The sequence below is a fragment of the Lepidothrix coronata genome, unplaced genomic scaffold, assembly GCF_001604755.1.
Source record: "Lepidothrix coronata isolate B3197 unplaced genomic scaffold, Lepidothrix_coronata-1.0 Scaffold64, whole genome shotgun sequence".
Classification (NCBI taxonomy): domain Eukaryota; kingdom Metazoa; phylum Chordata; class Aves; order Passeriformes; family Pipridae; genus Lepidothrix; species Lepidothrix coronata.
In genome coordinates this window covers 788520-860608 of record NW_016690244.1, presented here as the reverse complement: position 1 = coordinate 860608, position 72089 = coordinate 788520, and the positions used below count along the sequence as shown (strand labels likewise).

At 40.1% G+C, this 72089-nt stretch overlaps 1 protein-coding gene across 3 annotated transcripts; it reads right to left on the bottom strand.

Moving 5' to 3' along the window:
* Positions 1–19710: 19710 nt before the first annotated feature.
* On the bottom strand, positions 19711–66843 carry LRRC3B (leucine rich repeat containing 3B). 3 transcript variants are annotated; one of them, XM_017818056.1, is made up of 2 exons: positions 66738–66843; positions 19711–21940 (listed from the first exon to the last, which is right to left on the bottom strand). In XM_017818056.1, exon 2 carries the CDS (start codon positions 21775–21777, stop codon positions 20998–21000), a length of 780 nt encoding a protein of 259 aa, XP_017673545.1. In that variant the 5' UTR covers positions 21778–21940; positions 66738–66843; the 3' UTR covers positions 19711–20997. The 3 variants fall into 3 exon arrangements, with proteins under 3 accessions (XP_017673545.1, XP_017673546.1, XP_017673547.1); XM_017818057.1 differs by lacking the exon at positions 66738–66843 and adding an exon at positions 66007–66090; XM_017818058.1 differs by lacking the exon at positions 66738–66843 and adding an exon at positions 54871–54889.
* Between the last annotated feature and the right edge of the window lie 5246 nt (positions 66844–72089).

The following is a 72089-nucleotide window of genomic DNA, read 5'->3' as shown; positions in this document are numbered from 1 at the left end:
ACTACAAACTACTGCATGTTTGGCTCTGGTCATAACACCCATGCAATTACTGCAGGTCCCTTGCAGTACCGTAGGTAATGAGGTGCTGATAATGCACCACTCACTGAAGTGGATATTTCAGAATCCACTCCACTGAGAACACCTGTGTGGGGAAGGTGTCTGTGCAGGGCACAGCTCTGACCCCTGCTTCTGGGCACCCACTCGGCCTCCATTCCTGGCACTTCCCAGGCCTAAGTGAATAATTACCCATATTTCTGAGATGTAAACATAAAGCTTCCTCTCTGCTAATTGCAAATTACTTAGATTTTGGCAGAATATTACTGCAAAAAGAAGCTTTGGAAGCATTAGTGGTAGAGTAAATAGTGCTGAGAAGGCAAGCATATAACCCTGAAAAAATAGCATGTTATTCAGCTATCGGAGTGACTGACATGTTGTTTAACTTCATCACTTTCTTGTTTTAATTAAACATGTCCCTTTCCTTCTTTCATGAAGAGACTGTCGGATAAGGAGCATAATGATTAAAATAAAAATTAATTATTCAGAGTTTCTGAGGACAAAGAAAGATTTTTTTCTCAGTCAATTTACAGTAAGTCAGTCTGCCAGGGCCAAGAATCAGGACTAAGTGAAAAGAAACCCAAGTAGGTAATTAACAGCAGTAACAGCAACACCAGAGGTGGGAGCTCAAAAAACCATAAACATAAATGTTCTTCAGATGCTGTTTTTGTTCAGACTGACTGGAAAATGAGAGCAGTGCACTTTTTCTTCAGAAACTCATAATGAACTCTTTACTTTTGCCATATAACTTACTCCAACCTTATTCTCAAGGTTTAATTTTAGATACACACCTTCACAATCAAAATTGTAATTGCAATACGTTGTTGAGAAACAGGCAATTAGATATAATGTTCCTAATATGTCAAAATCAATGCCATATTTGTGAAAAGGGCTTCATCTGTCACTGGAAAAATTGTATACCCATTACTTACTGTTTTGTTCCTATTTTACGTGTTGTTTATTTTAGGGTATTAGATGGTCATTTTATTGTGGGATTCAAGAAGTCATGATAAGGCTGGCACAGTTCAAATTTCAGCTGAAAAACAATAGGAGTAGCAGTTTATAGGTAAAGTGATGCAGAATCAAAGACACAGTACAAGAAACTGATAGCCTTATTTTGATCATGGTAAAATATAGACTGAATACTGATGTGCGGAACTCCAATGCTTGAAGAGCCTGAAGTTGCCTAAAACATACTGCAACCCATCCAGACTTTTGATTTAGCAGGTTTTTGGGAGAGCTGCGTTTTATTCAAATTTAAGTTACTTTGTGCATATGAAGTTATCTCTATAAATCATATTGGACATATATTTAAAACTAGACACACTTGTGAGTAATTCTAGTTTTATACTGACACAGATATATCAGTACTGCTTATTTCTGAGGATAAAGTATAATAATTAAAGATAAAAAATACATTGCATAAATAAAGTTATGTATGACATATCATAAATTAGATTAGAAAAGGTCAGATGATAACAAAGCCTGACTATATGCCAAGACCTCCAAATGCTCATTCAGCTATTAATTGGGTACTTCACACAGAAGAGCCTTGGCTCTTGGCCATTACATTTGACAGTACAAACTTGGTAACTCAAAGGGAGTGCTCTTTGAGGGTCAGATGGATGCTGCTTTGGTTCTCTTCTCACTTCTGTCACAAGCAGCCAGTCTGACTACAGACAGAAACCAGAGCCACATCTATGGCTCTTTCTCACTTCTTCAACATTTGGCAGTGCTTAGCTGGCAACTACCTTGTGAATCAAATGACTTCTGTCAGCCCTTTTAAGAAATGCAGAAGCTGGAGATTAGGAAGGGAAAGCAGCCTTTTATGTCCCCTCCTGCTGGTGAGGATCCTTCCTAGAATCAGGCAGAACCTGGCTTTCCAGTAAATACTCTTTTAAACATGATTTTTCTCTCAACAAAGGTTGCCAAAGTAATTCGTGTACAGCATTCACAGTAAGATAGGATGTGACCATTAAACACCTCATTTAAAAAGGAAAATATCCTCCTTATGTGTTTGAGGATTTTGCCTTCACTGGGGTTAACCCATAGGTCTCCTTGCTAGCATTTTCTGCTCAATTAGTTCTTTCAAAGGGGTTATTGAATCTACAAAAATATTGCATAATCTGGGTTAAATCAGGAAATAGTATAATGAGAACAAGTTACATGGGAAAGAGAGGTCAAAAAAAGCAGCAACAGGAACTCAGAAAATATGAGGATATAAATAAAAGGACAGGTGCTATCTTCAGTCATGCAATGTGATTTCGACTCAGTAATTGACCTAAAAATAGAGGACACTAAAAGAAAACATTCTGAAAAGCACAGTAGAGGCCCTAACCTCAGCTGGTATAATTCACAGAAATGAGTACAGAAGTGAATCACTATGGCAGAATAATAAGAACTTACATATTTATAGAAGAAGCGGCAAAAATAGCACTTGTCAAAAAACATTACTCAAAGCTAGAGAAAAATGCTTATCGAAGTAGACCACATTCTGTGAGCAGAGCTGTGATTACTATATTATGATTACAGTAAAGGCAGGCAATGCATAGATTAGGTTAATTTTAAATATAAGTTAAGCAAGAAACATTTGGTAACTATGATACAGATGGTAACAAGCCTAAAAAAGAAGGGATCATGTTTATATTTTCCTCCATGGCAGTATTTTTGGAATGACAATGGCTAAGACAGAACAAATACTTAAGTGGATCATGCTCGGCTGCATATATATCTGATCACATTTCAAACCTTGCCAGTTATGTGTTGGATATAATTATCTCAGACCCAGGAGAATTACTGAAGGAATTTTACTTATCAGAGGCAACTGGTGATTTTAAAGGATGGGCATTCCTCATTGGCCTACGGAGAAAAAGACATGAAAGGCCAAGATTGCCTTAGACAACATACACTTGAATTTTAGCCTTCTTGCTTTGAGGTGAGATATTAGATCTCCAATTTTCCCTGTTTCAAAACAGTCCTGCTCAGCTCCTGAGCAATTTCACTGTAGAGAAACTTTGAGAGACAGAATAGGTGAGGAAATGCTACTTTCCTCTTCGGTTAATTTTTTTTCATTTGAATAGAAAACTTTCACAAAGTTGGAGGAATTCTGCTACAAGAGGAGTAAACAGGAGGAGAAACATGCTTTTTGGCCGGTATCCTGCAGGCCAAGAATACTGCTAAATCTGTGCTTTAATTACTAACATTTTATGCAACTGTCTATAATTAAAAGCAGAGTTTTCACCCAAAATGTATCTTATGCAAGCAGCATATGTTTCGTGCAAGTGAGCTTAACTGTTCCTATCCACTGAAGGAACAACTTAATTCCTGGAGAGCTGAGACCAGACCGTCTCCTTACAACGCTGCTGTGCTTCAGGAACCCAAGCTCAGTGTTACCACTGCCAGGTTCATAAAGACTGAGTGCGATACCCTCGTTCTAAAGCAGCGTAGCACAGGTTTAAACCTACAAAGACTGTGACTCCTGTTTTAGCAGGACTATTTGACTTGAATTCATGCAGCGCCAGGATAATTGCATCCAGAAGCAGTTTTCCCCCACGGTGGCTAAATGGAAAGCCCTGTAGCAGAGCCAGCTCCCCAGATGCATTGCTGGGTCATTGCATCCATTTTGCACATTCATAGCTGAGCAGCTTTTGTATGAACCATTTCAGAACAGTGTACTTCAACATAACAGAGTTATGATAAAGGGCAGAAAGTGCTCTTGTTTCAATAAAGTTAAGGAATAATTCAATAGCACAAAAATCACACTTCTTAATTGAAACTTTTAATAGCTCTGAAAATAGGTTTATTAACAAAATAGAGTTCCAGCCTTCTCAAAGATCAATGAAATCTGTATGAGCGTGTTATTTCTTTGAGAACTAGCAAGGCCAGAAAGTGTTATGGAAGTGCTATGGTTATTGGCTTTAAACGGAAGCCAACAAATTATAAAATAGCTAAGCCAACAGCTTTGATTCACTATACTTGCTTTACAACTGAATAGGCTAAAGTGAAATAAAACTAATAGACATGCCTCAAGGTTAAAAGATAATTTTTCTGCAGAGTAATAAAATAACAGATATAGTTTTCTTCCAACAGAGGAACGACAACAACAAAAAAGCAAAAAAAAAAAAAAGCGGGAAAATTTCAACACTACTTGGAGCTGCTTGCAAATCATCAACAACATCTCAAAAAAAAAAAAAAGTCAATTTTTTTCACATCGTTTTGAACTAACTCTCCTCAAATGCTTAGAAACCTCTTCTAAGAGCCAAAAAAAGAACTGGCATCAACTTCAATTCTATGCTGCAACATCATGAAACACAGTGCAGTAGGATAATACAGTAATAATCCTTCTTGTTCTCCTAATATCTTCTCTTTAGTTTGTTTTGCCCAGAAATGTCCTAAGGATTTTTTTTTCATTAGTCCCTTTTTGTGTGAAATACTGATCTGATGCTGTGAACTCATTACCTTATCCTCCAACAAAAGTGTCATCAGCTGTCACTGCAAAGTTCACACAATGGTGCCAAGTGCTACTAAGATGTCTGCCGAGCAGCCAAAACGTGTTCATGGTTTGATTATTTATATTTAATCACTTTAGAAATATCAGAAACCATACAACTAAGCACACACTGTCACCACTTTTCTTTTATTCCATTCTATAAACATAGGCTTTGTTCAAGTCTTTTCTAGATATTGACCCTGTACATTACAAACGTTAGTATACTCTGCCTTCTGTGCACAAGAATCTTCTTGTTCTCACTTGAAACTCTGACATTAAACTTGCACGTGGTCATGAGAAATGTGCTTAGGATTGTGCAGTGGCACTGAAATGCTAAGGAAGCCTCACTGTGAGTTTATACTCCCTTGGTAGAGACACGGGGGTCTGAGGCTCCACAGTAGCACAAATTTCAGATCAAGTTTGCAGCAACACAAGATGTGATCAGCAAATCTGTCCAAACGTTGTTTAATAATAGGCAATCTCTTTCTGACCATCTAGTGAAAATCATTACATTTGGATTGTTTGAAATCCCACTTATTACGTATTTACCAGTCTGTGCGTTCTCCAGTTTGACAGTGAGCTAGAACAAGATTATCTAGCAAAGTGGCCAGTGGAGTTCGGGCTGTTTTGAGACAGGATTGTAAAATAAGCAGTTGATTGGTAACCAGTGTTCTCCTCTACAGTTATCAATATTAGTGGGATGATGAATACTATTTGTTCTCAAAAGTTGGAAACACTGCATTCATTTAAACAGCATCAGCATTGTTTTAGCTGTCATAAGGCCTCTGGCAAGGTATGTGGGAGAAGTTGACATGTTTTTGTAGCCAACTGACATAATTGGGAGAAAAAAACCAAGCAAGATTTTTTTCAATTTCTGCAGTTTGCAAGATCTTGTCTGCTGGGTTCCCCCCCCTTTTCTCAGCTATATCCACAAGTCTAAGAAACAACAGTACCTTTTCATTTTTATAACAGGCACATGAAGCAAAAGACAGCAAGTGCAAATGTGCTCGAGGACTTAAGAGAAATGTAAGATCTTTGATAATTTAATTCAAAACCAACCAACCAGAAATCTGTGTGTGACCTTTAGTGTTCTTTAATAGTAGATAGAGATGATCAAGAAAAGCATATTGCATTCCCCTACACATGAAATTTTGCAACCGCTTTGCTCAGTGGCATATCTGTCACCAGCAGTGGAACATCTTAGATGTTACTAACATTGACAGATCTCAGGTTAGAAAAAAAAGCTTAGACAGCTGGGTGCATTAGGGTACTACATAAAACACAGTTTATCTCGATCCTAAAATTCTGTCACAGAGTATATTTTTTTATCCTAATCTATCTTAAAGTTTTCTGTTGTTTCCCCAACCCCTTTTCCTAGGATAACTGCAAAAACAAGAGAGGAAGGTAAACTCATACACCATGTAACAAGCCAGAGAAGTTTGTCTCTAAGCAAACAAGCCATTCTGTTGTCAGCTACTTTTGAAGAGCTTGCAGATGCACAAATTGATCTTCATGCTGAATTTGATGAGCCAAGTGGAAGCACTTCAGGATGTCACATATTTCTAAAGCTAGACTTTCCCTGCCAGATGATTAATACATACTCCATTAGGATATGATGTCTGACATCAAGACCTTTAATTGTAACGAGTGGCTAAGCATTCGGATACTCTGAGCCCTTAATCCTCACTCGAGACACTAAAGTAAATGTAGTTTTACCCTGGAGTCAGTCTTAGAAAACAAGATATAAAAGGAATGTTCTTTCTTTAAAAGTGGTCATTAGCAAGCTGCATGTGTTTTAGAGGAGTTCTTTGGGTTTTGTTCTCACAATGCTGGGGCCCCTCTAACCGTGTGCACAAGAGATACAGTTAACACACCGCATGTAGAAAACAGCGTTCTCAAAACATGAAACTCTTTTTCCAAACATGCTTCCTCCCATTATGGGAATCACGAATGGGCTAGATAAACTGTTCTGCAGAGCCTGGATTTGGATAGATCTGCAGAACACTCCCCAGCCCTTAGACTCTACTGGGGTTTGTCATTGTTCTGTATTGATGCAGAGAACTGAATCTTGGCTTCAGTGACTGAGAGGAAGGAAAAAAACAAAATGAAATGGGAAGAAACACTTGTCACAAACATCCCCACACGTAGGGGTGATCTGGGAGATGATCTGGGTGAGTCCCATGCATGGTGGGGCATGGAGGCAGCAGCAGTGAAAACTCTTGCTGATGACCAGGTTGACAACCCACCAAACTGACTGAGCCCCCACATTGCCCTTACTCCAGGTGGAGCTAGAAAGAGCAGCTCCTGTCCACTTGATTCCCACCTTGCAGGCAGCAGTATCCCCACAGACCTTCAGCATCTCTGAGCACCATAGCTCAGAACAAGAAGAAGAGGACCTGGGCTTGGCTCCATTCTCCCAGGATGTCCTGCACTTTCAAAATGAAGAATTGTTTTTATTATTTTAAAGAAAGATGCTTTTATTTCTGACTTTTACCTTCTTCCTAAATGGGCATTTCTAAATTTAGGGTCTTCATTAAGAAGATTCTAAAGGAGCCTTGTTCTTTAAGACAAATTTTTAATCACCTTGACTTCCAAAACAATCTGAATAATCCAGCTCTAAGTCTCCTCATTAAGGCCAGATTTATAAACTTAATCAGACTTTTGCTTGAGGTTTTGCAAACTTGATCCTATGTATCATTGTACTTGGAGCTGGAACACAGATCAGTTTGAAACTTCAGGGAATTAAAAGAAATTTAAACTTGAACACCAAATATTCCTTCTCTTGTAGCTGTCATGAGAGAACACACATACTTTGTATGGCGCTTTTCTTCCCCATTGATTTGGTGGCTAAATTACAGCTGGGTAAAGTACAGATGAAGAGAATAAAGCTAAACCCTTCTTGATTTTCTTTTACCTTAAATCTTTCTGAAAGACACTGACTTTAGTCTTTCACGCTTTCCAAGACTTGATAAAGGATGCATCAAGGATGTTTGAGTTGCTGCATCTCCATGAAGAACCCAAACTGTTATTAAAACTTTATGATCTCTTTTATCTGAAGTTAATTAGCCACTGAAAAAAAATTACATGCTAACTGAGTCTGAGGCAGTCTGACTTAAAAAATCCCCTTTCATTTCTCTTGTTAAACATCGTCTCATTTGGCTGTGGCAATTCACTACTTTGCTATTTCTGCAATCATTGTAACATTTTGCAGCCCTGGTAGGACTTCAATTTCAAAAGTGAAAAGTATGCAAGAGAGAAACAATAAAACTGTTTTCTGAACACCTTTCCAAGCGTCCTCCATATATCTTTTCCTTTGCGGGTGACCTGCATCAAGGTGCATTTGTCTAAAAGTTGAAGAACACTCCTGTATTTCATTTGGAGTTTGTTGATATCAAGCATCCCAGCAGACAGGTCTCCCATCCATACCATTCCCATCTAAGAATGATGAGGTCCTAGAAGAGGCTGGTAGCAAGTAACAAGGGTTTACCCTTATGGACTTGAGTATATTTCATGGAATAATAGTGATAATAGTTCTGAGTAATTCTCATTTTCTTGACAATGATAAGGATCTTATGTAGAGACAGCAACCGTACCTAAAACATTAAGTAAGTCTTCAAAAAAAGTTATTTTTAAATGCAGGATGCCTGCTTGCAAACTATTTCTCCAAAAATTCCTTATAGAAGCAATGGACATAATAGTAGCATTATAAACACTAACCTTAATAACCATTAACCTCTGGTTCAAAAGTAGTTTTTAACTTACAACAAAGCCTGAGACTGAAATTTTCAAAGTTCTTTGATTTTTTTAAATCTTTTTGGATGAGGGAGATATCTCCAGACTGGGAGGAAGGTGGTCTTGAGTCAACAAGAAAATTTTTGTGTTTTAGCATGAAAGGTAGAGCATCTCATAGGTTCAGTTTTAGAAACTTGCTAATCAGACCCTGTTCATTGGCAAACAATTAATGTGATGTGAAAAAAGTCAGGGAAGATTTGATTTAGCTACATCAGCATGCTAGGAATTGGTGGGAGGGTATGAAACTTGGAGAAAAATATCAGAAAAAATGGTTCAGAGTATGTCATTTTGTGCTCACAAGATACCACTCACCCTGCTATGTACATGTGTGTCCACTCTCAACTTAAGAGGATAAATACAAAGCAAAACTAACATGGTCATAGTAGGCCTTCTGAACACAGAGGCTTCTTGCTTCTTCTGCCTTCATGTCTTTGTGGTATACTAGCAGGCACTTATAAGAAGAAGGAGCAGAGACTTCTTCAACCACGTCTTCACCACTCCCTGGTACTTCTTAGTTAGATTATAACTTCCGTTTCTTAGCTCTGTTTTACTGTCCTTGCAGTATGGCAATAACATTTGCAGTATGGTAATAACTTTGCAGTATGGCAATAACAACAATAATATTGTACTGAATAATTCCAGGGAAAAAAACAAAAGTCTTATTGGTCTTCATAGGCTTTGGGTTAAAAGCCAGGATTGTTACTAGCTTTAAGGTGGGAGAGGAGTTCATATAGATGCTTCTTGTCCTTCTAAGCACTGATGAAAGAATCCGATCTTTTCAAAATTCCCTGAAGAACATAATTAAAATTAGATTCTCTTAGTTATCTACAAAGCCTTGCAGCTGTCATAATTTGAGTGCTACTCTTCTTGATCTACTTAGCCCTGACAGCTTAAGTCAATGTTGAATTAAACTTGTGCCAAACCATCCCCTTTATCAGTATCTTTTTCTCTGGTAGGAATCCCTAGGCACAACTGAAATAGGAGCACCTTTAAACCAGACTGGTTAAATATTCCCCCCCAAATTACCATGGATTTCTTTCCCTCATGCTCAGTGAGGATGCTGGCAGTTAAAAATGCTTTCTGCAAGAGGACCTTCAATGTGATAAATGAGAACAGCTTCTTTGATTTTAATGGAATTACATTAAACTACTGCAGGTAGGGATTTGACCCTCTACACTACTGGATTTCACCCAGGAATGCATTACAAAGGGATAGGTGGTCTCCCAGATCACAAATTTTTAAAAAGACATACAAAGCAGACAGGAGCAAGCAAGGGATGACTTGATTATATAGCCTACTCCCTTCTTCACTGCATCTTCCCTGTGTTTTCAAAGGCACATACAGCTGGTTTAAACAGCTTTCAGTGGGAAAGCAGAGCATGGACATTATTTACAAATTGCTTCCAGAAAGGAAAAATATCTTTCCTATTCAGTCTTTGATGAGGGCTGAGCAGGGAAGAACCAAGTATCAGCTTGAAGAGCCAAGCCGTGGAGTGGCAATATGGCACTGTGGGATCAACCCAGCAGCCACCATAGATTTGCTGGCAACTTTTTTCCCCTACCCCACTTGGTGGGAACTGGCCTTGCAGCAGCAGCTGCAGCAGTGGGATGCCTTCTCCCAACCCAGGTCACCAGGCTACTAAGGTCTCAGAGGCTGCAGGTGGCACGGGAGAAACACTCAGGCCAGCCCGAATGGAAATGGGGAACTGATCTACTCATCAGAAGCATAAGCATCCCAATACCCCTCTCTCCTAGCTCAGCTTTGCCCCCAAAAGGTCTTTTCAGAGCAGAGTGCAGCATCAGAGGTATTAGGGGAGGCAGAAAACAAGTCATGGTGTCAGCAAGGGTTGTGGTAACTGAACAGGAGAATTCCCTCTGCATCCCCCTCTCCCTCCCAGCAGCTGCCTGAATGAATGCATATCTCCATCCATCCTCTCCTGGGAGTTTTCTTACCTCAGCCTCTCTCACTTCTTCCTTTTCTCTCTGCAGGGCTTCTCCCATATATAGATTGCCAGCTTTCTAGGTTTTACTGGCTTTTCCAGGCATTCCTGTAGTCCCTTGCTTCAAATCAGGTCCTCTTTCATCCACCCCAGCTACTCTTTTCTCCCTGGGAGCACAAGGTGCAGATTTGCATCATGCTTCACCCTGACCCTCTGAACGACCTCTTTTCTCCAATAGGAAATGAAGTTTGCATGTGGACATGCACAGCGTCTGAGAGACAAGTGGATGGTTTGGCACTGAAAGACAGAGAACTCCCCCAGGTGTAGCTGCCTGGTGAACAAAGTGTGTTTTGCTCAGACACAGATGTCCTGCGTTCAGTCAGGGATGTTCCAAGAACCTGGCTGACTCCTTGCCCTGGGGTAGTGCCCTCAGACAAAAGCAACCTGGCAGGCTCTGACATGACATATATCATGCAGTAATTAAGTGTTTCTGCATTATGGCAGTGATAAGTATTGATTTAATTACTCTGCTTTCATTTTTACACAAAAGGTTCCAGTATTAGGTCAGTAAGAGAATAGAAAACAAAATAGACATGAATCTCTTATATGAATACTGGAATAGCACATGAGCACAGCAAGCACCCTCTGACCCTCTCCCACCCACTCTCCAACATGTCTGCAGATAGTTTCCCTGGGATGCCGCCCAAGCCCATCATCTTTATACGCACTAACTCGCAATGTTGGGCATAAAAATTCCTGCTCTCCTACCAGCAAGACCCAGCTGAGTCAAATCCTGCTGCACCCACACAAGTGCACACACACGTGTACGGGAACAGGAAGCTGGAACAGCTGAGGTCCGTGCTTCATGAACCACTGTGGTTTTCCACAAGGAATGAGAACTGATGTTTCAAACCAAGTTCATCAGAAACAGCATCATCAGGCCTGCAGTGAGGGGTGCCATCTGCTCACTTTCCCCAAATTCAGCCAGCCCACGCAGTGCAGGCATCTTCTCAGTTTGTGTGGAAAAGCTGGTTCTCTGTGGAGCTCAATGCAACACCTGCAGCAGAAGGAGCACGCTCGTCAGACACCCAATACTGTGCTCATGTAACGTGAGCAGTTGTCACCCATACACCCCTACCAGCTAAAACTGACTGCTGTACCCATACTCATCACCGTGCTATGCCAAAACAAATCTACTGGCAGCAGAAGGAAAAGCATTTCAACAATGATTAAAGACTTGCCTGCAGGATTTTCCAAATGTAAAGCCTATTTAATCATTGCATTTCTGTGTGCTTTCAGGAAAAGAAACTCAGCTCTAAATGACTCACTCTTCTCAGCCCAAATAATTTGTTCTCTGTGCTAAGTACGGCATCTATTTACTGAGACAGTCAGGGGCCAGGCATGAAATGTGTGTCAGGTCTCCTCAGGTCCACAATTATGTACAGTCATATTTTTAATTGAGGTACTTTCCATGAAAGACCTTTCCTCCACACCCTCACAGCTTGGAAATTCAGAGCTTGTTCATCCCAAGGCAACTTTCTGCTCACCTCCACAGTGGTATTCACAGAGAACACAATGGTGCAGAAACAAAAGCAACTGGAAAAAATATCGGAATACAAACATTTGAACAATAATGGTGGGTATTTTCCAGAAGACTGCTGACTCCAGCAATTTTGCTACAAAGTAACTTTGTGGGTGATGCTGCCTGAACTGTGACCCATTACTAGAAGATAATAACATGCAGTCAACCCTCTTACATTCCTTTTTTTCACTGACAAAGCCTGCCCTCACATACACACACTTAGGGATTCCAGAGGTCTAAGTACAGGAAAATACAAAAAGACACAATGTGTCTTTTTTCATATAAGAAATAAAAGTTTAAGGCAATTGTCATTGCTAATTGTCACCAGCATAAGGAAAGGCTAGTCCCTCATTGCCACTCTAGAATTCTGAGAGTGCACCACTGTAGAGCTGTGTGACATAATTATTTGGAGGCTAAACTCAAATTAACCCCTTCAGTACAAAAGCAATTGCCAGAACGGTCACTCAGTTCACTCCAAATCAATAACACATTTATTGCAGAAATGCTGATCCCACTGAAGGCAATAGCAAAACTTCTGTTTCATAAGCAGCATAAGTTCAACATTCCTAGGTGTGGGAAGAAAGTTTTCTAAAAAAACAAGCACAAATTCAAGTTCAGCCAGAAATTTTGGTGCATTACAACATAAAAACCCAAGACAGATATCGATTTCCTTTAATTATCTAAAAATAAATTATTTTCAGCATTGCAATTTGCATCTACTATCACGCATAGTTTCAGCGTTGCCACAGCTTTTGAAAAGAAACAGATGTTTCCAGGTACTGCAGAGCTTCTTTGTTTGAAGGAATACCTTTATACCTTAACCAGCTCTTCTAAGTAGATAGCTTTTTTCTACTTCAAAACTTCAGAATATAAAATGGTAAATTTCACTTTATTCATTTAATGACTAGCCACGTTTTAAAAACAGCTTGTGTATACACATCATCTCTCATTTACTTTGTAAAAATCCCTAATATATTAATAAGTTCATGAATCTTGCAAAAACCACAAGAGAAGACCAAATCTCTGCTCACCCGTGCACATATCCCCTAGTGAGGTCTAACATTAATAGCGACAGGAAATAATTTTTGATAAGTGAAAACACACTTGCTTGAAGATTCAGTCTGAAGAGCCATGAAGTTTATTGAACCACAAATGTAATACTAAATAACAAAAGACTAAAGATGGGGGGAAAAAAATCTAGTTTGCATATAGCTGTGATGTGGTTAGACACCCTCTTCTTGGAAATCCAACTGGCTCTGCTGGTGTTTTTCCGTTTGTAATATGGAAGAGTTTGATGTCCCAAAACTAGCTTGTACCACGCTGTAGAAAAGAAAGTTCCCTACGGTTTTAAAGGATCAGCTGTCTGGGATCCTGACCTGTGGTGTATCTGCTACTAGTGGTAACCAAGTCACTTCAAGGAGAGGGTTCACAGACATCATGCAATCAGCAGTTTCCCTCCTTCTATGTCCTACAACAAAATAGCTGCCAGTGCTGAGGTGGGACTCCGAACAAACTGCTCTCAGAGTGGCATTTCCCAGGCATGGTATTTCCCAAAGCACTCATCCTTAGGGACTACATGAAGAAAGAGACAAGATGTTTTGTGTTCTGTAATAGCAACCAGATCCATAGCTTCTGAAATAGGATAAAAAAGGTGTGTTGGTTGCCCCATATACAGCCACATTAAGAATATAAAAGCCAGCATTTACTTGAGAACCAGAAATCTCCTTAGTATTACCTTAATTCAACAACAACTCCTTTCCTTTGCCACTAAATTTAATTAACAGGGTAGAGAGATATTGTCTAGAGAGCTTATTTGTTGCAGTCACAGGTTATTTTCAGCCAACTTGATATGCCTCAGTACTCTCTGTAGCTAAGAACTCCATTTAAAAGAGACTTTGCTGAAAAAAAAGTTAATCTGGCTTAGGTACAGAAATAAAAAATTGGTAAGCCATGAAATGCAGCATTGAGCACAAAGCTAATCCTCAAAGGAAGAAACAAGAATGGTCCTGGTAGTGTTTTTTCTTCTCTCCTTTTTGTCTAGCTTTGATGTCTGAAGACAACCTGAAAGTTCTGGAGTCTGTTTTTCCTTTCCAATTTTTTCCTTGCTTTTATACATTAAAAACTTTCAGAACATATCTGAAAGAGCATGGTTTTATAGCCACACCTATATAAAGAAAATGTATATTTTTCTGATATATAACTAAATATCTTTTTACAGATGTGCAGACAGGCATACAAACAGACCTACCTCAGTGAGACATGGTTTAGCTAATATGTTAAACTTCAATCTCCATTTAAATATAAGTAGTGTCAGGTCATATAGTGCCAGTATTGGGGCAGATGTAGTTAAAAAGACCTATTTTTCCAAATTAAGATGGAGCTATGAAGAAGTCTAGAGATCACAAACTCTTTGACTATGAGGCAGTGACTAATAATTATGAAGGATGAAGATGGACATTTTTTGTTGTGTGGGTTTTTTTTTTGTTTGGTTGGTTGAGGTTTTTTAGTTTATTTGTTTGTCTTCCCCTCAATGTCCAGTTTAATCTCAATTTGGAGATTGCTGCGTCGTTACGAAATCTGCTTGCAGACTGCCCCACCAACGCAGCAGGATGCTCACAATGTGCTTCTGAATCCTCACAACAGCATTAAGAGTAACACAGATGTTTGATTTCCCAAATAATTAACTGCTTCTCAAGTTTCCTTGCAGTAGGGAAAGCTTAAAACCATCTCATTTTTCATTCTGGAGTTTTTTTGGAATTAACAGCTGTATTCAGATTCACAAGCATCTCAAGAAATCTCCTCCAAGGGCCATAACTATCTCCTAGGAGAAAAACACAGCCAAACACATTTGTAATGCCAAGAATCTACTCATTAGCAAGTGCAGAAGAGAACAGATTCAGAGACACTAGCTGCACTTGCACACTGGTTTTTACACACAGGACTGTTCCTTATGAGCTAGAAGGCCTTACATCATCCACCTAACTATTTTGCTTTCTAGAAAATTGTACTGCTTTCTGAGACAGAAGGAAAACAAAAGGTTGTTCACAAAGGTCTGTAACAGCTTTATATGGTAACCAGTGGATGTGACTAAGGATCTCAGAAAGAGGATGAGCTGTGCCAGCGTCACATTTTCTTCCACGTCGCGTGCTGGTACTTGGACCACGGAACATCGCTAAAGGCTGAGGACGGAGGTGTACTTGGCTTAGAGGCAGCGTGAATCATGGCTTTGAAGCAACAAAGCGACATGTTTCATGATTAAATACGGGAAATCAAAGCATCCAAAGGAGTTCCTGTGTGCGTGTGTATATACATGTATCTGATATAGTCATGCACGTGCCTAACCACAGGGAAATGAGTGAATTTCAGAGATGTATGGATGATCTGCACACATACATACTCATGCATTTACTGCCATGCAAAAACCACCTACTTCATATGTTGCTGTAGTATGGCACGTATAAGGTGTGTTTAATGCTTGTTGGTTGGTTTCACTCCTCAGATTAACTGACTTGGGCAAAACAAAACCAAAGCTTCCAGGGTATTTCCCTGTCATAAGTGGCATTGTGAAGTACTTATACTTTCAGTAAGTCATCACACCAGTTTTCACTTGAAGAAACAAGGATGAAGGGATTTCTTTGTGGAAAAAAAAGTCTTTAGCCTCGTTTTAATGAAGAATCTGCAGGGAAATTCCCATCTTTTCTAGATGAACCACCAGGTGAGCTGTAATAGTATCAATGCAACTTGATATGTCAGGCAAGGTCTTTGAATAACTTTCCCACAGGTCCCCAGTGGAAAGGTGTCACTCCTTTAGTTAACACGATCTTGGCACAACTCTACACTGAGCATCCGAACCCTGTCCAGCCGTTAGTACTGCAATTCACCGCGAGGAGATACCAACATTTAAACATGATTTTGCTTTTCCTGGACTTCATTCCCACTCCATACATGTGAAACCTCCTTGTCCACAACAAATACCCTTTCAAGCCTCACAGGTTGGCAACACGACTTGCATCCCGCTGGATGTATGAGAGCATCGGTGCCATACAAATCAGGCCCACCTTCTCTTCTTCTACAATCACCTACAGCAGCACCTCAGACAGAATAAGAGAAGCATAGACTTGTGAGCCTTTCCTAGGGAAACCATCCCTGCTTCCTGGGATGAGTAGAGACCTTCCTTGTTAAGAATTGTATCTACATAATGTTAGTATTGTTAAATGCTAACAATCTAGATTTCTGAGAATTTGTGGAGTCCTACCTTTGAATTTTTCTTCTCTACAGTACCCTGTACTTCATCATTTAAATGCATGCTCTCTACAAAAAGTATTTTAAGGAAAACCCAACACCCCTTGCCTAACACTGTCTAATCAGAACTGCTCTGTCGTCTGTTGCAAGAAACAGAGATCAGACTTCCTGAAGTTACCTTTTGTGTACTGCTCCAGTTATTATCTTATGGCGTCTCACCCCCATGCTTGGGGATTTTAGATGTCTTCCCCTATGGAAACAACCTCATATCCTTCATGATCTTATCGTCTTTCTCCACACAGTGATTCAGATATAAGTTCATCTTACTTGAAGACAAGGAGAACCCGAACCGAACCCAATGCTCCAGATGTGGGTTCATCACAGATTTTATTCAGTGGTTTATTATGCCATTCCACCATGATGTTTGACTATTTCCCTCCTAATAATTTCGGTGCTTGTCATTGAAGAGCTTCCCATTGTGCCTCCAAAATGTTTTTTCCATTTGATTATAGCCAATTTAGAGAATATCCTTGGGTTCATAGCTACGGATGTGCCATCTGCAGTACTTTGTAGTTATTCAAACCAAATCCAACCTTCATTTTATCATCACCTGCCAACACAGAAATGTGAGAACCTTCTGTATTTCTTCACAGTTAACTGTATGTTGGACTGCCCTCCATAACTGTTTATAATCCACAAATGTTATCAGCTCCTTTTTCCACACCACCCAGAAGTACACTGCACAGCATTGGTCCTATTCTGAGACCTTTGAGACACCTTCTCAGGAATTTCAGTAACCATTCTCCTTCAAGAAAATGGACAATTTCTTACTAACTCATAGGATGACTTTTTCCCCTTCTCACATGCTAGCCTAGTTTCTTTCAGAACATTTGTCCTGTCTATCCACAGTGCTCCTTAATACCCAATTAACTCTTGGCCCTTGCTTAAGTGGGACTTCTGTTTCTGATTTGCTTAGAAAAAAAAAATGTTCCCATTTGTTTCGGCCATACTATGACTTTACATCCAACCTTACTAGAATTCATATTCTGTTTGCCTTTTCTGGATTTCCCTCTTACAATTAAAAGAATATGTTTTTAACTCATGAAAATCTCATTTACTCTTGTTTAGTTTAGCTCTTTTTCCAGGTGTGGAAGTCAAGGAACACCCTTTTTAAAATTCTGAGACTCCACTGCACATCTAAACATGCTGCAAGACTCCATGACACCTTCAAGCATTTAAGTCTCCAGCTGTTCCTTTTACTTTCTTGTTTTGCTTCTTAATACTTACAATTTAACAAGCTGAAAAACAATGTGGTAGATTTTCTGCATGGCATCTCTTTAATGAACTAGGGTTCTATTCTCTTCTTTCGTCCCTGGGAAGATGAGAACCTGGATCACCACACTTTCTGTCCTTACTCAGCCTCTGAAATTTATGGCAATTGCAATGCAAAATCTTACTATTATGAAGACTTGAAAACACAATGTCTGTTAACAATGAAGATATCTGTATCTAATTCTGTACCAAGCTAAGAGCAAAACAAAAACATGAAGTCTGAGCCTAAATACACACAGATCAAATGCCCTATCACAGATCTTACAGATCATAATAACACTAGAAAATTAACAGAAAAATCACCATTAGTTTTAAGAAAAAAATCAAGCTTGAGAGAGTTATCATTAACCATTTTGAAACAAGAGAAGTTTTTTTTAAGAAAATCGGGGTAGAGAAATTAATGACATGTAAGTTATTAAGCCCCAGCTCTACATTTCCTGAATTATCTTAATTGAAAACAAAAATAAAAATTCACTGTGTTATGTATGTCCTTCATTTTCTGTCACATGCTATCTCCTGTGAATAAGGAAACATCAATTTCCTCTCATCTGTATTTACATGCTAAGGTATCATAGCAAAAAATACAGCAATTTACTCATTTGTGAGCAAAACTGTTTTTGTAAATAACTCCTTGAAGTGTTAAACTTTATCAAACTTTAAAAATTTGTGCCATTGACTTCAAAGGGCAGAGTGTAGGCTTTTCTCCAGGGTAGTTTTGGACAGAAAGGTGTGTAGTAAATGTGAAAAAAACATGCATCTTTTCATACTAAAAGTTTTTATCTTTCTATTCTGTTTCTTTTCAATGAAATAAAGAGATATAGCCCAAATATTTGAGCTGACAAGAAAACTTGCATTGTCAGGTCCACATAGCTGAGGAAGAGTGATTTAACTAATTTTTTCTCATTAGCTAAATTCAGCTTGATGAGTTTGTATCTACTGGTTGTCCGAGTATTGCCTTGATTCTCACACTTTAAAAAAGAGATTTCAGTACAGTTTTCAAAGGAAAACTTTTGTGAGGAGAGATGTTTGATAGAGATCAATTAAAGAAAATCAGTAGACCTGGAGAACTGACTGGAAACAATCCTTACAAAACATTTCTACAGAGTAATGCTTAACTTGGTTTAAATGAATTTTGGTCTGGATTTAAAGATGCAGAGTCAGAAATTCAGCTTGGCTAAATCTATACCAGCTCCAGATGCTGTCTGGAGATCAAGTAATAAAATGGAAAACCAGAAAAACTAAAGATACATTCTTTACATTTTTGTCAGTCAGGTTTGGGAAGAGGGGTTCTTTTTTAAAATGTTGCTTGAAATATAATTTTTAAAACCTGCAAGTGTTTTTAAAGTGTTTTAGGACCATCCAGAATTTTGTAGATGTTGCTGTTTAAATAATTTTGTCCAAATTTTGTGTAGAAATTTCTGCATTCAGCTGTGAATAAACACTGAATTCTTGATTATATTAGTACCTCCAGCTCAGTTCCTTCTTTTAGCTAGTCCCCCCTGCTTTTTCCAAAAGTAGCATACTAGCTGGATCCTAAATATCACTTGGGGAACACGGTGATAGAAACTAAACCAATTTTATTCTGAAGGAAATTTTAGAGAAATTAGAAGAATTACATCAGGAACAAATTTGGCTCAGCCTATACAGAGGCACTACACATCCCATTCAGTAGGGTTTTTTATATTGTCAGTACAGTATAATATTTTATATGCTCTCTTCAGAATCACATGTGTATTTAACCCTACTGCTTTTGGCTCCTGAAGGAGTCTATGCAGAGCTTGGGGGGTTGGGGTATATAGCCAGATAGAGCTTGGAAAAATTAAAGTATAAAATGCTAACTAAGGAGGATGTGTAATCAACAGTCTCCTCATCTTAGAAAATAAAATTTTTACTTAAGGGAGGTAGTTTCAGGAACAGAAATATCAGACAGCAGATATTTCCCAGACAGACTGTGCCCTTTACAAACATTAACACTCTCTTGATTTGCCAAAAACTGTTCATGGAGATAAAGCAGTGCAAACAGCTAAGTTGGTCACAAGAACTCAGGTAGGACTTAGCCTACAAAGATTACATAAAAGGTTGACTCTATGCATATTGAAAAAAAAATCGTCTTCTTTTTCCTGCTCTCTGACTTGCTTTGAAACAGATTTTAGCTATTCTTTTAACAATGTTCTGAAAGAAATAAGATAAACAAGCTTGTGCCCTCTAAAATATAAAAGAGTATAACTGTAACAGAAATAACAGATAATCTAATTGGAGAAATGATTCCAGAGTTTTTTCTTAATTTTTAAGGCTGTTTTTTAATACTTGTTCTAGCAAAGCAGCATTTTATATATTTTTTTATCCACCCTTCCATAATACACATTCCAATGTCAGTTAGACGGGACCTAGAGGGACCCAGAGACAAGCATCATTTTATTATGGTAATAAAGAACAAGACAAATACATTCTTGAGAATTTGTTCCCTTTGAAAACTTTATCTATGAAAAAAAAATCATATTTTTAAAGACAGCAGAGATTTAAAATATCCATTTCATATGCAACACTGAGTTTAACTGCATGTGGGCTTTATATCTTCCCAAATGTTTAGTCACGAAATCATACAAAAACACGGATTTCCTATCACACAACAGAATATGTCTAGCCTATATATTAATTTATTTCCTTCATTTTTTAAAAAAAGGTTATACCCTAAAAAATAAAGTCACTTTTAGTTATGAACAGATTATATACAGATTAAAAAAACCCAGGTTTATTAGGTTTTATTTTAATCATCACTACTGGTAATCCAGTTTGAACAGTATACTAAGTTTGCTCTTGTCTTCTTGCTGTACTCCCCAGTGCTGAGGACAGTCGCATGAAGCTCACACAAGGCAGTAAGCAGGTGTAAGATGAAAATCCACCACATTCCCCCAACTTACCTCTCTTTGACATCCTGAAATGCAGCTCCTTTATGTTTTCTCCTCCTCAGCACTGCCTAAATGCCCTCTGAGGTCTTAACCAAGCATCAGTCCCTTACACTCGGAGTCAGAGCATTCTGCTCTCCTCACCCATTCTGCGCCCCTCTCCCATCTTGGTGGGCAGACCCCCAGACAGGCTACCATTCACCAGCTTTTCACTTTGCACCCATGAGTGAGAAGTGCCCTTCAGGGACCCTCCACTCCTGGACCTCTTCATCATCATTCCTCTGAAGAAACCAAGTGTGCTCTGGCACTGCACAGGTTTCTGATCAATAAATTACTCTGCTTTACATGGTTCAAATTTAAGCTTTTATTTGGTTTTTAAATTAAAAAAATAAATTTCGTTATTAAATAGTGGAATGGGTCTAAACTAATGTTTACATATTAATTCACTTGTTTTAGGATACCACCAGAGAAATAATTGAAGTATACCACCCAGACAAAACTTTCTGTTAGAAAGCTCAACAGTGGCGTAATTCAGTTAAACAGGAAAAAAAAACAACCCCTAAAGTCTTAATGTTTACAATGAACATTAGAAGTAAACCTCTGGTTTTAGCGTCATCCAATTCTAGTTCTCATCACAAAGGCAGTCATTGTATTCAGGATACTATACCACAGTGCTAATGTCATCAGCTTCATCTGGTTTCTTTTGCCTGCTTGGCAGGGATTTCAAGTACTCAAGGTGCCTCCTTGCATCCTCCTGATTCTGTCGGACGTAATAAACTACATAGGAGATCACCATGGTGAACCAGCCAAACATGGTGACCAGCATGGCGTAATCAGTAGTCTTTTTAGGAAGGTTGCAGAGGTCAGCATCATTGGCAGCGTTGAGGAATGGTCTCCCTGCATGTTCATCCAGCACAGAAGTCTTGCAGATGACGTTGTTGGCTGTCTCATGGTTGGAGGTCATGCTCCGCAATACCTGCTGCAGTGTGCAGTCACAGTGCCAGGGATTGTTTGCAATCCTGGCTCTGGCCTTTAAGTTGTTGAAAGCGTTTTTGTGCACGCTTTTAATCCGGTTGTCAGACAAATCCAGAGTCTGCAAGGTTTCTGCCACCCCCTTAAAGGCGTGTTCATCTATAAACTCAATCCCATTGTTTGATAAATCGAGGACTCTCAGTTGGTGCAAGTTCTTAAAAATTTCATTGGGGATAGATGTTATCTGATTGGAGTCCAAATAAAGTAAGACTGTTTCTGGAGGAAGATCTCTGGGTATTTCCTTGAGGTTTGCATTGCTACAGTTGACATTCAGACCTCCAGAGGGGGAACAGGCGCAGCCTTTTGGGCACATACTGGCAGAATGAAAGCACAGTATCATGAGGACAAAGCTTTGTAAGAGCAGACACATGGAGAGGGAACGAGTTAACCACAGGTCTACCAAATGCATGCTGGGGTGTCAGCATAATCACATGACCATTTCTCATTCAGCCAACTATGGTGGAAAAAGGTTCGGCAAAGCTGAAACGTGGCTCCATTTTCTTCCGTGGGTTTAGTAAAAAACAACTAGCACATGGGCTTCCTCATGGTCAGTGCTCTTCTTAGAAGCATGCCTACAGAGAGGAAGGAAAAAAAGTTCTTTATACTATAAACTCCAACCCTAACTTTGTTTTCATAAAAAGAAAACAGAAATAAAGTGAAATGCAACACTAAATAAATGAGCTATTATCTCAGGTAACTCCTATTAGCATTAATCTGAGTTTAGTGCATATATCCCCTGGACATTTTTAAGAGGATAGACTGCACTTACTACAAATTGCACAGGTTTGGTCTTTAATACTTATTAGAGAAGGCACTGGTTCATTTTTATCATAGATTTTTCTAAAACAGGTATAAAACTAAATTGCATTTTCCCTTCCTGAAGTAGAAGATGCATTAATAGGAGCCAGAAGTTGTATCCCCAGAAACAGTGACAGGTAAGTGAGGAATTTGTGGTGGTTAATGTGAACTTATCTCAAAATAATTTATGCTATTGTAAATCCAAATCAAAATACTTTAGCAACAAAATATTTTTACTATACCAAGGAACAAAAATTAGGCAAACCAAATGCTGCTGTGAGACACCACAAACATCCACCATCTCCTTGTTTCTCTTCCCCCCTCCTTTGCTTCTGCTTTCGAATGCTGGACTTCCTGTACTTTCCAGCATTTTGTGAGACCCATAGACATAATTTCTACTTCCAGTTATCTTGAAAAATTTATTTGCATTTAACATAGAGAAAAAGAAACAGAACAACTGCCAAAAATTCACATACCCCACTTCCAAACCAAATAAAACTCACACAAATCTATGTACGAGCCAAACACAAAAATATCTTATTTGTGGCATATATTTTGCTAATGGAACATATAAAAAATATTATTTCTGTTCCTCTCCTCTCAAGCTAGCCTAAAAATAGTAAACATCCAGAAGCTTTTCCATTTTCTCCTTTAATTGGAACACAAACACAGAAGTCTGAAATGCTGACCTATATGGTTTCAAACACAACCTTTTCCCCCACCCCTATTATGGTAAACTATGAATTTCTAACGACAACAGGTCCATTTGTTTTCATGTACATGCCCTCTGTCTTTGTAGAAGCTCAGATATTTGCAGCCTTCAGGTTGTATTTACATACAAATGAATTATGTTTTTTTCCAAATCCACATTGTAGTCCACTAAACAAGAAAATCCCTGCAGGGAGGATATGTATGATTTTACACGAAAAAGAAGAAATTGCATTGCAATCATTTTTTGCTTGCAGAATTGACATACCAACTGCAGTTTCTGGCACATTGCAGTAATATGGATCAGATGTTTCATGCAGAATTTCAAACCCATAGCTCAAGTTTTATTTAATCCTTTTTGCTGAGGCACAGTATTCAGTAACCCCACAGGAAAAAACATACAAAACAACTCAAACCCATCTTAATAGCATGTACATTATGCGTGGTTACTTCATTGCTCAGGAATGACAAAAGCTCAGCACACACTCACTGCAACTACTGCAGAGAGTAGTGTATTACTATTAATCCTCAATTTACCTATTGTTCAAGTCAGAGATTGCCCAAGAACCTAAACAGAAAGTTACACTTGGACTCCATAAAACTTCTACTTTAAAACTAAAAAGATTGTAGCAATGAGAAGTTGTGAAGTTAACCTTGGAAATGTGAAACCATTAAGAAGGGAAGTAAGCAGAGCATGAAAAGCTCCTTTTGAGGAGAGAGAGGTGAGGTAGCACCTCCCCAGTTGATGGAGTCCTTCATGACCTCTGTGGAAGAAACGAGGTTAATGTGAAAGAACCCCACTGCAGTGGGTTCATCCTTTCCATTTCTCCCTTTGGCCCTTTGGTCGCTGCAGTGCCTGGTCTTCAGACCAGACAGAAATCTGCTATAGAAGGAGACAAGTTCCAGAAGTTGTTTTTTCCCAGCCTGCCCAAAAGCGCTAAGTACTTGCTAAAATGTGAAGCCCATTTGGAGGCCAAGCTGGAGCTGGCAGCTGCTCCCCCCAGCATTCCAAGCTGGCGTTCTGCTTCTCCCTCCAGCAGCCCTGGGTGTTGCAGCAAAATGGCCCATCCCCTGGAGATACAGACACCTATTGTCTTCTCCCTTCATGTTTACATGTCTCACTACTGGGCTGCACCAAAAGAGTACATAAGTGGTCCAGCTCTTCGCCACAGAACGAGCATCATCTCATCACCTACTACTCATACACAGTGGCTTCCCACTACCAACACCGGAGTCCTACTGCTGGAATAGACGGGGGTGAAAGAGACAAGACCTGAAGTAGTCTCAGATGCTTAATTTTGTAGAAGCATAATCATACTGTTGTCACCAGAGTGTGACAATTGAATAACATATTTGCTCCATTACAGGCTAAAAAATCCTGCCAACCTGGAATTAGGGCATAGACCCTGCTGAGTCTTCCACAGTGCAGTTGCACCACCGAAGATCATGTATCAAAGAGGCCCCAAGAACCAAAGACAATGTGGAACATCTTCATCCGACTGAAGACAAATGAAACTATTTAATGTAATAATGGGTTTAGAGTGGAAGTAGTAGGATCATTACAGACTAAGCAGGAAAATGTTTAATGAAGCAATGCCTCTTCAAAAGACATAACCAAGTAAATGGATACAGAGAGGGAAAAAGCTCCCAATGTTTTAAGTTGTTAGAAAGAGAAAATACAAATTTAAACCCATAATGAACAACCCAGTCAACAAAACTTAGCTGAACAAGAACAAAGATCAGCAAATTCTCAGTAAATTAACTGGAAGAAATACAACAGGACTGAGCATCAGTGAGGGTAAACAGAGCTTTGTTTGCTTCCATAATCAGAATATCTGATCAAAGGGATATCTGAGGTCTGGGTCTCAACAATAAACTTACTGCAAGAACTTTCTTTACTCCTTATCATTGCAAGAAGTGAAAAGAAAACTAGGATCTACACATTTCTAATGCCAATAGGAATATTTATGGGTTCTTGAACATCCATCTAATTTCATCTGCTTGGAATACAAAAAAATAAAGAAGGTAGCAAAATCAGAACTAACACAAGAGATAGAAACACTAAGGACTACAGAGAAAGGGATGAAAGACACGGAATTAAAATAAATACATGAATTAATTATAAATCTGCAAATAAAGAACAAAATCAAAACTAAATTAAAAAGTAAACAAAGGCACAGGGAAGTGACAGCAATCCAATGAGCACTGGTAGCAGCATGTTATAAAAAGGTTTTTTGTGTACATTTCTAAAATATAAATACAAACAAAGAAAACCTAACATACAACTCAAATATTGCAGGGCAATAAAACTGGAGACAGACGATTGCACAAAAGAGTTCTTTGCAGTCTTGCAATTTAAATGGGTTTTCAAGCTTTACTCTTCTCATGCTCCCCCAGGACCATTCACTCAATACAAACATCCAAAAGCGTGGAATGTACAAATCCTGAAATCCTCAGGGAAAGCACACTGCTTTTAATACATAGTGAGATTTCTACTGAGCTTCAGGTTTCAGGCACTTTACGGCAAAAAAGGTGCAGAGACTGTATCTTAGCACCCGAATGCAATATTGATAAATTATCTGTTTGATTTATAACTTCTCCCCAAAAGAAACTAATGATGTAAAGAATAAAGAAACATTAGTGCCTCCAACTACCAACATGGAAAAAGGGCCCACAGACTTAGCCAAGTCACAGAGACGGTCCAGGAACAAGACTGCCTGCAATATTAATTTATATTTTGTCTTCAGGGCAAGATATAGGAGGAAAGGAAATCTGACAACTATCACACAGAACAGCCTAAAAATGACACAGACTGAGACTTTTTGTTGTTTAGGACAATACTAAGACAACAAAAGATGCATAAAAAAAGAATCAAACATATATATAGTTAAAGATGCCTGACCAGGGGAAGAGGTTTCTACTATGGTGTAGAGACTTTCAGAATCCACATGGTATCTTTCGTCATTACCAAGTACTCACACATGTATGAGTAGTTCCTTATTGGTCCTCCCTCCACACGTCCCATGCCTCCATAAAAAGTGAGAGTAGAGGAGCTGCCGACCCTTGCACTTAAGGGCCAGCCACTGCTGTCAGAGGATTCAAAAGCATAGACTAAAATCAACTTTAAGAGGTATTCTGCCTATAGTATTTTGAGTACACACACACAACCCCTCAGTCATCAGGTGAAATCAGCAGAGCCACTTCTTGATGACACTCTTCCTGGAAATTTTTATCTTCCAGATGCGAAAGAGGGATTTACTCCCTGCTGTTCATGAGATGCCCTCTCCAGATATTGTGTATCTACATTTCAGTAGGGTCCTTCAAAGATTCCTTTCTAGCACTACAAAAATTACCTCTGACAACCAAATACCTTTGTTCAAGTCACTCCAACAGGACAACACTTCCACTTAGAATTTCACCTGAATTCTCAGATAGTTTCAGGTGAATTCCCAAATATTTCTGTTGAGGAAAGATCATGAACACCACCCTTTTCCTGACAGCTGTTCATCAAAATGTTAAAGACAAAACCATGATCCAATGTATTTAAATAACTTTATGGGTTGATTCCTGTTGTAAATCACAGAATGAGGGCCACAAATTAAGTCTGTAAAACAGGATCACACATGTACACACCAATGTAACACTGGGATCCTGAGGGAAGCAGTGAGGGCACAAGAACAAGGCAAGCTTATGGAGTCAAGTCTGGGGCAACAGTATGAGAGTGAGAACATAGCTGGCAGCCACTTATAGAATTTTATTTGGCTTCTAGGGTCAGAAGGTCTGGCTACAAAGGGTTTTCACTGTTGATCTCTTATGTTGAGTGATATTTCCATCTCATGCATGATCACTGGTGCAGATCCCATAAGGTAAATTATGCCTTCACTGGCAATTGAGCAACTACACCATCCTCTTGCATGTGCAAAAAAAAAAGAGCTGCACATGTCTCACTGTGAAGGAAATGAAGGGATAGCAACTCCATTTTTTGTATCAATAATGTAAGGTACTAGAATAACGTCTCCTCTTAAAAGCTGCATCCCCTGATGAAAAAGATTGCATCTGTTACTCCAGCAATGTCGAAGGGGTCACAGCTAACTACTGATGCTCAGCATCTGCACACACAGTTTGTACTTAAAGTTACTTGAAGGCACCATGATTAGAGAGGAATTTCTTGTTACTGTAGCTTATGTGCTCAAAGGAGCAGGCAAGATCACAAGAGGTAAAAGGAAGAAGCCAACAGATCAACCACAGGGGGTGGGCTGTTGGCTGCATCATGACTGTACTCAATCTGTCTGGTCTGTCACTTTTCAACCACCAGAAAAATTGGAAAAAAATATGTACAGCTCAGCTTCCCAAGAACAGGGATCGTAGGGGATGATGCACAATTCACCTGCCTAGGCTCACCATGCTTCTGATGATGTACAGCTACAAAACTTAAATGACCTGTTACTAACTTAAGGTACAGTACCCAGAGAAGTCCTCATTTGGAAATGGATGCCAAATGGCACCGCAGAGCTTCACACTCCTTGGAATCACAAGAGTCCACAACAAACATCAATTTCCTCAGTCAATACCAAAGGAATCCCTGGGAACAACTGCTGGCCCTCCACACCAGGCATGTACTGCACATGGCGAGGTGCCTCCCATCCTCCTCACATATAGCCCATACAACTCACATATGAATCTATAGACTGCTCCCATTTCTGTGGGCAGCAATACTGCCTTCAAAGGAAACACTCAGCTCCCAGTAAGCCTTCAAGAGATCCCTGAAAAAAATAGCTCAACTTTTCAAACCTGGTCTAAGTAAAGTCCTCCCCTTCAGAGTAACAACTGTCTTGTGTGCCAGCATCGGAAGTCCAGGAAATAAGACTCTTACAGGGCTCTCTTTTTAGACATCCTTTACAGCAAACTTGCACTTTGAATAAATATTAAAATTTTATAACTAAAAATCCATTAAAAGATCATTGTTTTATCTGACTTCTAGAAAATTACTGAGATGTTTTATAGTTTTGAAAGACCTGACATTATTATAACTTTTTTCCCCCTCTTTAAGACATTTACTATGTTGGTTTATAGAAAAGATGCTCATTGATAAATCTAGTTTCCTATTCTCTATTAAAACAGGCCTTAACTTTGCCATATTGAATATTTTTGGTTTACATCAGGTTTAACAAAGTACCCACTGAAGTAGAAAATACTCCCTTTTTTAATACATTGTTTTCCTTGAGTTCTGCTTCTTTTAATGCCAGTCTGCTTGTTACATATAATAATAATGGTCAGTCTTCGCGAGTGAAGATTTGGGAAAGGTCATTAACCCTTCGAGCCTGCGCAGTGGATTTTTTAGGTGAGACACAGTGTGCGCTGAACTGAGCCCACCCTTTAATCCTGAGGTTCATCTGCCGGGGCCAAGCAAGCTTGGACAGTGGCAGTGAGGGTCTCAGAACATAGGTTTGTTTAGAGTGACCTTCTCTTAGATGGATTGCCTTACAGGGCTAACGAGTTCCATCTGCCCGGGGGCTGGGAATCGAACCCGGGTCGCAGCGGTGAGAGTCCTGCACCCTAACCACTAGACCACTAGAGGCTTGTTACAAAATGCACACAAGTACCTGCCTTGTTATCCACATCCACAAAGAGCAATTTTTTTTTTCCCATTGTGATAAAATGCCATCTACTACTTTATCTCTAAAAAAATTCCGTTGCAATTAGTATTGACAAGACAGCCATAAGCTGGAGACTATAAGCTAAAGTTAATGGGTGATTATCCTACCTGAAAAGTCCAGTTTGCTAGAGGACTAAGGACAGGACAATTTTACCTAAACCCAAAGAAAGAGATTTGCCACCACTACTCCCTAACAATTACTAATGGCATATTTATGACAGAGAACATATCTACAGAAATAACTATTTATATACATACTACCCTTAATCAATCTTACACTATTGGTAAGTACAGACCTTCTAGTAAGCTACACGCTGGGCTTCCCTGTGCACCTGTGTGCCATACTTGAGAACAGCAGAACCTCTGGAGGCGAACAGAATCACATTGGGAAAAAAACCTTCATGAAATCCTGCCTGGCTCCACTAACATCTGCAGGCTGAATTGGCCCAAACTTTTTTAAAAACCAAGAGGATTGATGCAAAAATGCTGAGCCTCCTCCTTTCATATCTTACTCTAAATTCTGTTTCAAGATTTAGATGATGGCTAAATGTGACAGAATCAAAATAATAAAAACTAAAATATTGAAAAAAAAAGAAGTTTTGTTTTGGTTTTTTTTCTACTTCCCTATGGACATATGATAAGACTACACCATGGTAATGTGACAGGCTGAGTGGGTATTGAGCTGGAAAATGATGATACTTACAAGTTGGAGCTGCACAGGAGCAGCAGGACCCGAAGGAGAATGCAGAAGCCCCTTCTGATCTCTGTGCTGTCTGTGCACTACAGAACAACAAATTTCATGGTACCAAGTAAATTCCTTCAAACAAACAATACAATTTTTCAAAACAATACCACTTGTGTTCTGTCAGCACACCACAGCTAAGGGCAATCTCACTAGCTGCACAGACAGACACTGAGTCAGGCAACTCAACCTTCTCCATGGCTCCAGGACTACATGAGGAAATTTAATTTAGCAGATGAAACAAGAATCTCGTTTCAAGTCTCAGGACAACCTCTGTCTTTCATGCCTCTCTCCCTGTCACTCCTCAAATGTGTTGGCAGCTTCAAAGCTCAGCTACCTTGAAGGTAGGCAGTTAAAATGCTATAAAGCACCACACCAGAGAGATGCCACGAGCTGCTTGCAAGGTGCCAGGTGATTTAAATTCCCAGAAGAAAGTCTCCAGCAGTGAAAGATTCTCACGATTGCACAATATGGCAAGATGAAATCCTAAAGAAGTAAGAAGAGAAATTAATAGAAGCCAACAGCAAATGAGGTGGGGGAAAAAAGGAGTGCAAAAGATCACCAATTCTATGAATAATTGAAATGTCATGATTAATCAGTGTAAGCCTGAACTTCAATTGCATAATGGATTCATTATCTAATGAAACACCAAATGTACTCAAACTATAATATTCTCCCCAAAGATAGAACTCAGAATGCCAGTTGACATTTTGTTCCCAAAAAACCTCCAGTATAGACATCTATGTATGTATAACTGTTCAGGCAAGACACTTCCAGTTGCAGAAGAAAACTGTATAGGTAAAATTTTATAGATCCTAAGCTATGAATGCCCTCTCTTAACAGTCACAGAGTAATAAAATGGTTGAGGAGAGCCAAATGAACATTTTAAGCTATAATTACTTTCTGATTGTGAGATCACTGAATTTATCATTCCTTATTACAGATTAACAGCTTAATTATACTGTGTGGGCAAATGAATCAGCACTTTAAGACTGATGTGTTGAGTTCATGCTAAAGAATGTATTTGACTTTTCTCCGTTTTCACATCAAGTCAGGAATTATTTCATAACTCTCAGCTGATAAATACTTGTGTGAAGCTTAGCAGATATAATAACAGATCAATGACAGGAAAGTATTACCAATCATCTCCTAACTTTCCTATGATGTTTTGCTCTTGGAAGTCTTCTGTGGCAACACGTTTCTTGGAATGAAATTTTATATACTTGCTGGAAATGAAAGAAACAGCTGTAGGGGATGCTCTTAGGCCTAACAAAGACTGAATCACTTGCTTTTAAAAAGTGACACCTACTTTTCCCACTTATCTCTTGCACCCTCTTCATATGATGTAGACTACAAAACGCTCCAGTCCCTTCCCTGAGCAATACAACCTGATGGGAAATATAAACAACATTTTGTATGCAAATCCATGCCACTTGAAAAAGTAAAGAAAACATTACATACATTTATGGTGCGTATGTAGCGGCAACATTAAGTTAAAAATGAAAGGTGTAAGATGTAAGAGACGTCATAATCTTCAACATCATTTATCACTATATTTGGGAGAAATTGTCTTGGCAACCTATAGAAGAATGCACTCAAACTGGCTCAAAATATGCCAGTTACTTCTCAGCAAACGTATCTGCAAAATGATTTTTTTATCACTATATAAGAACATGAAGAACTACATTACAGATGCTAAGGAAAATGCTCCAACACATGCAAATGACTACTTGTGAAGAGTTCTCCAAAGTCACGTAATTTGTTTCTAGATTAATTATTAGTGTGCATTAAAGCAAAAAACATTTTTAAGAGTTTGGGATTATATTCTATCAAGTCTCAGTCACATTTTCTGAGACAACATCAACAAGCATTCTGTTTAGCAAGAAAACTCTTTCCAGTAGCAGCTGAGTCAATCCTCCATATGATCTATACTAGAAAAAAAATATACTCTGAAAGCTTAAAATAACCTGAACTGGAAATACTTTGTCTTCCTTGGGTAGAGAGACCCAGACTAAAGTCTGTTCTGAAGACTGGTTATGAACAGAATACCTAGGCACCTTTCATGATTGCAGTAGGTTTTCAATAAATCTGATATAATCCAAGGGAAAATGTTTTCAATGCAAAATGGCAATTTCACAATATTTGCTGATTTATTTTTCTCCCATATTATAAAAAAACATGATTGAAGTGAAACAGACAAGCGCCCAGTTGGAGCAATACCCTGACTTTATTCAGTAGCTAATGATGGATGTTCCTTCAACTTAATTCTCCAGTATCAGAACAGAGAAAATGCTGTCTTGATCTCAAGTTAATGACACTGATCACCTCAATGATTACCAGCATAATCAGTGGCAAGTCTTGCAATTCAGTCTTCATAACTGCATCTGGTGACTGCAGATGGTGTCCTTGTCCAACTGAAAAATCTCATTCTTATTTTGCAAAGTGTAAATCTAACCTGTGGTAACAAAAGCTTATCAGAAGCAGACAGGCCTTTAAGGAACCACCTTGCAAAGACAAGATTCAGATCACCTACATGCCTTTCTTCCACTTTTAGGGGTGTTTATTTGGTTCTGTGTACTGTGATCTTCAGTCTCATTTGAGGTTCATCCAAATGTTCCTGCAACTTAGTAGGCAGAGAGAAGTTGTAATTAGGCTGGGGAAGCTGTGCTGATAATAAAGTCAGCAAGGCAGAAATAACCATGCAAACCTGAAGGGACCGTTCAGCAAGGAACATGCTAGTGGCTTCGTAGAGTTGACAATCATTGCGCAAAGCAGCCAGCAAGACAGCTGCTGGCAGCAGATACCTGGGCACTGGGGAATCCTAGAAGAGATGTGTTACAGACTCCAAAGTAAGACAAGGGAGGAGGAGAATGAAGCAGAGCATGACTGAAAGTTGCTTTTTCCAGGTGACCCTCTGTCACAGAGTAGGTTCCCAGGAACTGCAATGAGACATATTTCTTGGGTTAGACAGCTTAAAAGGAAATATAGATGTGAGCAGAGGAAGTGCCCCAGTGGCAGTTTAGCATCCAGCTTCACGAACTTACTTTTCAAGTGGGATTTAGATTAACCCATCGTGTTAAACCCCAGGAAACCAAGGCTGTTTCTCTCCGTGCACAATTGCCCAGTGACACAAACACAGAGCAATAATCCACGGCACAAGAAATTTTCAAGGAAAGAAGCTGGTAGAAGCTACTACTAAAATGAAGCAACCTGATTAATATACACAAGATAAGACTACAAAGAAAAAGAACATACTTCCAGAGCAATTACTCTTTACGAAAAAATATTAAAGGGGTTGAAAAAACCCCAGAAGATAAATTAGCAAAAGGGGACAGCAGTTAAAATAGAGTACCTCAGCAGTTATTAATTCAGCTCCTTGTGCTTTGAAATATGCTAGCTGTATAATAACAGGACCTTTAAGAGGCATGCAGAAGTAGAGTAACTCATTTAGAAAAATGCAAGAAAAACCAAATGTGTAACTGCATATAAAAGAAACCAAAAAAGTTTGAAACTTCCAATTAAAAGCTGTAAACTTAAACACCACAAAACCACAATCTCCTATTAAAGAAACTAAAATTCTGAGTTATCAATGCATTTCAGAAAATAGCAAAAGAGAGAGCAAGTATGGAATAATTATGAGATCAATAGGCAATTAAGCAACTTCAAAAGATATTTAAGTGGCCTTCCAGAATCTGGACACACTGAGCTAACTACAAGCCACTTGAGCTTGCCAAAGAAACTGGCTGATCAGTGACGCTGGTTTTGCTGTGTCAATGGTTATCAGACCTGCACACTGCCACTTGCATAGCTGAGAGAGCAAAGAGTACATCTACAACACACAAACACACAATGTACTTCCCATTTCTCACCAAAGGTGTCAAGCAAAGGTATCATAAATGTTTACTGTACCAAGCCACCCAGCACTAAAACCACATCCTCACTTTTAATACTTTAATCCATGAGCATGCTCCAAATAACTGTAATTTCTTTTTTATCAGCTTGCCAAAAAAACTTACCTTTTTTTTCTTTTCTTTCTGTCACTGAATGCCATAATACTGGGCTAATAATAGATTTTCTTTCTATATTTAGATATCATTATATCCCTAAAAGCTCAACATGTGGGAGACTAAAATAGTCAGATACAGGGCTCTTGTACTATGACAGTAACATTACCAGGTTCCCAGCAGGATCTGATTTTAGCTCTGCTGGCTGCTACTGTCATTAGAAGCTGAGGAAAAGACTAGCCCAAGCAACCTCTGTAGCCGTGCTTCAGATGAGGATCCCCCAAGCAAGTGAAATCTAGCAGTGTAAAGCTTCAATGCCATCTTGTGCTGGCAGCATTTCCCTAATTAAGAGTTTAAGGTCAGATGGAGCCGTTAGATCATCTAATCTGACCCCCTGCCTACTACATGACGTATCATTTTACCCAGTAAACCTCACATTGAGCCCAGTAATTTAGGTCAGACTGAAGCATGTCAGAACTGAGGAGACTGCTGTGTGCCAAGGCAGTAACTTCTGTACCCACTGTTCTTGCACCATCCTGTATCTTCATCCACCATAACAATTAAACTATTCCAGCAGATGTACCTGCTCCACCAGGATCTAGACATCAAGCAAGAGCCTCTGTTTTCAAAAGACAAGCTATACTGAAAGATAATGTTACACAGTTCATCATAAACACTTACATGTCTCCAAATCAAAGTTAGAAAAACTGGCTATTTTTTAATGTGCTGGTGAGTTACATCAGGCCCTCAACTGCCATTAAAGGACTTTGCAAATTACATGTGTTACATCTAAACAACAATCAGCACATTTTCATTTTGAAATAACTACTCTGGAGCATCCCCAAGGCTTACTAGGAAGTCAGGTAATTTATTTATTATTTCTTTTAACCACAGAGTACTTTTCCAAACTCATAAAAAAACTCGCTGTGTAAGTTCCTCTTCTGAGGACATAAGATGATAGCAAGTTGTTATTACAGCTTGATGTAGCAGACTGAAATCCTTTAAGGGTTCTCTAACCCTTACTCAGCAAAAATCTTTAGCCTGCTTGCAGTTCAGCAGCTTGGTGAGAGGTAAGCCTTCAATTGTTTATCAAGACTTGCTAAATAAAAGGAACAGTTCTAAAGAAAAAAAAATCTGCATTTTTCAGTGGAAATAAACACTAGTCTTTATCAGACATGAAATTTAGCTGCTCAAGAAAACCAAAACCAAGGCACATCTGCTTGATACTGAGTCCACAGAGATTTTCCAGTCAGTCAGTCATTTTACCCAAGGAGAAAAGAAAGCGAGAGCCAAAAGAAAGTATTGCAATGGCTGCCTCCAAGATGAGAACAAATCGTTGAGGTCATATTTATTCTAAAGCAAAAGAGGTCTTTATCAGCTGCACTAGAGCACGACAGGAAGAGACTAAAACTCGGTTCAATAAAACCCTTATTTTAAAGAGAAGAATACACCAGCTCTTTATGTGTCCCCTCTGAGGTTATACAGACAAGTTGACTTTGGCAGAGCTAGCTGATACAAAAAGCAAGAGTTGTGAATGAAAAAAAAATCTTGATTAGCTGGGCAATGATCCAATAAGCAAGACACTGGAGGCTGCAAGTTCACAGCCGAAGAAGCTCAGGTAGAAATAATTTATAGCAAATTAAGTTAGGTCATGATAATGAAATTTAAAGACATGTGGGACATGATTTATTTTACTAAGGCTTGTTGGAAAGTGAAAACCAAGCAGTGCTAACAGGAGGGCTAATTTAACTCTGGTCACAGTTGGTACTGGCACTAGCATAAACTTAACTTGACATACTTGGAATGAGAAAGAGAATACAAGAATAGGATTTTTAAAAAAAAAATGTTAACACCATTTTTCCAAATTGCAGAGGAAAGCAGGGCAAATTCAGTCCTCTGAATCACTGCTGCTTGTTTCCCAATTTTAAAACATCCTGGCATGCAGCCCTCAGTGGCAAACGCGGTGGAAATACCTGATCACAAGCATTGGGAAGGGATAGAAACCAACACCTGCACTGCAAAGCCGCTGCCATCAAGAAGCAGGAGGGAGAATGGAAAAACCTAATGGGAGAAGGTCTAATAAGAGGTACAGCCCCCTTGCAGGTCACTAGAAAGTGGCAGCGATGGCAGAAGGGATGCTGCCATCTTTGAGGACTTCGCAAGTTACCTCAACAGGTTATCCCGTGGCAGCCTGGGCTTTGGCTTCATTTGGCAACAGATGCAGTGCCATTATGTCCTCAACTGTCCCTCCTGCCACCCATGTTTCTCATGCTATGAAAAACACCAGGTGAAGGGGAAAAAAGAAAGAGCCACTTTAAAATGGATGAAGGCAGCAGTTTGCAGAAGGGGGAGAGAGAGAGTAATGAAAAAGTGTTAATATTAAAGTAATAAAGCTTGTGGCCATTTTTCAGTCTGAAATGCACAACACCATAAAACAATGCTTAAAGGCACTCACTTCTGTTCCAAACCACCTGCACGCTCAGGCACCCTGCTATTAGCACAGAAGTTGTTTACTACCAGTCTCATTTCAGTCTAACTCCAGGAGAGCCATAAAGCTGAATTTTTTCACTCAGTACAAGGCCCCAAGTGGCCCCAGGTCTTCTTTGGTATGCCAAGCCTCACTGTGTCACCTGCAATCCCTGCCCAGTCACTAACCCACTCATTTCAAACAAAACGTATAAAAGTTAAATCAGAGCAAAGGGAATCTGTGCCTGGAGCACGGCACACATAAACTCTCCTTCTCCCCTTCTTCTCCTCCAGTTCCTGAAGCAACAGCTACTCTCAGAGAGGTCTCTATTAAGCACAACTATGATGTCTGCCAGTAAGTGTCAGTTGTGTCCTACGCTTCCCCAAAATGGTCTGGGCATTGGTAGGTAAAATGAGACTTCTATTTCCTCTCCTAAAACAATTGTTCCAAGAAAAAAAAAGGAGAAGTAATGAAATATAATGGCAAAGTAAATAAATAATGGATATTGCTCTGAAATTAAGACAAATTTTTACCTGCTTGTTTTGTTTGTCACTTGCCTCTTTTTTCTTTTTTTTTTTTTTTTTTCCTTTTTTTTTTTTTTTTTTTTTTTTTGGGGGGGGGGGGGGGCGGTGGTGGTGTTTGTTTCTTTGGTTGCTTTTTTGTTTGCCCCAAACAAAAGCATATGAATTCAAAGCCACTCACTCACTTTTTGCCTCCATCAGAAACAAACCTTAGGATTTAGGAGCTTTTTATAGAGATAGCCCAGGTACAGTGAAAGTCTTTGTCTCACTGGCAAGACTACTAATTCAAGGACTAGAAGACAGGAACGTTCAAGGCTGTCAGAAAAGCCTGTGGAATTGCAGGGAGAGCAAAGAAGAAGGAGAATCAGAAATTACATCTGTGCTCTCACTGTGAAGGGAGGAAGCCAGATGTGGGAGTTTCACATGAGAGGCCACATTGGCTCATAAGCTGATGGGTGAGCTCCTTACAACCTGGAGCCCAGTGAAATTGCCTAGCCTTAACCAATTCTATAAATTATACCATCTTTCTGGGAGTTACATGACAAACCATGAAACTGCCCACCATCAGCAGCATCAACCTCCTATTGATAGAAACCTCCTATAAGGTAGAAAGAGACGGACTGCTGTGGCCACCAAACCACACAGTGGTATAGTCTTTCCCCATACTTACACATCTTCACAGCAAGAGAGAAAATAATGAAAAGCACCTTGTTAACTGCCCTCCTCCTTTCAAAGGCACCTTTACCTCTTTCATGCACTCAAATCTCACATCTGAATACAAGTCAAGAGTCCAGGACACCCGAAGAAGTCCAAATGGCCTATGCAACATTGTTACCAAGCCCCAGACTACATACCATGAAGAGTGGCAAAACAAAGAGTAAAACAAACTGTATCACTTGAGAGCAGAATTTTCAAATCCTTTTCCTCATGCTTCCCATCACAGGAAGCATTATGTTACTCATTCTCCTTTCCTTAGTTGCCATAGATGCAGTGCCACAGTGCTGCGGCAACAAGCATCCACCTCCATAAGCTGGTTCACATCTGAGCACTCCCTTCTTGCTTTCAGTCAGGCAAAGGTATTCTCCAGTTCCATTCTGCCCCATCTCACTGGACAGTGAGGATAACAGACTAGTTCATGCACAACAAAACAGATTAAACTTTTGTAATGAAGGGCTGCTATACAGTTTCAGTGCCACTTGTCCTGGTCCAAAGACAGTTTGCCTGCATCCCAGACGGATGCTTCCTGAAAATAACAGATTTTCCACCTCTTCCAGCTGCAAGGAGAAGCCTATCCTTGTAATCCTACATTTCAAACCTTGCATCCTTTGCTAGCCTGAGGAGCAGCCCAGTGTTAAACCTCGGTCAACGCAGTGCTGTCAACCCATATTCAAGCTGCTCCATGATAGATGAGAGAGCTGCGTAAGCAGTAGGTGTTTACATGGCAATAACCATATGTTACTGATCCACCAGAGCTCTCACGGTGCTCTGTGCTCAAAAGTGTCTCACCAGAGCACAAAAGAGAGAGACACTCATAACCATGTCATCAGTAGTCCCCTCATACTGTCACCACAGTGGACGTGTCTTCATCAACAGGACTGCAGCAGACCTCAGCCCCATGCCTGCACCATCCTGTTCAGTCCTCAGCTTCTTGCTACTGCCTCATTGCTGCTTTCAAAACATCAGAAGACTGTTAGTAAAGACAGGAAAAAGAAACTACGTTTGCAAAAACCATTGGATGTTATCCACTGGATGTTATGGAGACGGGGCACAAGGAGCTGTCTCTCTAGCATGAAAGCATACAGTCACAGCTCTAGGGGGAACACTACTCAGTAATGAACTCTGAGGTTAAAACCACTTTTTCCCATGATCATCCAAAGAGTGTCCAAGGCACCTCGTGAAAGGAAGGCTAGAGTGAGTGACATGCACCACATTGAGTGTGAAGAGAGAAATAGAGGTAGTCTCCTGACTTTCAGCCCTGAAAAGTCACTTCACCTGCTTTCCTTTTCATTAAGATATACAACCTTTCCTATCTCTTTCCACTGAAAAACTGTCATCTTGCAAACAACCATTCTAGAATTCTTTGGAGTTGCACACTAAAATGTACTTTGGCAAGCACCTCTGCGAACAGGAAGAAATGAGCAAGTCTATCATCAACCCAAAAGGTGAGTTACAACTTCAACTACAATATTAACCCATCAGATCATCATTTTGTATTATGATGTTGCTTTCACAATTGTATAAAAAACTTCATTAAGAATGAGCAATTAATTCTCCATACATGGTCTTAGCATATGCCTTAATAAGGCAATCATTTATTCATAACCAAAGAAATACGAGATTTCTCTTAGAATCAATGTTAGCAGTAAGATGAGAGAAAAAAGATTCTCTTTATAACCTGCAAATAATTATTTTATTTAAAGTCAATCAAGTATTTCCCAGGCAAAATTCTATTTCCTACCTTTACTCATTAAAATAGGGCATGACTCAAAGTTGGATGGTGGATGAAGAAAAAAAGCGTAAAAATAATTTAATATTGCTCCCTAAACAGTGGCATTCTTTAAGTAATTTCTTATTTCTGGTGCATTTTTCACAGCATTTGTATCAAATGCATTACTAAAACTTTAATGGATATTTTAAGGTTATTGGGACATACATATTTTCATCTTGGATTCTATGAAAACCATTTTTATAAAATATTACTTTTCAAAACCTTGAAAAACTTTTTAAAAATTGTATAAACCATTATACAATATGAAAATTTTCAATCAAAAATACAAAATTTAAATAATGTTGGCATTTTTCTGTCTTTCTAAAAAGATCATATTTTTTCTTCAGCAGTTCTATCACTTGGAGCTTTCCCAGTCAGCTCTCTTCAAAACTAAGAGAAGGTGCTTCTTTGGTGCACTAAAGGTTACAGCCCTTTATGAACAGGTGAAAAAAGTGGCCCCACTGAATGCAGCTTGGCTGGGCTCACACTCAAGGTCTTAGTAATGATCTGAAGCAGAAGGTCAGATGGTTGTGGTGAGATCAGACAACATGCTCTTCAGACAAGACACCTAACATGGGGTATGTTATGAATGGTCTACTGTGAACAGACACACACATTGCAACTCTGACTTAACAAGATGTGATGACAACAGAAGATATGCTGAGGAAAATAAATGACCTTTTTTGTGTAACAGTGCCAGCAGAAAGCAGCCCAAAAGTTGGTACAGCTACTCTTGGGAATAATTACTGCAACCCCTGTAGCCTCCAACTAGTTTTAAGGCGGTACCAAAGTTCCCATGCAGAGCCGTTCTCACTTGCGTGCAGGATGAGGAGCAACTCTGGTAGACCCCCATGTGATGCTATGCTGAGTCCTCAGTGCTGTGCAACCCCCAGAGAGTCACTGGCTCTTCAAGGAACCCTAAGAAATGGAAAGGCTTTTAAAAAGTTATAACCTACTTAAAGCTGGCTGAGCCATGCTAGAAAGGTAGATGAACACTGACAAAGATGGGTGGCTCCTCAGCTCTGTCTCCATTCAGTGGGGATGTCCAGTGTCTCTCTGGAGGGCAGGGCTGACTAATCTATGCTCCCCACCTATGGTTCAGTAGGAAAGGGATGATCTGTGCTTTGCACCCCCATAAGTGGTGAGATACTTAAGCTGTGGCTGGGCTTGGAGCTCAGAAGAAGCCAGGAGACAGAATCCTGCCTCCCACTGATGGTTGCACCTGAGAGGCACCATCTTCACTTTTTTTCCTTTCTTTATTTTACCCCATTTGACAACTGCACATAAGCACTTGAAGATTAGAACTGTTACAGCCCTGAAAGCTTAAAGCAATCTTGCTCGGGCACAGACGACAGCTCTCGATAGCAACATGAATGTGACTGCAGACTAATTCACCTTCTTGTTCTGACACATGAAAACCATCTCTGAAATCACAGCACTGTCTGTAGTCACTCCTGTTACACGTCTCTGCGCAGTCAGTACTCAGCCATGCCAACACACAAGAGAAGCACACAGAAAAATCTTTCACCTTTTTGGTAAATTCATATTGCTTTGTGCAACAGAATTTTTCTTTTTCAGTGTAACCACGGAAAGATATTAATAGTTTAGCTCTAAATACAGGTCTATCAATAGAGTCTAAATTTACTTAATACACACATTCTGCACAGAACTGGTTTGTGTTTAAAGCACATCAGATAGTTAGAAGGACAGACTACTATCAGAAAAAAGGCTATCAATTTAAAAGCTATTTATTCCTTCAATATTCTATTCTCAGAAATCCCAGGCCCCTGCAACCAGTGATAAAGTCTGGAGCCATAAAGACTTGCCATCAGCAGAGGAGGATCCAGCTAAGGGACATTTAAACAAACTGGACATACACAAGCCCATCGATCCAGAGGGATGCATCCACGACTGCTAAGGGAGTTGGCTGATGTTAATGGGAGACTATTCTCAACTGCCTTTGAAAGATCATGGGGGTCAGAGGAAACTCTCGAGGACTGCATGAAAGCCAGTCCTATTTTCAGGAAAGAGGATCCCATAAAATAGAGGCAGGTCAGTTTCACCTCCAACCTTGGGAAGGTGATAAGCAAATAAATCTGGGAACAATTTCTTTAACATATGGAATAAAATTAAATGATTGGGAGTAGTCACCATGGATTTATGAAGGCAGAAATCACATCTGACCAACCTGATAGTTTTCTGCAATGAGATGCCTGGCTCGTCTCACTGAGATGAGAGAGAAGTGGATGTTATTTATCTTGACTTCAGCAAAGTTCTTGATGCTGTCTCCCATAACATCCTCATTGACAGACTGATGAAGTACAGACTAAATGAGTAAATACTGAGGTGGACAGAAAATTGGCTGAACTGCTTGGCTCAAAAGCCTGTGCACAGCAGCACAAAGTCCAGCTAGAGGCTACTCATTAGTGGAGTACTCCAGGGGTCAGTACTGGAGCCAACAGCTTTTAACATTTTCACGATCCACCTAGAGGATGGGAGAGAGTCCCCAGCAAGCTGGCTGATAATACAAAACTGGGAGGAGCAGTTGATACACCAGGTGGGTGTGCTGCCATCCAGAAGGACCTGAACTGGCTGGAGAAACATGCTGACAGGAACCTCATGAAGTTCAACAAAGGGGAATTCCAAGTCCTGCACCTGAGTATGGATAACTCCACGCACTACTGCATGTTGGGGCCTGTCCAACTGGAAAGCAGGTTGGCAGAAAAGGACATAAGGTCCTGACAGACTCAAAGTTGAACATAAGCCAGAATGGTACCTTTGGGGCAAGGTACCATTGGGCTGCATTAGAGAGATCATTGCCAGCAGGCTAAGGACGGTGATCCACCCCCTTTACTCAGCCTTGGTAAGACAGCTCTGCAGAGCTGGGGCTAGTCCTGGGCTTGATGTTCCATGAGAAACATGGACTGAAACAAGTCACCTCCTACTGTGAGTCGTCCTCTACTGTGAGGGTGGTCAAACCTGGAACAGACTACCCAGAAAGGTTGTGGCATCTCCAACTAGGCCTGCTGGACAGCAGGTTCTAAGCAACTTGGTCCAGGTGACCCTGCTTGAGCACAGGAGTGGACTAAGCAATCTCAAGAGATGCCTTCCAGCCTCAGCCATTCCATGATTATTTCCAATCAGGTTCAACAAAATAGCTGAAAGAACGACAATTCAAGAAGAAAATACTTGAAAGCAGCATAACTTAAGACAGAGGTAAATCTAGGCTTTGCAGCATAACTTTTAAATCCTACCGAAGTACATTTTTATTTCCTGTTCATGTTACACATGGCTGGACAATCTGTGTTGTCTGTCAAGAGTAGATGCACTTCATGGGGTTCTTCACTTGCAACAGGGAATTATAAACACACCCCAAAACAGAATTCGGCTGTAAATATGGGGAAAGCTATACCACTGTATGGTTTGGTGGCCGCAGCAGTGCATCTCTCTCTACCCTATTAGTCAATAGGAGGTTAATGCTGCTGCTGGTGGGCAGTTTCCACTATGACTACAGTAGGTAAACAGATCCAATTACAGATGTTCTGTTTTAAAAAAAATAATTCTAAGACACAGTGTAAAACAGTAATTGAAATTATGCTCCTTTCCACAAGAACAATGCTTCCTAAGAAATGGTTATATTAGCAAAGTAACACTGAAGAGACACAATTATTGTATTGCTGTGACACTAAATCAAAATAGTATTCCCCTTTTTAAATTCATATGAACATCCAAAAGCAAAGGACCAAAATTTCACATATTTATTCATTTTTGTAACTGAAGTCAACAAATTGAATTACTGAATTGATAGCATGACAATACCCTCAATAAATATGCATAAACTTACTTGGAAACTCTTGAAAGGAGAAGATTTTTAAATGACAACAAGTCACACACAGTCAATTTATTTTGGTAAACAAATTCCTAAGTACCTAATGGACCAATTAAGTGATTAACTGAATTCAATGCATCAAACACTAACTTGGTTGCCTACTTTCATACAAGCTGTTTTAAAAGCACTGCCCTTAAATGAATTAAAAAAAAAAAAGAGAGAGAGAGAGAGAGAGAGAGAGAGAGAAAACATATAACCCTTTTTTAAATGCTTTTGGGCAGCAAAAGCCAGCAAGAAAACAAGGGGAAAATTTTGTTCTGTTTTTTGCACCCAAATTACAGAAGACAGTCCTGCAAAGTGTAGCTAGAAGGCTTCAAAGCAAAGCAAACCCAACCCACTGAATTTTGTCCCTACTTAAGTATCTTGTAAACTGTTCCAGCAATTTCAGAAAGAGCTGAACTCATGATAGAGCAAGCTTCCTACAATTCAACTTTTTGTTATTAACTTTAAAATGCCAGTCAAATGGTTTGTAATACAAAATACATTTTTCCATCCTTCATTTACAATCTTGTCTTAGAACATCTGAGGCCAATTCACATCCCTCTACACAGATGTGACATATGCCAAGGGAAAAAAAAACATCTCTGCAGGAATAAGCCACCAAAGCTTTCCCTGAAGCCTCTTGTTGGGTTTTGTAGCCTTGAAAGGACTAAGGCTATTATTATGCTGGTCCCCAGCTTGCCAAACCAAGAGCCCCTAGATCTGCTTGGTATCTTGTGATTTCATTCACTCACGGATTCTTTGTGGCTTTCTTTTGCTATCTTCCAACAGAGCCAGCACAACTGTTTTCATCTCCTAGTATCATTCAAACATTCTATCAGGTTATTTGCTTAACCCAGAAATCCCAGGGGCTTCCAGGAGCCCCGGCTCTGAGGGAAAGTTTGAGCATTGCAAGACATTGAAGAAGCAAGGCATATTACATCTACTCAATACTTCTACAGGTCCAGACAATCTGCGGTGAGAAGGGGAACACTTCTGCTTACCAGTTTCTTTCCAAAGCCACGGAGGGAGTCAACCATGAAGATAACCTCTACATGTAAGCAAAGGTACTACGTCATGAGATCATGTAGTTTATGCCTTGAAAAAAAAAGCATCATCTCAAATTTCAAGTTCACAGTAACAGAAATACCTTTCAAATTCATGGACTGATAGCACTGATAGCAGACAAACTCCTTTTAAATGCCCTGAACAATTTGGTTTCCCATTTCAAGGTAACAAGTTTAATTCCTTCTTCTGTTTTATGTTGAAGAGAAGCTCCCCTAATTAGGCACCAAGCCTAAAAAAGGCAGCCCGCCACATTGCCCCAGTTGTTAACTCTGAGCACTGGCAACCACTGCTTACAGATCTTCTCATGGTGGAAAAGGGCCATGCATAAGAAATTCAAATGTCCAGATAACTCAAAAAAGTACTACTTAATACAGTATATTCAAGCATGGCTACATAAAGTAAGCAAGATTAAACTCTATGGCAAAGAGAAGAAATGAAGTATAAACATATTTTCCCTTACAACACCAAATGGAAGTCACACTCATTTAAGCAAATATTTTGCTATATTGATAGAAGCCAAATACGTGGGGTCTTTTTTTTTCCAAAGCCTTCCTTTAGTCATTGCTTGTAAACTGCTGTGCTTATTTTTTGTTTGCTTCATACAAAGTGACACAAGAAATTTGTGTTCACCTAACACTATCAATGAAATGCTCTTTGCTTTTTTACAAGTTGTTTGCAATGAACATTTTAGCCCTCTCAAATGGTGAAGAATACAATCAGCCCACCTCTTCGTGCATGTCCTATGAGGATACTCATCCTCAGTAAAAACAAATTTCACTAGCCTTACTCAGCAAGCTGTAGTGGCATGTAGTAAAACTACAATACACATGAAAAACTTACAGACTTGCTAATTGGTAGCAAGATAACAATACAATATGCTCTCTGAAAACCACCCAAATTTCCCAAACTGCCTTTGAATAGCTTCTCTTTTTGAACAGGAACTTGATGCTTCACGTTCAATCTGTGCACATCACTTTCTCCTTCCTCCCTAAATTATAAACATTTTTCTTACATTTACTTCTTCTGAGATTCAGTAGTGACAGTTTCCTCCTTACACTCCTACATATATTTTGCACAAGCTGTTAAACAGAATTAGTCCATGCTTCTCTTTCATATCAGTCACCATTGGCCAAAAATTTTTCTGCAGAATCTGGTATAGAAGAATCCAACTGACTTCACAGCTGCAAAAGCTCAACAACAGCCAGGCTATTAAACAGAAAAGCAAAGTGTTTGTAAGTTATACTTGACCATGCAGTTGAATGCAAGGCTGTTTTCCCTGTGCTCTGAAGGAACCTAATTCACAGGCTTTAGAGAAATTCCAGTTTTGACCCTTACCAGCTGGCAGCCAGGCTGAAGAAAGGTTTTATGGACTATGGTCATGCAGACCCTCCAAATGGCCACGAGAAGCATTTACTAGATGAAAACAGGTCGCCGGTGGCTAACAGCAAAGGGATATGAACACAGCCATTTGGAAGACAGGTTGAACGTGTCCAGCATAAACTCTATGCTGCCTTTAACTACCATAAGAGAATCCTTTACAAGCAGAGGACCACTAAAATATTGCCTGGTGTCACTTCATTGTTGCACTCTGCACAATACAATAACCCAGGTTAGTTCTACAGGATACCATCAGCAAGAGGGCTGGCTGTGACTTTTACCTAAATGTGGAAAGAGATTATTTATTTACTTGAGCATAAAGGTACTCCTAAAATTTCACGGCAAATCTTTATTGCAAATTCCCCCTTATCATTCAAAATCAGCACGAACAAGTTAGAGTTACCTAGAGAAATGAAACTTTGCAGTTTTCACAGACTTAGCGAAGAAGAAAGATTGATGTAAGCAAATTCCCCAGCCACCGCCCAAAAGGCAAATTACAATCTGATAATTTTTTCAGTTGCAGTTCTCTAATCATCTTTAGTAGTGAACAGGAACAACCACTTTTGAGATAACAATCTAAACTCAACGTTTGATATTTTAAAAATTAAATAAAAATACCAGAAAAGATACACGAAGAAAACAAAGTGAAGTGACACTGTAAAACTTCTAGATTCTGGAAGATGAAATAATTCAAGTCTGAATGTCCTTCCTTTACCACGTGCTGGGACCACATGGCAGAAGGAGCAAAATCAACATGTGCAGTATTTGAAACCCGTGCCACAGAACAGACAAAAATGGTAAAAATAAAGAATAAACCTATTATGCAAGTGCTGATTTTTGCATATGTTTAAATCTGGAGGCACACTATCACTTCCTGCAGAGCTTTCTGCCAAGTACAGAATCCACAGGGAAAATGGCACAGTAATGACGCAGTGTGAGAAGCCTATCTGGGACAAACTTAATGCTGCCCGCCATGCGGAGGGTGCACTTCCAGGAATAAAGAGTTAGTCACCCTGTCTACCTCCACCACTCATCTTTTCATCTTCTGCATATTCTGCTCTGCAGAGACAGGCATTCACACCTACAGGATGCTGCTAAGTCATGTGGGGACATGTCATGCAGGGAACTGCTCTTCTACAGAAAACTCCTGCAAATATAATGGACATCCCACTAAGATATCTTTCTTCATGGGGATTCCCACAGGTGGTTTTGCTATACCCTGTTCCTGAATGCAAGCACCAATCTGCTTCTGCACACCCTGACTTTTCTCACGAAGGTTAGAAAGGGGCAGAGAGCATCTTCTTACATTCTTTGCATATACTGTGAGCCATAATTAAACAGAGGAATTATTAAAAATATTGGTTTAGAATCACAGATTCATTAAAGTTGGAAAAGATCTCTAAGATCATTGAGTCCCACCATTAACCTGTACACAACCACCTACACCACTAACCCATGCCTCCAAGTGTCACATCCACTCACCTTTTGAACACTTGCAGGGATCATGATTCCACCACTTCCCTAGGCAGCCTATTCCAAAGCCTGACCATCATTTCAGTGAAGAAATTTTTCCTAATATCCAATGTAAACCTCCCCTGACACAACTTGCGGCCATTTCCTCTGGTCCTGTCACTTTTTACCTGGGAGAACAGACCAACTCCCTTAGATATAGAAACACCTACTAGTTATAGAAACCCTTTCTTTTTTTTTCTTTTGTAAAATAAGTTTCTCTGTGGAATTGTGATTTATGCTGAATGCTGTAAACATTTCTTGTTAGCTCACTCCCAAAGCTCATTTCAGAGTGGGATAAGATCACATGCAGCTATCCCATGAAGCAAATTAATGAGTCATCAGTCTGCAAGTTAAACAACAGACAGAATCATAGATTCAGACCAAGGTAGGAATAGTAATGAATGAAACACCAGGTTCTAAATTACACCTCTGAAGAAAGCACCCTACGACAGCAACTCATAAACATACCTGCCTAGCCCAGCATGAAAAAGCATATAGGGAATCCAGTGGAACACTTCAGAGAAAAACTCCATGGAATTCAAGGGAGAGGAAAAATCTCCCTGAAAAATGTTTGAAGAAGTTAAAGAAATTCAATTATAGCAGCATACACCTCTGTAACTCACCTAGTCAAGTCTTGTATCCTATGTTCTTGCAGGTTGGCGTAAAGATTATGGACTAGGAAGATGTATTTTTTACACAAATTAAGTAATTCTAAACAATTTATAGTGAACTCTATTTTACTCCTACTAAGATCAGTACAGTTTTCCTCACAGAAGAAAAAAAACAATAGTGCAAATGTTTTCTCATTTTGTGTTCAAGTGGTTTCTTCTTTGACTAAACAAAAACAGCAATCTCAAAAAATGAGAGAATGTCTCACGAACCACACAGGCAAAAAAAGGCTCAAAATCTATCTGTGCAGTTTTGCTGGTCTAAATGCAAATAATCTAGGTAATAAGTTTAGATTTCTACCAAAGCAACTGAAAGCAAAACATGTCCCCAGAGATCTATAGCCTGATTAGTGATGATAAGCTGAGATAGCACAGGCCCAGCTGCTTGATATTACACAAAGAAAGAGGTGGGCAGGTTCAGAGAAAGCTGCACATATTGGTTTCACTCCTATTCACAATTTACCCCTACTATCTCACCCACTCTCTCTTCACCAAAGCATGAAATGACAGTTGCTTAGATTTAAGTTCTTCAATAGTCAGCTATTGCCATTACAGATTACAAAATAAATTAACAAAATGCCACCATTCCACATAGTAATTCCCAAACATCATGCTAGCCCTATGAATCTTCAGATGTTTTGCTCTCTTCCTGAACTCTTCTGCTCTGTCTCCACCTAACCAGCCACAGCACCTGCACTGTGTTGCAACCACAGTTCCTTCTTCCCTGCTCCAAGGCAGCACTGAGGATCGTTGTGGGTGCAGTACACATCAGGGGTATTTTCCCCCAAAACCTTCACCTGCACCCATACCTCACTGAGCATTGCATCCAATTAATTACCCCCTTGGTTATTGCATGATACAGAGGTCATGCCTACCACTCTCTTGTAAACCCTATCCACAGCCAGTGCACAACTGGCTGAGCTAGTTTAGCCAGAGAGACAGAAAAGAGAGCAGGAAGGAGGAGAGCCTGGGAATAAGTCCTTCAGGTCTGCTCTTCAGGAAACTTTCCCACACGGTGATTGCTGGCTCAGGTGCAAGATTCACAGGTTTAATTTTGGTGGTTCTCTTCCTACTAACACTTTAGCCCAGCCATGCTGCAACATACTGCGCACTGACTGCATCGGTCTGGGCAGAGTGAACATACTCTAAGTATCTGGCTGAGAAAGGTGAGGACCTCATCAAGAAAAATAATACCAAAAATTAAGAGAATTTTATTAAGAGAATGAGTGCTCAAAACAGGGCAGTACAGGATGATATGCCATTTAAGGACTTGCAACATATACCAGCATATTCCAAAGAGGGAATACTACTAAATTTTTATTTTGATACCTCCAAACCCATGATTCAACAACTCAATAGGAAGATAATTTTGAAGATTATTAAAACTACAACTCTTCTTCTCCAATCTGGAGCTGCTTCTTCACTGACTGATTTTTTAAGGTAGCTCAGTTCCCATCTCTGTTTCATGGCTTCTAATTAGCTTATTTCTTATTTTAAGTATTTACAGCTTGGGAATAGAAAAAGTAAAGGGATAGGTGATGAGCAGAAGGAACAAAACCTGTCTGTGCAGGATAAACACTCCAGGACATGGACCATCTCACCTGCGGTCAGGATGGAAAGCAGATTGGGAATGTCTCCTTCCTGCTCATGAAAACACAAGCGGCTGTGAAAGATTGTCTTCCCACCAGATTGTGGCTGCATCACACCTACCACGAAGTGACCCAGAGCACCCCTGCAACACACACAATTAAGTTCTGTCAAGCCTCTACTGACCACCTCTAGTGCCCAGCACATGGCACACTTTAATTTAGCATTAGCAAAATACCAATAGCCCCTGGAGAGACTTGGATTTAATTCTACTCCAAAAATATGTTCACTGTACTAGAAGCAAAGCAGCATCAGGGAATAATAATTATTAACTGTCAGCTCTTTGAACATTTTCATAACTATACCTAATGTCTTGGAAAGGATGGCTCCCCTTTCCCAATACGAATGCCAGAAACAGCATTTTTCTAAAAAACTGTCAGACTGCAGATGTTAACTCTACATTTCCTTTCTAAACTGTACAGATTCTGGAAGCAGAAGAAACAAGAATTCAGTATGTAAAATTGAAGTTCAAATATTTTCAGCAGCCCAGCGAAATCCTGTTTCTGTGAGTTAAAAACCAAATCTGCTCTGAGGCACAGCATGTACCTCATGGTAACAGTGTATATTTATGTTTCTGCTTCCTGGGAAGTCACTGCTATGTAAAGGGGTATGACTGCCTTTACAGGTCAAGGTAAAAACCTATTGTCCTGAAATGTATGGAAAATGAAAAACAGATCTAGCACCCTAAATACACAAAGGTATCAGAAGGGGTTGAGAGTCAGGAGACATCACCGATTTACACAGTTTAAATACCACAGTCAATGCCTTTCTTCTCCATGTGACTTCATGTTTTTCTTGCTTTTCAGCCCTTTAGAAACCTCACTCACAAGGGAGAAGATGTCACATTTCCCCTGGAACAAAACTGGCTTATGACACATTGTATAATTCCAAAAATACATCATGCATTAATTTGACACACTCCTGTCATCAAGACCTTAATTTCTAATATGTTCTTTTCCAGATAGTATGAAGAAATTTCTCTGCCTCAGCTATCTAATTTGTAACACTTCAAGAGGGAAAGCGTCTTCCTGCTCATCCCAAGGTCCTTCACATCGGAGATTCCCAAACCTCTGAGGAAGGTCTGCTTGAGTCTCTTCTTGAACATACTATGTTCTCATCCTAGCAAGTGACTGCTAGTGAGCTGCTTTTCTCAGCCAACACTTACTATTTTAATTCCTATCATTTCTTGACTAATTTCTCCCCTCTTTTTCTGTGCATTAGTTTTTTCCCTCTAATCCTGTGTTCCCATTAACTCTTTGCTTTCACCTTGGTTTTGCTTTCAAGACCCATGTGTCCCTCTTTTCCTTTACCACCAGACTATCATGTGTGTTACAAGTGATCTCAAATTCTGCAAAGAACTACAGTCATGACTTCTGTGCAATACTCTAGAAGTCTAGGAGTGCTGTCTGGCAATTGTTCAGGTAGAAACCCAAAATTTAAGTGGAATATTTTCTGTAAAATAGATGTGCTTCTGCTACATAAACTTTATGCCCTCCTACCTTCCCTAGAATTACAGCTGCTTCTCTCTCAGTTGTAAAAAGGCAGGGACAGAGATAGGATATATGGACACACTGAAATGCTTTATAATATCTTCTGGTGGACAATTAACTGTAGTCTGTGAGCCAGAGAACTGTAAGAAATCCACCTGCTCACAACTTTGCGACCTTCTGGTGAATTTTAGAAGTTATACAGCAGTTCAGATAAGCTGCCGTTTCATCTGCCCAACAGACCTCACCTGGTTAAATATTTCATAAATCTTGCTGAAAGCAGAATCATATTGGCAGACTCTGTATTAAAATGCAACAGACCTTTTTTTTCTGTTACCTATAATACTGAGCTACCCCTGCAGTGACCTAAGATAAGGAACCAGTGACTAGGGAGGGGGTGGAGGCACAGCACTGTCGATGCCACTACAGGCAGTATTGTCACAGTCTGACCCAGCTGTTTTTACCTTATCTCCCTCATTGTACATATTTTTCTCACCCTGTAAGCCCAACTGTACGCACACACAAATCAAATGACCTGATGCTGTGTTTTTTTACAGAATGTCCAAAATTTTTATTCCCTGGCTTGAGTTTGATGATACATAGAATAACATGAGTCGGTCCCAAAACCCAGAAAATCACTCCAAACTGTAAACTAATGTTGCTGACATCAAACTTGTCTCTCTAAATCAGCCATAAATTAAAATATCAAAAGGAAAGATGCTTCACAGAGATAATAAATTCTGGTAATTATTTTTCATAGCCTTCAATACACAGTCATTTGCACTTGTGAAAGACAATTACAAAACATTACTCTGACTTTATGCATCACCAAAGCAAAACAGTGAATTTGATGTACCAGTGTACTCCCTTTGCACTGCTCTCTGTGACTCTGCAGAGTCACACGGAAAAACATAAACCAATATTCATAATTTTAAAGATTTCCTTTCTGTGTCCTCTGCCACTATTTTTTTGTTCAATCCTTTCATGGTCTCACCATCAAAAGTCAGAATACCATTTACTGTCACAAAGAAGCTGCATATCCTGGACATCTTGGTTTTGAACCAAGTTCCACAGACGGGTATATTGCCCAAGAGAAAGCAGCCTGGCTGAGCTGCGTAAGAGAATAGCAGGCAGGGGATAACAATCTTAACATTAAGGGCATAACAATTTTAATATTTCTGGATTCAGGTTGAGGAAAGAGGAAGCAATGGCAGGTGCTGTTAGCTGCAAGGGACACCTGAGGAGTCACTCCATGGCATTGCACACATGAGCCAAGGCTGATCTTACTTTTCCTTCCCATATACCTGGGCAAGCAGCCAAGCTAAATGCACACAGCACTGGCATGGAGACTGAGCTCTGAATGTGCTCTTTATACCACATACGTTGGTCAGTTTGACCAAAAACACCTGTTAATTCTGCCCAGTACCAAAAAAAAATAACAGAGCTAAAGCATCACTGTCAAGTTGGAGAAAATGACCCTGACTTGGGTGAGCAGCTCTAGCAGAAACCGAGGAAAGACTGGAAGATGTGTCTTCTTTGTTTCGAACATACTCATGTCTTTGACAGTAACTACTGTTTTTCTGCCAAGTTTGCATAATTCTTTGCACAACAAGATATGTTTAACACATGATCTTTTAATGCATTTTTTAAAAAAAGAATTACAAATATTTCTGCAGCTACGAAGTTTAAAAAACTTCAGATTACAGATTTTACTCTGGCCTACTTCATTACACACTTCGTGTGCAAACTTATTACAAGAAAATGTTACCTAATTAAGTTTATTATGCTTTGTGGGTTTTTTTGGTTAATGTATTTAATTAAGAACTTCTCAATTTATGTAATTTATTATGGCATGACCATTGTTAATGAAGCTCACAAAAGGTACTGTTGGATAAATTCATGCAAAGGAGATGAAGCAGAGCAGAATGAGGGATTATGTCCTCAGACTTCTGAAGCCAAGAAGCCTGAAATAAATGCAAGTTGTGAGTCTTTGGAGCAGACGGTGCATTTATTGTAATTATTTCAGACTGCATGCTGATTGGAAAAGATTAACATAAATAGGAGCTGTTATTGCAGATGTTTCTATTCTTGCTAGGAAATCCCTTGAATATAGGAAGCACAGAATAAAAATGTGAAGATGCAGTACTACAGAATCGTAAGTTTTGTTCTATTCTTTTTTCTGTTCCGGACAGAAGAAACATAAATAAGGCTGTTCATCTTCAGGACTTGTTACCTCAGTAACGTGACAAAATATCTAGATGCAACCTCATTACTCAGCAGTGAGCGTTTTGGCACATTTCCTCCTCCCTTCCAGAAGTGTCCTTAGACTGCATGACACTAGGTCACCCTCCGGAAGCTGTATGGCCTGTAAGTACAACCATAGTTGGTGCAATAAAATCCACAACATTCAAATCCTTGTTCCCCTGTTCACCACAGCAAATTGGACACATAAATAAGTCACATGTAATTCTGATATTTCCAACTTCCTTTCTACATTAACCACTGAAAAAATTTCCATTCAGTTGGGAAAAAATACACAAACCTCTTACATTTGAAAATTTTCCAAAAATTAGAAATTGATAAAAATACCCAAATATAGTACTAGAGGTGTGTATAATACCTCTCATCATATCTTCTGATTTACTTCCTCACGTCTCATAATTTGTTTTCTTGTCTCCATAGGATCACAAGACACAGAAACCAAGAATTACAGTAAATGACTCAGGGTAGGGCTTTTTTGACTGCAACTTCAATCTGCTAAGGGTTATCACTGCAACACTTTTTAAAAGAAGAATTATACAACTATTCAGCTCTTCGGTTATTTGTGGACCAGCTTCATGCAGTATCCTCCACACTCGCAGAGATCAGTATGAGTCAAAGATGCTGTGGTCAGTACAGTGTCTGTCTACAGGCTGAACATTATTTCCTGTGGTTCTGCACTAAACTTGAAGCAAAAAGATCATATGGGCCTGTCCATACACCAGCAGAAATGGAGATGTATGTACACTATGTTTGACAGTCTCAGGACAGTCAGCTACACCACCATGGGCCAGACCCCAGAGCTTCCCCAGAGCCTGAAGCCCCAGAGCAAGCCTCAGCCCTGTGCTTGCGCTATTGGTGGTTGTAGCAACATTGCAGACCTAAACACAGTTTTCTTGGTCCGGGAAGGAGAACATCCGCTGCTGCCTAGGACTCACTGTGCCACAAGGCTAGTGTCCACCAAGATGCACCCAGGATGCTGGGCATTACAGCTGCCCAACCCTGCTAGCAGATGGCCCAGGCTCCTTCCGAAAAGAGATGAGGCTATTGAGGAGGATGGTCGCATGGTGACCAGCAGCTTAAACGCTGCCAGGAACCAGAATGCTACCAAGCACGTCTTTCTCACAGCACAGACACTGCCGCGGCGCCTAGCTAAGACAGCTTTAGTGACAAACTCCACTGACAGCACAGCACATCTCATACTCCAGATCTGTCCCTTTATTTCAATGTTATGAAACAGTATCATCAACTGCAGCTCAGGTACAGCTTCAAAGTAAAACGTACGAGCGCAAAGCAACAAGTCTTCTCTAACATTTACAGAGCAACTTTCAGCGGAGTGGATCTCATGGGATTTCTTAAGCCTTGCCAAGCCAACTGTATAATGCCACAGGTTTTCACAAGTGTAGCTAAGGGCAGAGTTTGGGTCTCCATACATATGATTTCTTCAATTCACTGCCAGCTGTAAGGGGTCAAACACTGACAGAACACAGAGGCAATTCTCCACAACAACACTGCAGAGGAAGGAAAGCACGACCTATGGGAGTGCCAAAGGGAATTCACCACAACTGCCGGGATTTGAAAAAGAGGGAGCAAGCAAAGAAAAAAATAATAATTAAAAAATACTGCTTCCCCAACACAGTAGGTTGCAATAGAAATTCTACCTTATTTTCAGGGGGGAACCAGGAGAGTTATGGGCACAATTACAAATTCTGCAAATCCTTTCCAAAGGACTGTCCTTCGAATGACTGAAGCAAGATCCCAATCTCCCCGAATTAACTACATAACAGGGCTCAGCAGGAATTAAATGCATTGTATGACTGTCACTTCTATCATTTTGAGCAGAATCTTGTTTTAGCAGCCTGTCAGATGGTAAGGGTAGATATGAATTCAACAGATAATACTGAAGTCCCAGAAACAGTTATTTCAAGTATTTTTGTATTGCAAGGTAGGAAGAATACCACACTTCTCATCTGGAAATATGCTGTGTTCAAATCAGTACGAATAACACCCATTCTTAAGGTGTTTTCATTACGATTTTGCATAAGTCTATAACAAACTGAGACAATATGTACACTATGGACATAAATCTACTGTGGCTTACACCCACATAAATCACAGTAAATTCACCAAGCTTAGACATGGGTTTACATCAAGTCTTTAAATATGAGGATTGTCAAGCAAAAAAAAGAAAAATAAATCCACAATGCTGATGTTTCCAAAACAAATACCAACCTAATCGCAACCTCAGTACAACCCTGATCTCAGTTCTGAACCTATGCACATTCCCATGGTTTCTCCTCCTTGTAAGAATCTGTCTTGTAAGCTCCTTCTCTGTCAGCTCCAGCACAGGTACAGGAGGGCCAGCGCCAGGCACCTGCACTGAAAGTCCTTTGGTGCCCTGCTCCATGTAACCCTCAGCCCACACGAAGTGTTAAGCTGGTGCAATGGAAGAGTCCTCTGCAGCTGGCAGCTCTAAGAGAGGGGGAAACAACTTTTCCTGAAAGTAGCAGCAATGAAAAAGGAAGAAAGACAGTAAGATAAAAAGAAAACAGTAAAAAGTTTAGAGACTGTAAACATTCTCATTAGTATCCAAGTATTTGCAAGGAAAATGACACAAAGTTTACTTTTTATTAACTCATTACAGTGCTATGCTATAATAAAACATCTCTCCACTCTTGATTGGGAAATGCTGTACTTGTTTAAGCCTTTTTAAGACTTTTCTATCACCTGAGAACACTTTACATTCTTATTTAGAAAGGACATTTTCCCCTGAGAAAGGAAAGCTTCTCCTTCTCCTAAGTTTCTTCAAAGATTTTTTTCTTTGTTGTACGAACATCTCTAGTGGACTTTGTTGTTGGAACATCACTTTGGTTCAGAGGAAAATTAGAACAAGGTTTTAAAAGTACTGGGGAAGAAAAACAAAAAAAAAGGGAGAAACGTCTGGCAAGTAAAACATTTTAAACCCACATTGCAAAATGCCACATGGGACTCCCCCATTGCTGAGAACATTGAAATCTCACCTACTCACCCTCCCCTAAGCCATGCCACTCACTAAGGAAGAAGAATTGAGCATTTTTTTCTCAGTACAGTTTTGGAAAAGCCTTCCTGTAGTCCTGAATCACTACCTTGAAGGCTTTATGAAAACCACAGCAATTAAAACCCTCAACTCACATTAACAATATTAAAAAAAAAAATCAAACAGTGGTATTTTAGAGTGCAGTAAGCATAACTAAATTTGGCAGCAGCAGGTACAGAAAACTTGCCATCATTCTTTTTACATCCTGGACCAGACACCCATCCTATAAAGAAACTCCTCTTTTGTATAAAAGCCCAGCTCTTGAACAGACTTTTAAGGGAAGCCTATTACTGCTAAGAGCTGTGAGCCCGTCACACAGATGGCCAGAGACTGAGCTCCTGTCCAAGATGCTTCTCTGAATGCATTAGGAGTTCCATGACTTGCCCTTTGAACCAGTGTCCATGTCTCAGCCTTGACAAATTCTTATGTCCTGTGCACACCCAGGAAATCCATTTTCTCAGGGCCCAGCAAAATGCCTCCATCAGGGATGCCAAGAAAGTAATGTGGGCTTAGCAAGGACATGCTTTAGTATTAGCAGCATGTTTTATCTTTTACCTCTCACCAGAAGCACAAATCTTACAGGAAATGTTTCAGCATGTTCTGATCTTTCTGCCCTTCATCTCTTCAGATGAGCCTTCTTACACAGGTATTTTATCTGGTACATCCCTGCCAGCTCTTTATAGACAGCACTTCCCTCTCGTGCCATCCTCCAAGCCTGACATGCAACTCCGAACCTCTGCCACACGTGATGAATTAGTGCTGACAGAGGCTGGTGTTTTGCTTGGTCTGTTTGTTTGGGGTTTCTTCTGTATGGGCACGGAAATGAAGTTCACCCTTCAAATGAACCAAGGGTCAAACCCCTAATGAAAAATTAAAGGCTTTCACCATTACAGGGAACTACAACACAGCGTAAGGAGGCAAGGTGAACTTCACCGTGTCCCACAGAGCCCCTGAAGAAAAGAGGTGTGCCCCAAAGCTGCGGTCTGATGTGGTTGTAGGTACAACATGTCCTTGAGGTGAGGAGGCTCACAGGAAACCTGCAAACACCTACATCCTTCTACAACACTAACAATGAGACAGCAGCCACGCTGCTGCTGTCAGGCAGCGGGGCACCTGATGTTCAGCCCAGTGTTTTCTTTGCTTGTTAGCACAGCCATAATATTCTCCTTACGGCACCTGAGGAATACAGTGTTTCTCTCTCATCTGAAAAAATATGGACTTTGGCACAGGAAACAGGTTTCAAAAGATGGGCTTTTTTTTCCCCTGTTCTGATGTGAAAATGTCGAAAAGATACTGCAAGTATTTGTACTGCATTTGTTTTGGAAGTGAAGACACAGGTTACTTGCTTTTAATTTCCTTTTTCCAGGTTCATTCTTTATTTAGTAATAAAAATAAAAATTCTTCTGAAAAAGTAATATATTCAAGGCTAATAAAATCCAAGTGCAAAATATTTTTAGAGAGCAGCTTAGGTACAACTATTAAGTTGTCAAATAAAATCATCTAGTCTAAGTTATACCGGAGAAGGGTCAAAGTTAATAGCTAACTTCTCAGATTGAAACTGTTTCCAGGAGCAACTCTTCTATCCAAGATGCTGCTGGGTAACTCCAAGAACAGTCAGGGATATGGGTGAAAACAGTGAACCTGAGTAGTGTTAGTGTTAGCAAGAAGTTCACCTCTCTCCAATCTCCAATTTTCACTACCACAAACCTTCCACCTCTGCAGTCAGCCTACCTCTAGATCAACTGACCACAAGTTCAGTACCTGTAATTAAAAACAAACATGCCTTTTTTTTTTTCCTAGATGGCAATAATGAAATGTAGTTCCTGATAGCTGATCTTTAAAAATTCAATCTCTGTCAGCTGTGGTATTTAAGGTTGCTAAAATACTACTCTATCAGTGCCCTTTACCTGCAACTGACCGGTGCAAAATGAAGAAACAAAGTCAGAAGGGCTGAGACCAAATGTTTTTAGAGTCACATTAACTCCTGACACACACATCTGAATTTACAAAAATGTCAGTTTTACTACAATACAGCTATTTATTAAATTCAGCAGTCTTTTTTAACCCCTTGCTTTAAATAGTTTTAGAAGAAAGGTGATAATACTCTTTAAAAAAATAAATTAAGGAAACTATGGATGCATAGGAAATGGAGGAGGCTACTTGGAGCGGCTAAACAAATGGAAAAACATGTGGTCATAGAATCAGCCTTTAGTTCCCCAATGCTTTACATTAATGAAGTACTGCTCTGCAAGCCTGATAATATTTTAGTCTCCCTTTGCAGATGCCCAAGCATTTACTCAGTATTCAAAGCTGCACTCCATAGCATCTAGAATCAGAATTTAAAACTAGCAGGCTCAGCCTGCAGATTAAAAAGTGCTTCGGTGAAAAAAGTACCAAGACACATTAACTCCAGGCAACAAGACTCCTTTTGGGACCCCACAGAACACCAGAGTTTACCTGCTCTGCAACTCCACAGCAAGAGGAAAATAAAGATTCTGTCCTCATTCACCTCATGTTTTTCTAAGGACTTCCCAGCTAACTCAAATGTCCATAAACTTTTTAAAGCAATTGACATATCATCAAAGCATTGCTTGCCAAGTCATGCATGCCACAATGCAAAAAATACTCAGATGACAGTGCATGGAGAGTGTTTCTCTGAGGGAAGACTAAGTTCTCTGGAGAACGGACAAGGTCTGTAGAAGTATGTTTGTGGTGATACAGCCACACAGAAAGTCCAAATTGGAATGGTATTTTTAAACCTGAAAGTAATGTAAAATATATTTTATTGGATCTGATCTGTGGTCAGATTTCATCTCAAGAAAGATCACCAGCATGACAGTTTTTCTCATGGAAAAAGTAAATATACATTTGTGAGCTGAAATCAGTGACAAAGGTGTAATAGCAAATATTCCTATGGCAAGCTTGTGAGAAAGGGCCATTCTCAGACAACAAAGCCTGAATAAGAGAGGGTACATCAATTATTGCTGCACAAACCAAACTGAAAGAACAGCACACAGCTGATATGTTCATAGCTGTTCGTGCAGCATGACAATGAGAAGGGCTGAGATGGTATTAGAGAACACAACAGTATGCATTCAATTTTTAACAGATTCATACTTTTTTTTTTCTTTTTTGCTCACAACCAAAGGAAGTTGCAATGCTACTGACACTGCACAGTTGACTGTTGTTTTTCAATTTGTTAAGAAAAGTCTACTATAATTAAGGACTTGCTTGGCCTCTGTCAATTTTGTTCCACACTGCTGCCTCACACTTGTTTAAAGAACTGAGAAAAAAATTGTTGAAAATGTGGCAGATAGTGGAAAAAAAATAAGTGTTAAGCTTGTCTCCTTCAAATTAGGTGTTATTTGTACAGATGGAGCACCTGCCATGACTGGCAAGAAGAACAGTCATGTTGCTTTGCAGGAAAAATTTTTAGATGGAAAGTTATTGAAATACTATATGTATCCATCAGGATTGTTTTCTGAGCCAAAGGTTTAGGTTTCTTGCATATCTAAATCCTGTCAAGTCCTACTCTAGCAAAATACTTGTTTATAGAATCGCAGAATTGTTTAGGTTGGAAAAGATCATGAAGTCCAACCATTAAATCAGCACTGCCAAGTCCACCACTAACCCATGTCCCTAAGTGCCATATCTACACATCTTCTAAATACCTCCAGGGATGGTGACTCAAACAGCTGTTAAAATGCTTGATAACCCTCTCAGTAAAGAAATTAATCCTAACATCCACTGTGCATCAGGGCTGCTAATAAGCATACCAAGTAAATGATGAAAATGATGAGCAGAATACGTATACAACGTTTTCTGTTAAAGGCCAAAAACTGTGAAATACCCTGGAAACAGAGAATGACCAACACATTTTCTCAACAGAAATTATTAACCTTTCAATGACAACAGTTTGCTGATAACTAAGAATGGGATCAGCAATCTGGTCTGTAGAGACATGACATGTCAGCTTTGCAGCCTCAATACATACTCACAGGGAAAGGACTGCCTATTTACTGCATGCTGTCACCCATGTGTTGCTTTTCAGTCAGCTGAGATGTTCTTATTCTATTTGGATTGGCGTGCTTTGGTTACATGCAGTGTGCAAGAAGTGACAACTAAAGGTCTGAGAAATACTGTGATCTGAAACATGGGGAGTTGTTTCACTCTAAGTTAGAAGATCCTACAAAACAACAATTTCCCACTTGTATCTCATTTTATAACTTGATGTAGATAATTTCTTTGAAAAAATATTCCAGTTTGGGATCTCTTAGCTTTAAAAGATAGGGGATATCCTTGCAGCAGCAGAGTGAAAATTGGTACTCCCACCTACAGAACAGGACCAGGCACACCCAGAGAACAGCAAAACCTCAAAATGAGAAGCAGACCTCTGATACATGCTTTCCTTTTTAATGCTTATGAAGATTGGGACTTACACATATTGAAACAGTAATACTCCATTACAAACTTCCTTAAAAATAGACCATTCAAAAGTCACCAATTCCTATCTCAATGACTCGGCGTCAACAAAGGTGAAAACAAGTGCAAAAAGGACATTTAGAAACACTCACACTATCTGAAGGTTGCAATGGCAGCTGTACTCTGTTAAGTTCATTTCAGAAGAAAAGAACTAAGGGTCATTCTCTCTTTTGACACTAATAACAATAAATTATGTTTAATAAAACATGGGAATCAAGCTAAATTTTAAAGACCATTTGTAGTACATCTAGGAAAAAAACCCTAACCCAAACCCAAACCCAACTCTAGCTAAACTCACTATAAGGAATGACCCCTGGATTTACTGATTCCCAGTCTTGTGAACAGTCTTCTGCCTTTGAGTATCTTCCCTCTTCTGAAGCTCCTACATTTGCACACACTAATTTTAAGATTTTTGTTCTTGGCAAATACCATTTTTTGCCCTTTCAAAATTAATCTTCGGAGTAAAAAAAGCACTACAGAATCTGTTTTTGAAAGTGTGAGAAAAGGTTTTTTGGAGTTTTTGCCTTTTTCTTTTTTTTAAGGTAAAACTGTTCGAAAACAATACACAAACACTGCTAAAAGAATTAAAAATAAAATTCATTGGAATGGAAATCTAAAGAGATTGTAACAATTTTCATTGCCAAACACAGAATAAAAATGGGTTAAAAAGTCAAGAATTAAAACGCCAATAGCTTAAATTTATTTTGGTTTTAACGTTGATAAGCTGAAGTTTCATCAATAAGATATATAACCAACCTTTCTTGCTTAACCACATATGATCTAGAAAGCAACTTCATATACAATTTTTGTTGCAGTTCCTCTTTCAAGAGAAAGAATTATTGGCCTGTGCTCTTAAAGGCAAGGGAGTACTTGTCTGAACTCAACACTATTCACTATTCTCTTCTAACTATAATGCTTTTACAATGCCAAACACCATGGATTCATTTGAATGTCCAAAGGCTTCACCCTTTTGCTGCAAATTATTCACATGCACTTAAAAATGTATACTTTGTAAGTATTACAAGAAAACTTTGCATGAAGCAAATTCTGCTAAAGCGATACACATTCATAAGGGAAACAGCCCTCACACGCTGTTCACAAGCCCCACTAACTCCCAGTGCAGGCATATTAAACACCCAGTCATTCAACCACTGTAATGAAATGCTGAATACTCATGGTCTTTACATATGAAGTAACTTTACTTAGAACAGTTGCAAAAGTATGCAACCCAGTTTTGGTAAACTGCAAAAAAATACTCCCTTTAAAATCAATGCCATGATTTGGTGGAGAAAGTAATTTTAACAGAGGTAAATGATAACACCATTAAAAATAACATCCACAAATTATACCTCTTAAGACAGACTGCCACCTTAGACATGCCATCTTTAAAAGCACATGCCCTATTAACTGAGGTTGTGCATCAGAAGGATGAAGCAGAAACGTGAAGTACCTGCCAGGAGAACACTTTGTGTCAGACTTTCACAATTTGAGTAAACTACTGGTTGTTATGTAAGCGCGGCAATATACAGATTCATACAGATAATATTTTCCAATTGAAAACTCCATGGAAATTTAAGTCCATCCCTTGACCTTTGATCCCTTCCTGTCCACCTTCTACTTTCTTTATGCGTTGCTTCCCTTTTCTAATTTTTTAAAATTCTGTTTGTCTCTCCTTTTACTGTCACTTTATAACTGGACTTTTCATTTATTGTTCCTTAAATAATTAAATAGACTCCATTTGCTTTCCTGCTTCCAAGCCAGAGTAGCATCCCACTTATGTGCTATCACTCACTTCTATCACCTTTCATTTTCTCGTGTTAGCATATCTTTATAGTGCTATTTGGCAAGCACAGATTAACTTTCTTCTTCTTCCCAAAGGGTAAGTTACCAGCTTTATGAAACTGTCATTAATGAAGTGCCAAATTCTTTAAAATACATGCTAACCAGCTGAATTGACCCTGAAAAGCAAAGGTAAGCCTTAATCAAGTACATCAAGATCTGCAGTGCCAATATTCATCTCTGTTTAAGTAAAAAGACCAATTATTCAGGTCAACGTATCTCTGAAAAGGCCTTTTACCAGTCCTGTTTCCTTGAGAGGCATTTTTATCTACTTTCTGTCTGTGGAGTTGAGATAGAAAAAGCCAAATTCAATTCCTCAGCAAGGCTTCTAGTCTCACTCAAATTGACCAAAACATCTTTTCTGAAGGTCCATGGCAAACCCATGGCACAGCACGGAGCTGAGCCAGAGGCCTATGGCACAACCCCACCAGTCACCCCAACCTTCAAGAGTCAAGCTACATAGTTCAGCCACTACCTTTCTCCTTGTTGTCTTCTATTTCTCCCCTATTTTGAGAGCATCTGGCCTTTTTCATATGGTCTCATTTGGTTCCTCTCTTTCTTTCATCCCTACAAAAGTTCATACCCTCCAGAGAAAGAATACCATTTTAATTCAGCAATCATTGCCTTTTCCTTGCTGATGGAAAACAGAACCCAGGAGCTGTGCTGATCCTTATGGTAAAAGGTTTTCCCCATGCCCACTGCCAATTTCAGTCAGAAATAAGCCAGTTTTTGAAAAAGATCTGCTTGCTGAAGGTACTCAATGGAGCATTTAAATATCCAGGTGGAGAGAGATAAAAGATACTTTCTTGTTCAGTAATGGTAAGCATTGCTTTTATATTCCAAAGTTCAAACCAAGTGTGTAAAGCAAGCCAGTGCTAGATAGAAATGCTGGTAAGTCTATAAGGGTAAACAGTGCAGGTCATCAATGGCAAATACAGACACAGCCACCAGTTACCCACAAAAATCCCCATGAAGCTCGATCATACACCTTTAATTGTTGTGAAATAATGAGATCCTCCTCTACAGTGGGTTCAGCAACTGTACATCTGAACCATGAGCTCTGATGAAGCAGCAAGTAAAACTGGTACCACATCATACTCTTTTTTTCCTCTGGGATGCACCCACAAATCTGCCGTACATCCAGACTACCAAACTCACCAGAAAGACGGAGGTACAGAAACTACTTATGAAAAGAGCTGGATTGAAACTAGAAGCAGAGATTAAATTCACCAGAACAACCCTAAATTTGATGCTACTTCACCCACAGAACATTGGATCTAAGAGCAGAAGGTACACCTTGTTCATGCATGTATTTGCAGACTGTAATCCCTATAAAAATACTTATTGAATGTGCTGAGAAATTCCTATATCCTTTTTGCTTGTACTTTCTGTAGACATACTGACATTTGATTCATACAAGACTAAAGTGCTCTACTAAAATTGCACTTTCTGGAGGTTAGTTTTACTAATAAATAAAATATAATTTTAAAATGCTTGGCCAAACAAGCCAAAGTAAATGCTACATATTCCATGAACTCAAATAATTTATTCCTGGCTCAAAATACTGTCATTTTAAAAAAAGATTCTGTTTAACATCATTGTAAGTTTCTAAATTGTTCCATAAGAGTTTTCTCTAAGCTTACAAACAAATTTACACATTTTTGCTAGCCACAGAACACTAATTTAATCTACATTCTCTAATGAGGGCTGATCCAAAGACCATTCATGCAGATGACAAGGACAGTAAGTTATGTGCAAATCCTGTAAATCATCAGGATGCAATATTCCACTCTGAGAATAAGTACCTTCCTTAGTTCATCTTCTGCTTAACTGAAATGGCAACAACAAATATTTCTACACATATTCCTGGTGCTTAAATCATCCACTTCATAAAAAAGTTTAAAACCTTCCTGCCAGTGAGCCATGTATCCTTGTGTTACTTCCATAAATATTCCTAGTGAAGTGACAGGAAATATCCTTAAAAGCAAGACCCAGAAGTACCTTATTATTTAACTGAACATCTAAAGGTGCTTTTGTAATGAAGCAATACATTTTCTCTAGCTTTAGACACCTGAGTTAGCACTTCTGAATACAGTGGAATTTTATAAATTTCAGTTCTCCTGCCAAGAGGATATTTCTTGAGCTGACATATCATGCACTTGCTCTGTTACTCTAGTTACTCTAACAGTGTTTCAGTGTGAAGAGGAAGAGTTTCCTACCTCCTGAAAGATTTGAAATAGAGCCCATAAAGCACATGGAAGAGACAAATCACAAATGTATCCTTAAGTCTTGCTATTCAATTTATATATGGCAGAGCTCTCACGGACTGTATTAGCTCAGCACTGGATCCAGACCACAGACTTATATCCCTATTAAATTATACTTCTTTTTTGATTGGTCTCTCATTTGAGGCAAACCACATTCATTTTTGATAGTTGCAGGTACAATCCTCCTCCTCATTCACTCAGGCCCTGATCTCCAAGATACTGAGCAGCTTCAACTCTCCCTAAGGCTATTGAAAACTACAATCACACACAGAAGCTCATTTTAGTTGGACTGAAGTCAGTGCAAATTTTACAGCGGACCTCAGGGAAGGCAAGATCAGGGTTCAGTGACCCAACCAGCAATAGCTGAATAAATGTAAGAGATCTGGACTTAACCTCACATTCTTCTCTTACTAAAATCCAAGACATCTCATTAGCACCAATGAGCACATTCCTACATAGTGCCCTACGCTGGAATTCTCTGACAGTGGGCTTGATCCTGCTATCTTGAGTCCTCATGGTATTACCTGTAGAAGTAATCCCACAGAAACCCACAGCAACTTGCACGCACAAGTAAGGGCTGCAGCAATCACACTGTTATAATTAATTCCAAGCATTTTTATTATTTAGAAACTAAACTAGAAAATTAGACTCTGAACATAACAAAGGTTTTGCAAATTAGTTCATTCTACAGCTTACTTTCTTTCCCTCTAAATCAAACTAGAAGCCCACTGTGTGCCTGTCCTTTTTAATTAAATTACTAAGAACAATATCAATGGGTAAGCCATATGAACACTGTGGTGTTCTATATCAAAGCCTTCAAGCTACCACATTCAGTAGGGCATGACGCACACCTTGCAATTTAAATGTACAAATTATTAGAGAGATTACTACAAGAAGAAATTTTTTCCCGTTCGTTTTCAGCATTCAGAAAAGGCTATCACATCGGAGTTTTCAGCTCGGAAAGAGGTAATTTTCCTTTCCTTTCCAAATCTGTAACATTTTCTCATGGCAATTATTTTTTAAAATAATTACAATTATCTCATAAGCATTGCCTTATTTTGTTATTTTCATATACATGTAAATACCTCTGGGATTACTTCTTTGAGAAGAGCACTAAATGTTGTTTGCTTGGTTTTCATTCTGAGTCTTTAAGTAGAAGGTTTATTTATGCTTTTCAAGTTATTTGGCTGTTTTTATTCTGTAATCACACCATTTCTGCTATCTAGGGATAATCAGAAAGACTGGGTGATAACCTGCAGCCTGAATCACTTTGACATTTTCTATCAGGCACTCTAAAATCTTCTAATTTTTGAAGGCAGAAGCCAAAAAGGAAAGAAGAATTCTCATTGGCACATCTGAGGCATTTTCCAAATTTCTGGCGAGGGAAATTCTGGATGTGTAGCTAGCCAGAAAGCCGAGAGAAGAGCCCGCGGTTCCCACAGACACCGAGTACCCAGCACCCGGTTGTTACAAGCGATCCTGACATTTCTGTCCGGGCTGTAAGGTCGCTGCCGTGCACCGCTCGGGGCGCCGGGACGGCAGCGGGACCCCCGACCGCCGGTCCCCGCGCGGGGCCGGGGGGCAACACATCCCCCGCCACGGCTGCGCCCCGGAGGGCGGCATTTGCCCCCCGGGGAAGCCCCAGCGCCACCCGCTACGGTCCCGCCCGGTGCCTCGCCGTGCAGCGGGGGCGACGCAGCTCACCTGGGCGCAGCAGGCACCGCCGCTGCCCCCGCTGCTGCCATTTGTTGCTTGCGTTCGGAGGGAGATGCCCCCTCCTCCCCATCGCAGCTACAGCCGCTTGATCCGTAGCAACTGGTCTTGGTAGATCTCAAAGTGGAAAAATCCTACGGCAACACACACGGCGTCTTCCCACCCATCCCCACCTCCACCGCCCCCTTCCCCGCCAGCTCCGCTTCGCGCTCCGGCCGCCGCCCGCACACTGATCGGCGCGACCGACCTCCGGCAGCGCGCCCCGCACACGGCCGGGGGGCAGCGGCCAGGCGCCCTGGGAGCGGAGATATATGGGGGGGGCGCTTTATTTTCCTCTCGCCTTTCTGATGCCGCTCCGGTACGGGACCGGGGGCCACGGGTCTCAAATCCCTCGTTTGCTCCCAAGCGAGGGGGTGTCAGCTCCCTTCCCGCAGCCTCCGCCTCTAGATTCCCTCCCCATCCCCCGCTGCCTCGGCGGAGCTCCGACCCCGTCAGCCCCCAGCACTCACGGGCACCCGAGGTTCGCCAGCACGGGCAGGGGGAGAGAGTATCTCCCCTGGCCCTCGCCGATCAGTGCCAGGCAAGGCGGCACGGCACGGCATGGCACGGCAGTAGCCCCTCGGCGGCAGCACCGCTGCTCGCCTCCCCCTCGCTCCCTTCCCGTGGAGTTTCCTCCCGGCGCTGCCGTCCCCCCAGCGCGGCCGCGGGGCCCCGCAACTCACATCGCGGCGCGGCGCCTTCTCGCAAAACTTCCCGGCTGTTGCCCCCGACTGCTCCGCCCGGCTCCGCTCCGCTCGGCGCAACAGGCAGCGCAGCCTCACCTGGCGCGGGGCCGCCGCGCCATGGGAGCGACGGGCGGAGCCTGCGGGCGGCGCGGCCGGGGCGGCGGGGCCCGGGCACGGCCACCGCCCGCCCTGCCCTGCTGCCTCCGCCGGGCGGCTGTGCTGCCGCGCCGCCGCTCCCTCCTGCCCCTCCGCTGCGGCTGCGGGTACGGAGGCAGGCGGGCAGGGAGGGAGGAGAGAGCGGGGCGGGGAGGGAGCGAAGGAAGAGACCTCCCTCTCGCTCCCACGGCACAGCGGGGAGGTGCTGGCCGGGGCGGGTGATGCTGCCCGTCCCTCACTGGGGCTGACGGGGGGCTCTCACCCTCCAGGTCCCCGGGCAGAGTCAGGGCCGCCCGGTGGAGGCCAGTGCGCGGGCACAAGCGCTCTCTCCCGCGGGGTACCGAGGGGCAGAGAGCCCTGCCTACCGGGAGCACCGCAGCGGGCGCGGGGTGCCTTAAGAGGGTGCTTCTGCTCCCCCCAGTGCCCGCCAGGTTCCCCAGCAAAATACGAATAAGGTTGATTGTATTGCCAATCTGAATGAACAGCTGTCATTGCCATTGTATGACACTTTATTCGGCAGACTTGTGTATTGTAGCACAGTTCACCTACAATAGCTGAACTTTGCGCCGAACCTCACCAACTTTTTGCCTTGATCCAGTTATTCAGACCCTGCTTTGGGTTTACCACGGTTCTTGCCGGAGCGACTCAATTCTCTGAGAGGTGCTTCTGTGAAATGTGCTGTGTTGCAGCAATTGCGTGGACTGTCAAAACACAGATTTGAAGGAACATCACCAGCTGGTTCCCTCTCTCACTCAAACGTGCATTCTCTGTTGTGCATTTTTCTATTCTGGCTCTGCAAAGTAAAATCTCTATGCATTTTGTTACCTGTCTCCAGGTGAAATCACCCGGGTAGATGGGTTTTAGAAAGATGCATTTCTGCTTGTTAGCTGGTTTGCTTTAAGGTTAAAGCTGCCTAAGATGCTGCATGGAACAGAAAATTAATTGGCTTGGATTTCCTCTGTTTGGGTTTTTTTGTTGTTATTTTTTTGGTTGGTTGGTTTTTGGTTTGGTTTTTTGGGGCGTTGTTTGTTTGGGGTTTTTTTGCCTCTAACTATACAAAGTGGTTTATCTCCATATAGGCTGTTGTTAAAAAGAAACTCCTAAGTCAGAAGGACCTGTACTATGGCCACATACAGGTGGTCTTTGGAAGGGGGGGGGGAGGAAAACTTGAAACTAATACGTTGCTAAATACCATTTTCCATCTGTGAGTCTCTACACAAGTAAATATTTACCTTCCTGAGTAATATGTCTGAATGATATTAGCAAGATAATGTAGGAACAGGCCTTTGTGTTATGTCAAAACCTGCTCTTTTTGCTCCTAAGAATTATTGCAAATTGATTTATGAACACTTTCATCTATGCCTGTCGTTTTACATTCTTATTAGTGTAAGAGGAAATAAAAAATGCAAAGAAACTTGATAAAAATCACTTTCATCAGTTCCTTACACGTTTCTCTCACTGACTGACTCAACCCAGCTTTGAAGACATAAGTTAAAAAACAAAAGCATAGTACATGAGCGTGCATTTCTACGTGCAGTATGTTGGATTGTGTCACACAGCCAGTGAAGACAGACAGAAGAAGCCATGACTGAACCAGCAGCCTTGTATTATTTGCAATGGGAAACAATTTTCAGACTTTGTGAGCTTTACTCCTTTAGCTGAAACTGACTCAGATTCCTTTTAATACAATAGAAAAGTATTAATCATTGCTGAAATCTCAAATCCAAAATCTAATGTGCAGGAGCCCTTTCTTAAAATTCAGTTTGTGCTCATATTTGTACTGTTCAGTATATAGGTATCTGAGAACTGGGTATAGCACCCAGAATGGATGCACTTGATTGCTCATCCCTGCAATACACCATATGACAAGCATTGCAAACCTCCTTGGAACAACTTACTACTCTTAAGTATTTTTTAATGAAAAAAAAATTAGCAGATCTGCTTTTCATTTGACTCAACAGTAAAAAAAAAACAAACAGCCAAACAAACAGAACAACAATAACAACATACTAATAAGACTTTGCAGGTTTAGATCCTTAAAATTTATAAACATTAACAAAATATTTCAATTGATTAAAGAATCATCTCTACTCTCTATTCCTTTAGTCTTCCCAGATATTAATAGCTTTGTACAAAAATCAGCAAAGAATGCCACTTTCACTGCTGAGATAAATTGAGTGACCTCCTCTTTATCCATTGACTAATATTCGTTTTACTAGATGATCAATTCTCTTCATAGCCAACAATGGTATGAAATTAATATTCTAGATGTAGGTACATTAAAAAACTAAATCTCACAATGGTCTTACTTCTAGCAGCACGTGCTTAGGAGTTTAGAGGGAATATTGTATTCACGGGCCAGAGTCTGATTTTTATGTAGAGAACAGTGCAAAGGCATGTCAGCAGTGCATTCTTCTTGGGATTACTCCATACTCCAAGGAAGGACACATGCAGGTCTCAGAGCAGTAGTCTGTGTTGAGCCACAAGAAAAGCAAAAAGCACTACATTTTTCATCCTGGGAATACTAAAAGCAGCACAAACCACAGTGTTCACACTACAGCCACATTCCTAAATTGGATACCTGATTCTGCTCTCTCTCTAGCCTGGATGGTACCAGCAGTCTTTATGCTCCCCTCAGCCCATAGGTACTGCTACTGCATGTAGAGGTGATGAGATTTTGCCCTGAGGAGATTAATAATAAATAAAAGTCATCTTTGGGGAGGGCCAGTACAAATCCTTTGTGTCTCCTAATCTTGCTTAAGCCCTGTGCTGGCAATGCACAGACCATCTTGATTTATGAACACTGCTACTCTCACAAGGCTTTGAGGACTGGACATTAAACACTCTCTTCAAGAAGCACCACTAGTTTCTGTGTTCCTGTATTTGTCAGATTCTGTCACTTTGAAAGCTCTGTCTGATCTTGCACATAGTCCCTTTTCTATGTAGCACAGAGATGAACTGAATTATAGAGGAGAATTTCTGTTTTAAATAACAGAAGGTCCTGGTGTTTTAGTCTTCTTACAGAATAGCATGCATTTCTAGGATACTTAACTATTGGGAAAAGAACCAGAGAATAAATATATTTAATCCTGGTCAAAACTGGTTGGTGGAAGCTAGGTCTTGTAAGATATACTTGTTGTGGAATTTTTGGTTATTTCGAAGATTTATGTAAAAGATTACAGGTCTGCATGAGAGAAGCAGATGCATTGATAGAACGTACTTGGATTTCTGCAAAGCAGTTAACTTAATACCACATGACATTTTGATTTCAAGTCTTGCATTACATGGAATTAACAGGTCGCCTATTGCGAGGATTAAGAAGTGTCTCACTGACAAATTTCAAAATGTAGCCTTTTAATGGAGAGATTTCATTCAATATGGGGAGTTTTCCCAGCAGAATGAGAAACAGTCTTCACCTAATACTGTTTTATATTATTTTATTTTCAGCAATCCGGGCCATGAGATAAAATCTTTGCTTTAAAGGCTTACATATGGCACAATTTTAGCATGGTAAATAAAGAAGATATATTACTTCTGCAGTGATTTGATTTGCCTGAATGATCACTGTCCAACAGGCAGCACACTAAATCCATTTTATGACAGTCCAAAATTGTAGGAATGCACACTGTGTCAGAGAGCAGAGACTTGTGGAATGATAAAAAGTCATTACCCTAATCATCCCTAACATGAGGTCTCAGTACATTGCTATGGAAAGGATTCAGCACAGTCCTTGTGTGTTTCCAAAATATCAAGCACAGTTCTGGTGCCTGCGCTTTAAAGAAGATGAGAAAATATTGGAGAAAATCCAAATATTTTGCACGTCTAGTACAAGTCTTGAGATGGGAGGCTTAAATAGCTGGACATATTCCACTTAAAAGCTTGAAAGGACACATGGAATAGTTAACAGCAGTGAGCTTTTCCACTTTTGCTGACAAAAGCATAACTAAATCCAGTGACTGGAAGTTTAAGGTTAGATGTAATCAACCTTGAAATCATATGCAATTTCCTAGCAGTAAAGGTAATTAAACTCTGGAAGAGCTTATGAAGGGAGGTGGTGCACTTACCATTGCTATATCTTGTCCTAAAAAATGGCTGTCTTCCCTAGATACAGCTTTACTTCAGCTTCTGGGAGAACTTCTAATGTACAGAGCAGACTCAGGGAGAGAAGGAGGGTCACATCAGGCTAGATCCCCTGGTGATCCCTCTAGCCCTGCATCCATTAGAACAATGTGACTGTGCAACTTCTTCCATTATGGCTGAAACAGGATGGTTTGAATTCCACCTTGTACACTCAGACATTTTCAGGTTGGCATTAGGGTAATAAGTATAATCAAATCCCATCCTTGAGAGCTCCAGTTGGCTGCCTACAGCAGAGAGGAAGAATCTCTTCTCCACTCCACTAAGAGATATTTGGCCTCATATATTCTGAAGCAGAACTTTTTCTCTTCCCTTGAACCTATTATTTATCTTGCTGTAGCCAGGAAGAGAGCAAAGCAACACAAAACATTATCTTAGACATCTGATGCTTGAGTTTGAATTAAGCCCAGGCCATGAACAGTAGAGATTTTAATAGCTCAGATTAGCAAGGATGCCATTATTTTGCATGGATTTTTTTCTGTGATTGTCTGTGCATGTCATGCCTGGTAAGCTCTCAAGTATGGGAGGTGCTCAGGTACTTCTTTAGACACATAACTGTTTGGGTTTTTTAAGGACTAAAATACTATGGGCTAATGAAAGGAGTTGTCTCAGCCTTGATATACACGTACAAAATTTAATAGCCACCTATGTGCAGAACAGACTAGATGTTCTGATGATCTCTCTTGGCCTTAAATTTGTGAGGAAATATAAAACTTGTACATAACAACAGCCTCCCTCTTTTCAAGGGCTCCCAGGAATGCACATGGTTACACCATGAGTCACGAGCACCAAATAGTCTCCAGTACCACTGGTCAGAGAGAGACAAACTCAATGAGAATTCAAAAACCAAGCATCTCCCACCAAAATTTAAAAATATGCCTGCACAAAATATTGCCAGTTTCTTGCAGTTCTTTGTCTTGCATGCATCAGAAGAACTTCTCAGAGGTACCTGCCTTTAGTAGAAGAGAACTAGCCTCCCAGCTTCTGCCATCAGTAGTCCCTTCCTGCCAGAACTATCAGAGAGAAAGACAGCTTAGTCATGGAAAAGCCCTATTG

Excerpts from the sequence above, each read along its gene's own strand:
- LRRC3B (XM_017818056.1), bottom strand. The coding sequence starts at position 21,777 with ATGCATTTGGTAGACCTGTGGTTAACTCGTTCCCTCTCCATGTGTCTG.